Source organism: Porites lutea, chromosome 5 (genome assembly GCF_958299795.1).
Source record: "Porites lutea chromosome 5, jaPorLute2.1, whole genome shotgun sequence".
NCBI classification, from domain to species: Eukaryota; Metazoa; Cnidaria; class Anthozoa; order Scleractinia; family Poritidae; genus Porites; species Porites lutea.
Window position 1 is genome coordinate 30,125,965 of NC_133205.1, and position 72,089 is coordinate 30,198,053.

The 72,089-nt window shown below is 39.8% G+C and overlaps 2 protein-coding genes and 1 pseudogene across 2 annotated transcripts in view; 1 reads left to right on the forward strand and 2 right to left on the reverse strand.

Moving 5' to 3' along the window:
- Positions 1-14,127: 14,127 nt before the first annotated feature.
- LOC140936747 (uncharacterized) lies at positions 14,128-37,203 on the forward strand. Its single transcript, XM_073386233.1, has 5 exons — positions 14,128-14,236; positions 20,959-21,045; positions 30,374-30,496; positions 35,933-35,988; positions 37,050-37,203. Exons 1-5 carry the CDS (start codon positions 14,149-14,151, stop codon positions 37,131-37,133), a joined length of 438 nt encoding a protein of 145 aa, XP_073242334.1. The 5' UTR covers positions 14,128-14,148; the 3' UTR covers positions 37,134-37,203.
- Positions 24,252-24,716, reverse strand: LOC140938918 (uncharacterized; annotated as a pseudogene).
- An 18,147-nt stretch (positions 37,204-55,350) lies between the features above and the next one.
- Positions 55,351-72,089, reverse strand: part of LOC140938698 (uncharacterized) — a 27,717-nt gene continuing 10,978 nt past the window's right edge. Inside the window, exons 3-7 of the mRNA XM_073388199.1 lie at positions 68,103-68,159; positions 67,396-67,595; positions 64,016-64,135; positions 58,048-59,553; positions 55,351-55,877 (exon numbers count right to left, since the gene is read on the reverse strand). Coding sequence (XP_073244300.1) covers positions 55,726-55,877; positions 58,048-59,553; positions 64,016-64,135; positions 67,396-67,595; positions 68,103-68,159 — 2,035 coding nt within the window. The 3' untranslated portion in view covers positions 55,351-55,725. The remainder of the gene's footprint in view (positions 55,878-58,047; positions 59,554-64,015; positions 64,136-67,395; positions 67,596-68,102; positions 68,160-72,089) is intronic.

Consider the following 72,089-nt stretch of genomic DNA (forward strand, 5'->3'; position numbering starts at 1 on the left):
ATAATAATAACCTCCTTGCCACAAATCAGCGTTTTAGTGCAAATTAGCAGTTTTGCTATGCTGAATTCATTCAAATCTTCCAAAACGAGCTTGGATCATTTCGTTTATAATCCAAGTCATTAAGTATTTGTATTTCATGCTCAGAGCGTGATAATGCTAATATCTCACCGCCAATTTGTACTAGCCCGTTGATCTTTTGCAAGGTATTTTTTAGTATTTCTCTTAAGAGGATCTCAATAAATCCCATACTTTCACAAATTCTAATATTGGTGTCGTCAGACTTCTTTTTTGTTTAGGCCATATTAACTTATAAGCAAGCTTGGCCGGCGTCGAAACGGGAGGGGTAGGAAGAAAAATGGGAGAGGGGATTGTAGAGAGAAGGAAAGGGACGCCTGCTATAAGAGACCCTCTTTGTTCATTTCTGCGGCCACTGGTATCCGCAAATTGCTGATTGGCTGAGCAGTAACCAATTACTTGTTGACTTGTGTTAAGTAAGAAACAACCATGGGAAAGGAGGAAAGGAAAGGAAATGTGTTCTACTGGCATAAGCTTTAAAACATCAAAATTACGCCAATCAAGTAGCGACTTCACGTTGAAACAGGAACTAGAACCAGCTGTAATAGCCTATTTAGTAGGTAGAGATGTTCCAAAGGTTTTGTATGCTGGATTTTTGCGATTCTTGTCAGGCATATTCGTGGTTGTAATGCCGATATCCGTAAGAGCAAGGTTAAAATTATTTGGAGAATTTTAGAAGCTAGACGAGCGACTTTTCAGTAAAATCATGTACCGCCTGAAATTATCTTCTGTATGGTTTGTGAAGAAGGAGCTGAAGCTTCAGTGAAATCTATACATTCAGCTTTGTGACAAATATTTACATTTCTCTTTTCATAAATTATTCGCGTTAGTGGCGACTATTCTGGTTTTCTGCGACAGTTATTTGATGAGTCAAGACCAAAAGTTTTGTTCAGTTATATACATGCATGAAACCGACCATTGTCGTGTTTGCTGAGCAACAACAGCAAAACTGTCATGTTTTTGCTCAATCATGAGATTATTTCAAAAAAACGTCTCAACTTGACAATTTCCTGGTAAACAAAGTAATGTGTGTGAAGTTTTGCCCATGCTGAGAAACGTCCCTTCTTGAGATTGGTCACGTATTGACAGCTGACATTGTCGGATTTAGTTGGGAAATTGGTGGGCGGAATGCAAAAATACCGGCTCTTGTAGCAAGCGCTTCCCCTCCCTTTTCCTTTTCCGCTTTTCTCCCTCTCCCCTTTTTTGCGCCTGCCACGCACTTTATAACGTATGGAGGAGTTCCACTGACCGTAAAGTGTTTGTACGGAATAAGTTTCGTAAGAAATAGCGAAACAGAATATGGCTCCTGTTTCAGTCCTGTCTAGTACTTACGATCTGCAACATCTCTGTACGTACATCATCACCATTAGTTGCTTTCAGTGATACGTTTATATGACCAAAAATTAAAATCGTTCGCTTGCTTTTTTGGCAATCGCACACAATCCTATTAAACAAAAGATGCCAAGCGAACAAATGGGAAAGTTCGCTTACCGAACGAGTCAGAATTAACATAGTAAAGGAGGTTCAATTTCCATAACAAAAAACGAGAACCCAGGAAAAAGTAAGATGTCGAGAAAGTAACCATCGTTGCTGTGCGTTTGCGTATTCGATCATGTATCACTACATAAATATGACTAGTAATAGTTGACACTACAGCTGCCCCCGCTCTGTGTATAGTATTCTTGCTCCTTGTATAGCTCTTTGAAATATACCGATTCATAATGAAGATGTCCACACATATTCCATACAATAGGTGAGATAAATACAGGAAATAAACGCAAGGTTCCATGCACAGTCTCGGTTCGATTTACACAGCTTTGATCAAAACATAATCATTCTCAGTTTCAAGAATAGTTTACTCTGAACCACAAGAAAAGATTTAATTAGAAGTTTAATTTTTCGCTATTTCTATTTCACTTTTTACATTTAGTTCATTTCACTTTTGCCGGAAAGTAAGCCTTAGGAATTAAAAGGACGTTTGATCAATTCACGGTCGCGCATTCTAGTCTTATTTTAAACTTTATAGCGGAAGGACACCTGTGAGCAGAGAATAAGTCAGCACAGAATTTGATGGTCGGCGAATTTCTGTAATCGTCCATCGTTCTGCTAGTGATAAGGTAGCCGTTGAATCATTCGCTCGTCTTGCTTGTTTTGGGCCGAGTCTTATCCCGGTCAAAGAGAGAGAAAGAGTGTCTGGCAAATGTTCAGCTGAAGGTTTCCAATCAAAGATTTGTGAACTCGTGTCTGGCAAACTCACTTAGTGTTACAATATACACTGTTCTACGCACCTTATAACTTCATCTGCGCTTAACGAGTGTCTTTTGGTCCATAACTTTCATAACAACTGTTCCACAGAATGTCACTAATAACACGTAACGCAATCAATAGAAACGTCATCATTACCTACCGATTCCTCGCGGCCCCTGTTCAGGCAAATCGAGATTTTTTCTATATTGACTGTGTGGCTGTATATTTCAACTGTAAGTACTTTCCTTTAATATACGCGCGAGTTACTAGAGTGCCTCCTCGGGATTTCGCCTTCTGGGCGAAATCCCTGCCGGGGCAATTATGGTTTTGTGGAGTTTGAAATTTCGTTGTTTAAAAGCAAGGCACTTCCACACATTTTCACTTATATTTAACAATTATTCCTCGAGGCCGGAATGGCCTCTGAGTCAATAGCCCATGAGACCGAAGGCCGAATGGTCTATTGACTCAGAGGCCATGAGGGCGAGAGGAATAATTGTTTTAGTAAAATCCAAATAGCTGGTAAAAGATATCGAGACAAAACAACTTTAACTTGTTAAAGCTACACTTTAATCCTTTTTTGCCGCCAAAAGGCCGACACTTTTTGCTGCTAGTGGGCTATAACATATAGCCTAGAAGTAGCCAACCAATCAGAACGCAGCATTGGTAGGTTATATTTCTTCATGGATAGCTTTTGGTAAATGCCGGAGGGCCTTTCGACAATAGATATGAAAACCTTTCAGGTGGTCCGAACCTATTTATATGCGTTTTTCAGAATAAAAGATTCAACCGATTTCTATGATTTTTGGCATCCTCAATAAAAAATAATGGAACTTGAAGAAAATGGTATTTATTTTCTTGTAGTTGTAAAAACCTTTGAGATATCGGCATATATTTAAAAGCGCATTTTTACGAAAAATGTGAATAACTCCGAAATCCCACGACAGATTTTTCCCTAACTTCCGCAAATAAGCCTCAGAGCTCTTTAGTTTCACAATCGTGACCGTAGAACTCGCTGCACAAAATGCTGGTCAAATTTAACTACGCTAACACATCTGTGAAAGTTGACGTACAAATAGAGGAAGACTGCCGACAGACTATCTACTATCTGAAAGGATATTCCTACCTAAAGTTTTATTGCAAGAAACAGAGTAGAGTAATCTGAAACTTAGGGCGAATAAAGTTAGCACTTTAAGAAGAACAATTTTAAGCTGAGTGCGAGGTGATATTAAAGAACTTCTATTCATCAAACTTACTTTGTATTTGTCCCTCTCTTTTAGAAACAAATGTTAACAAAGGAAAATATAACTTCTACGAAAACCTGCCAAGCGTTTTTAGCGTCGCAGGTTCCCGTTTTGAAGAGAAATAAGGCCAGCAACTCCAGTACTTCTAACCATCCACTTTTCAGCTGCAATGAAAACCCTTGTATTTGTTAATTTATTCACGCTTTTAAAAGACTTCCCATCACATTCCCACGGGAAATTTGATGTTGGGGATAATGAGAAGAATAAGACAATTGTCATATTTGTCCTTATCTTTATTCCCAAGTGGTAAACTTTCCGTGCGAATGTGATGGCAAGGCAAAAAATAAGTCATCAATAAGTCAATAAGTCGTCTTTAAATGATCTTTGATAAGCGCAAAATAAAGAGTTTTTGGAAGTTTACAGAGGCATAGCGGAGCGTTTTTAGACTCAATAAAGAATCGCGACTCGTTTGTTTATCAGTCAATTTGAAAAACTATAAAAACTATATGAAAAAAATGCAGCTGTTCTGTTAATTTTTTGAAATATTCATTGAGTTTTTTCCTTTATTATTTTCCCTGACTAATTCCGTGATAAAATTAAGCTTTGTCTCCATGAGCTAGAAATACACAGACTCATTAAGCGTGTGTCTATGTATACATGATTCGATCTTTAGTACTTTGAAAAGAAAACAAAAAGACGTTTACCAAATTTGGCCAAAACTAATTATGAAAAGACATAACAAATTAAAAGCATTGCATAACGAAAATGTCGAATTTGAATTGATCGTCCAATATTTAAAGATTGCGGAAACTGGATTAGCACATGAAAGAGGCAAAATTCTGTAGGACATAAAGGTAACCAGAAGCTTCATTTTCATCTATCGTTTACATGTGGTCGTAAGTAAAGTGCAAGTACGTCGGATTGATCGTTTACTTAAGCCAGTGGTAGGACTTTTATGATTTTTTTTTTATTTTAGCCAAGCGCATGCTGCGTCCCTTTTAGAATTTCAGTGTTTCGTGTCAGTGTTTCACTGTTAACACGTTCTAAAGTTAAACTTGGTATTCTGAAGTAGTATTTCTGGAAAAAATTAGTATTTCGGCGATTTTGTGCCAAAAAGGCTACGAAATTTCCATGTACCCCGAGACAAAGCTGTGAAAGGAAACATGGAAATTTCCGTATACCTCGCGACAAAGCTGATCAAAAGGAACATAGAACTGGTCCTCCCGTAAACGTTGATAAACTGGTACATGGAAATGTCCAGATTTTTGCACAGTGATACTTGCACAAGCTGAATGATGCCGTAAGGAGAGGTATAGTATCCGATAATTTACTTTTTCGCAGCAAGACATCGAAACACTCATCTCGGCTTGAGAATCTTACACGCTAAAAAGGAGTGTTGTCAAATGAAATTTATATATTTTATTTAGATTTCATTACTCAAGAAATATAGATACCGATTCGTTATTTTCTCTCGACAAATGTTTTTGTTTTATACACTAACACGCCTCACATTATATATTTTTTATAATATTATAAATATTATATTAAACAAATGCATATAACATGGTCTGTCAGTAAGTTCAGTATAAATGTGGTCCTTCCAATTCATGAATTACAAACACGCAGCAAAATTCATGGCCCATTACTATTTTGCATAAGGTGTCCACAACATTAAAGGGAAAATCAAATATTTAGTCTTTTCAAGTGCATAAAGTTATTTACGACACCAGACGGGTAATGAAAAGCGAAAACAGGTCTTTGTCCAGGTGTTTCTTCGCGAGGTTAGAACCTGCTAGTAAATGAATTGAAATCATGTGCGAGGTTTTTGTAATGGATGAACCTTTTATTTAATAACTACCGTGAGAAATGACACTGGGCGCTTTCCATTTAGGAAAAAACCCGGAAATTTCGGAGGGAGCAAAAGTGGAATTTCCGATTGGTAAAAAGTTGTTCCATTTGGTCTTAAACCCAGGTACGTCGCGGTGCCCGACCGTGGACCTGGAACTGGTACAAACTACGAGAAACGTAAATGGAACACGACATTCCGTTCGGAAATTCCAACCGGGAAAACGGGACCACCTTTTTAGATTTTCCACTTTTTCTGGGAATTTTCCAGTGGGACGAGCCGACGAAACGAGTTCCATTTACCGCCGAACCAGAAATTCCGGAAATTTTGACTAAATGGAAAGCGCCCACTGTGACTCACTCAGGAGTGACACTACAAGGAGTCAAAAGCGCACTTACTGACGATCACAGTTAGCTACAATTTGGTGACTCGAGGCGTAATGTTCGGTGAATACAGAACGGAGTATCAATTGAAAAAATGAAATAGCAATTGATTCTCTTGTTATTTAATGATATGGTTATAGATGGCACGCGCTTAAAGGGACTGTGTCCCGATAGTGCGCATGTGTGAGCTGTGACAGTAGTTGATTGTTTTTAAACCAATCGGAAGCGAGTAAGACGCACGCAAGGAAATTTACGTAATTCAAAATTGTTCGCGAAGCGGGAGACTTCCGGACGTTTTTCTGTTATTTTATATATCTCCACAATTTATATTTATTCTCTGGTATTCCTCAGATATATGTTGCAGCCAATAAGAATAAGATTAACAACCCTGTCCTGCTTTGAAACAAACATTTACCTACGTGTATTTTTAGGTACCTACGCTTGCAAACCAGTCTCCGATCCGCAAACAAAAATATTTTGTAAACAAACCTTGCTGATCACTCTGTTTGCCATATATAAACTTAGAAATACCTGCAAATTGCCCCTGACCGGAGACCAAAACACACAGTATCGAATCAGGCAAAACATTTTGCTTAAAATGCCAGCTAGATGCGCACTATAATAAATAAGCCATGCGTTCGGCTAGAGCGATGAACACTCTGCATGAACCGCACTGTAACTCAGACATTACCGAGTTCAACACAAAGAAACCAGAAAATAAACGGAACATTCAGGCAACAATCTATTTTTATAAGATCAATTTTTAAAGATTTACGCTCATACAGCAAAGATACAAGGAACATTCCGAGTGAACCACATCGGTAAGGATCGCGCGGCCTGTTGTCAGTACTTTCTGGTATACCACTACGGATTGGGGTCATAAATCGAATGGCTCGACCAGCCTGTTAAAACGTTTCATGTTCGATGAATCCTTTTCTCAAACCTCACACGACTTCCTGTATACTAAAAGATCGTTGGGTTTTTTCCTTCTGATTCCAGGCACTCGGGAGAGAAAATTATTGCAGACAATTGGAAGTCATGGCCCAGATCAACTTCACTTGCCGCTGCGCGCTGCGTCCCATTTGTAGTCCACGGCTGTATCGAGGAAACCCTTTTAAACTTTCTTTACATATTTAACGTTTAAAACCTAACCGAAGAAGGCAGATCGTTGACTGGAGAACTTGATAGGCGGAAATGAAAGCCGGGATGACCACATTAAACGCCACATTTGATCCGTTGGTAGGAACACTGACAACAAATAATATACCTTCGTGCACTTCTCCTCAATGACTTCGAATTTACTCGACAAAGCTTGCACAAAAATACAAAATATAGCGTTTAAAACTTCCAAAATGATATAATAGTTTTCTCGCGCATCTCAGGATCGATGGAAGAGGATTTTTTCAACAAAAGCTAATCATTAAAAAAAAAAAGGTTCGTCAGACCAGAAATCAAGATTCCTCACATGCGCAGAAGCGTGTTAGAGTCCCTTTAAGGATTGATGGGATAAAAGCAATGTCACGTGGTATTTCAGGGGGCAAACAAAACATAAAATTTGCCAATGCGAGAAATCGCGGTCAACTTTGTTTATTCTCTCGAAACAACGATTTAAAGGTAATGGAAAATACACGATTGGAGCTTCGACAAAATTAACGTCATTATTGCTTGCTGTGAGGACATCTACAGTTGCTACTGCATCCAAAAAAGTAAAAGTGATCACTTCCAACCATAATTTGCCATTATCGTCTTTAATAATATATAGATTTAGCCAAGGCTAAAAGCGAACATCCAATAAATAAATTTATAATTGAAATCAAATAATAAACTTGTAATCCACAAGTCAGTTAACTTAAGGGCACATTCATGTGACTTTTGAGGGAAAGGCTAAGTTATTTCTTACATCGAGTTGATAGCCTTATTTGTACACCCAAAAAATAGCAAACATCTTCGATATCACATTCAAGAGCAATAATGGCTCTTCAACACAGTAGATTAGGCCTCGAAAACAAATTCTTGGAAAACAAATCAGGCCGAGTTTTTTTGCGTTCGACAGGTTTACTTTACAAATTCTTGCCAACAAATCTGAGGGTGTGTAAACCAACCTTTTAAATTGTACTCAGTCAATATTCAGGACGATCAATCGTTGGCTTTTAGCGAAACCGTTCAAAAAATTTCCAAAATCACCCATACGGCCAGCCGGTTCTCATTTCTAGTGCGAGCTGTCAGTGTGGTCTAGTGTTTGAATGAACTTTAATAGAGTTACGCTTCAACATAATAACGAACTGAATTTATAGTTTTTTTTTCCTTATTTAATGGTTTCGGTTATAAGGATGTGTAATCTTATAAAGCGTTTGATACGCGCGACCGGGGGTGGGGGGGAGGGGGAGCTACTTCCCATACATTCTCTTAAATGAAATCCAAACGATGTTCTCACAACTTGCAAAGCGATCAGCAAGGGTCTTGCCAGCCGATTTGTGTACTGATCATGCGCATTACGTCAAAAACCATAGATCAAAGGTCTTGAGAAAAAACAAAAAGTCGAAGGCGGGACTGTTTCTCACTATTATAATTTGGTAATTCGTAAATTTATTGATTTTATGTCGCTTTTCAGACATGGGGTATGGTTTTCTTTTTCTGTTAAACAATTTCCCTTTGCAGAGTTTGGAATATGCAACATATAGCTCTGTATAGCTGCTAAGAACCGCCGTAGAGTTGTCAGAGCTATCGAGCAGTGTTTTGCTGCAAACCTTAGGAAAGTTAAAGTCGCTTCAAGGTACAGAGCTTTCAGTAGTAGTTGTGATTTGTTTTAGGATCGTTTTGAATTTAAACTTTGGATTCAAGGTGTTGACTGATCGAAATAAACGAAGTGAAATGTTATGAAGTGTTAATTTTTATTCAGTTATGATATGTAGAGCAGTAAGCTCATTTTTATAAAGCTCTCTTGAATATACTTGCTTCCGATAAATTTGACACTTGCTCCAGTAATTTTTATCAGCATCAAGTTATCCTTGCCCGGCAAAAACGATGTAACCTATAAATAAATCCATCGAGCGCGTTGTTGTTGCGAGTACGGTTGCGTTTTAGTTTCCCCCGCATTTCAGTACCGAAAGACAAATACGATATGCAAGGAAAACAAAGATGCATGATATGATTTTTTTCAATTTTTTAAGCATTTCTGATTTCCTCTGTCGGTTCGCTTCTTGCTTCTAAAAGGTCTAAAAATATTGTTTTACTGTGGGAAAAATACTGTAATTATCCACTGACCACCACGCTGGGTGACCGCTTTTGCAAGTTGTGAGAACATTGTTTCTCGGTCCCAGACCTCGTCTCTTCACCCCCCCCCCGCCCCCCGGTGCGACATTTTTGAGTACTCCTGCATGCGATGTTCATGAACGATGAAAACAAACGTTTAGGACAAGCGATTAAAATTGCAAGAGAGACTTCTAACAATCAATAAAAGAAATATAATTCGGTGAAACATTTACAGAGACAACAATTTTCATTCACGAAGACAAGTATTAAAGTGTCTCTAAAAATCCTGAGTCTTTAAGCGTAAAGCTTAACTTTATGTTTTAAGCCGGCTTCCCGGTGTTTATTGTTTTCTAAGATAAACTCCTCAAAGCAAGAAAATCGCTGAAAGTTTTCTTTCTACAGCCAGATTTATAACTAAATATTCTTTGGAAAGTTTGCTTTCTGTCTGCGATGAAAAAATATATCTGAAGGCTTTTAAAGTTCTGTAAGCTTATATCAAACCTGATACTAGGTCAGATCATTGACTCAAATCTTACAAACGTGCTTTAAGTTACCGCATAAACTGTGCTCGACTTCATGAAATTAGATATAACAAAAACAAACATCAAATACAATAATTACTCAGGCTTACCATTCGAGATTCAGTTCCTGAAAGCAATCAAGGAAGGCCACGGTTGTTTGAGACTTTTAAACCCTCTTACGCATTAAGCAGCGTGAAAAACGAAAACGATGCCATCTGAAATCGGATTACCGAATTTTGACTAGCGACGCATTTCTCAACCACAAAACCCAATAAACAAACCAGCCATGAATAACAGAAGACTCTTGATAGCATCTGTATTTCATTTTGTACATCCAGAGGAAAAAGACAGATAAAAACATCACAAGTTGACACAAAACTCTGTCAGCTTCAGCTGTCGAAGTAAACAAGTTTCAAAATGCTGCATAAATTTTGCGCATCAACTCACCTGTCAAATTTTCACCAATTAGAGCATAAAAATTGGACGTAGAGCGTGACCAACGCGTGACCATAGTAAGAAAAGGTCTTCCCCGCCTGTATTTTTAAAAAAACTGGCTGAATTTTCGCTTCCGAGGTCAGTTTGATATCAAAATCCTAGTAGTGCGGGGCCATAGTGACACAAACATAAGATATTTCATATGATCATGAATCATTGGAAAAATAAACTTAAGCCTGCGGTCATTTGAAACTGGTAATTTGTCAGCGGATAACTTCAAAAATACTCAACCTCGATTGGTCGACACTTGAGCCCACAGTACGGTCAGGTGATACTGATCAGTGGAAACCCTGTTTTGACAGCTGTCAATTGATCACAACATTGATGTGCAATTAGTTTTCTCTTGGGCTCCCAAACTAGCTAGAAAGTGTGAGAGTAAACATCGGTTTCCCTGTGGTGCGGACGGAGGCTCGTTCGGTCGGTGTACGGTCACGTGATTACCAAATTTTCTGGGATGGGTAGATGTACTTAGCTATGGGGCTCTAGCGCAGCGCCAGGAGCTACGCTATTAAAAGTCATTCATTTGCTGTTGTCAAGAATAAACAAACTGCACCGCGATTTCTTGTATTGGGAAAATTTATCACTTGTTTGCCCCCTGAGAAGCCACGTGACATCAGTCCTCAAGCGCATGCAAAGATGGCGGGCATCGTGAATAAGTACTTTGACTTCCGCGACGTGAGGACCATGGATGATGTTAATGTAGTTTTTGGATTCCAAAATCTTCCTCAAAAGTCAGTGGTAGGGTATGTTCGAGTTTGGATTCGACTTCGAGTTGAAGTTCGAGTTAGACTTCGAGTTCTGAAAGTGCGACTTAAACTTCGAGTTGGACTTCGAAGTTATTCTTAGCAATCAAGGAATCTTTGTGGTGACCCCCGGCGAATATCGACGTAGAAGTATATAAAGAGAGTAAACTGAAGCGATTCTGACCATTATTGCGAAATATTAGCAAAATAGAGATAAAATACAGGCGCCCAAAGCTCATGTTACTATGTGCAATGTTGACGCGAGCGAGTCGGTAACGCGTTACAAGCGATCGTTGAGACTACTTGTATGAGAAATAAAATACTGAGGTCTGCGAATGATAAATATTGTCATATTTTTGAACAATAAAATAAATGTAGAAGACTTGTCTTTGTCGTGTCTCTGTTTCGGTGTGAATTCATCAATTTAGTTCACTTTTTGGCTTAATTGCGTTACCCCTGTAACTTTTTTCATGAGACGAGGTGAGCTTGGGACACCTGTGGATAAAGGGATATTTATATTGCATCTGACTTCGAACCTCCATTTCCTGGGCATGATTAGTCAATATACCAAAAATAAGTTTGAGACAATCAGTTTTGTTTTCGGTCATAGTGGATCTTACCCTGGGTGCCAGAGACTCTTCTAGCGCGGTTTCCGGTTTCTGTCAAGTCTTTATAGTGACCCGCGCGAAAAGCCTACGGCCGAAGACGTGTCGGCCTTCGGCCAACACCGAAACTTCCCGCCGCACGCGAGAAAAACCTCTGGTACCCAGGGTAGACAAACTCGGGTATTTGCTTTATTTAATTTCTGACTCTGACTAGACATTTTATCAGAGCACAATCAAATGTTTATAGCAAACACGTTCTAAAGTTAAACGTGATATTCTAAAGTAGTGATTTTCTGGCAAAATATCGCTGTTTCAATGAAGATCTTACCAAATTAAACGCCCTTGTAAAGAACGAATTATGGACACATTATTTAGAATATCTTGCAATTTACCACTTGTTTGTCTTATCTGCTAAAATTTAGTGACAGGGCATAATTCCTCCCAAAAGTGGTTCGTTTTTTGTTTTATCTGGTAAAATTTAGTTTTATCTGCTATAATATACGAATATATTTTGGGCATATATTTTGGCTCTACATTTTTGGGAGAGGAGGCCTCCTCTACTTTTCTCCCCTCGCGTGTCCTTGAGATTTCTTCCTTTGCCCTAGCAAACAAACCGGTGCCTGTTACGCAGGCTATAATATAGTCCATTTAGTTTTTCTTTTGAGATAAGTGAGTCTTTGGACTAAAGCGCGATGTCCTGTAGTTCCTCCTCTGGTAATTATTTTTGCATTAGCTGAACAGTCTATACGACTGTACTGGTATTGCCACTTTTTCGTGCCTCTGACTACCCAAAAAGACCCTCAACGACAAGCACTGATCAACAAAGAGATCCACTTACCCTGGGTACCAGAGGTTTTTCTCGCGTGCGGCGGGAAGTTTCGGTGTTGGCCGAAGGCCGACATGTCTTCGGCCGTAGGCCGAAGCCGCGAGAAAAACCTCTGGCACGGAGCTGTGCTTTTTACCGTCCCCGTTGGCCTTTGAGCTTTTTTATCGGATCACATTCACGCCAATCAGATTGAAAGTCTCCGACTGTGATCATGCGGGCCGGCACGTGAAGAAATGTCCGAAGACCCACATTATCCTTAGAAAGACAAGTTCGAGTTTAAAATTCATTGCTTTTAGAGCAATCATGACTGGGTCAAATCGAAGTTCTCCATAATTGATGTAGCTTCAGTTTAAGCTGCAATCCATTCTTCGAGATTTGGATCTGAAAATCACTTTCCGTGAGAATTTAATTTAAAAACGCTAAAGAGCTGGGCCCAGCGTGACAAAACATTGCAGGAAACCGTCACTTTCACCGACAAAAAGAAAATCGCTTATAATTATTCAGATCCAGGAGGCACTTTGGAGAAATTAAACAACCTAAAACCCTCATTTGGCCCCATTGAAGAGCTTAGCATTTCAAAAGAGGTCAAAGAAAATGCTCTTGCAACAGCAAATCATATGCCGACCAGACACAATAACTGCAGAAAATCAATATGCGTGTCACGACCTCTCAGTATGAAACAATCGGGAAAAATCAAATTTGCTCAGTTGAAACGTTTTTCTCCAGAGTATAATCTACCCATCACGGAAAAAAATTCATTGGAACAAGCAGCATTTTGGCATGAGGTAAAAGTCGTGTGTTGCCTTCTGACCCCCCTTTTATTACTAAGAATAATACAAACTATTTCAAAACATGCGTTGTAATCGTTTGAAAAAGGAAATTAGTAAAGCTTAAACCGTATTGCTGCAAAAGCTGAATTGGTGATAATAGCTTAATTGCGTTGAATAAACTTGAATACTCCACTTGTTTGCTCATAGCTTTTAGCTTGTGTACACCGTCAAACCCTTCTAGTAAATTTCTTATCATGCTCTTCCAAAACTTTTCAAAGCTGCCATCACAACACTTCTCGCGAGTACAACAACAGCAAAGTTGGAAATATTCTTTCACGTGCTGATCTATTCTTGTCAACCAGTTGTAGCGTCTGTTAGATTCAAAGTCCCTCAGGTGGTCGTTAGTAGCCAATCAGCCGTCTTGTCCAAAATCTGGACCAACTGATTTAACCGTGCTAACGATTGGATCGGCGCCATCAAAGCAATAGCGCTCTGCTCCAGAGGCTTTTCGGAAACCGCGCTAGAAAAGTCTCTGGCACTCAGGGTAGAGTTTGTCGAAATGACGTATTTAACCTTCCAGTGACCTTTGAACGGGCGGGAGTGTATTTTTGAAAAAAAACGATAGCAATGACTAAATGAGATATATTAATAACTCATCATCTCAAATAGCTTTTGTGTTGTCTGTTTAAAAGCATGACTAATGATTAGAAAATATGTGTTGAAGGCAGGTATGTCGAGACAGGGCAACAATGTTGCATAAGGTAATCCGCGTTCAGAGTAATTAAAAATACACATGTAAATTACATCAAAACCTTTGAGGAATGTTATACGTATCATGCAGAACTCTCTTGATTAGACATGCAATCGGAATGCAAGAAATAATAATCATAATCATAATAAAAACTTGAGACAGGCCTAACAGAATCCAAGAGCAGGATGTGACACAAAAACAATAGCCATTTCATTTCAAGCTTGAAAAAAACATTCCAATTTCTCGAGGAATGGGGGTCAATCTGCTTCAACAATCTTCAACATAATATTCAAGCCGAAGGCAACTATCAGTTTCGACCACATATCTGTGTTTATGTTAATTTCTTTTTTTGCCTTGAACTTCTCAGATCCCTTTACAAACACAGGGTACGCCATGAAAACCCAGTTTCTGCTTGCAAACCTTCTTTTGGGGTACGTGGTGTTGGCCTTTGGGATAGAAATCAAATATATGAAGTATTGCGGTAAGTGATAGTCATGATGGTTAACGAGCTTTGAATTTTTTAACTACAACATATGTACCTATCAATGTAAACCCCGTCGGGGGGGGGGAGGGGGGAGTGCGGGCAAGGGGTGGGGATTTGACAAATTTTTAAATTTTTTGATCAAATTCCCCAGGGTGGGAAACGAAAAGTCAATCAAGAGTGACAAAAAAGCCCCCACCCCAGGGGATAAATCTAAACAAATAATACTATAATACTATATAAAACGAATAAAAGAACATTTCAAAAGTACGTTCTTACTACTTTTATTTAAGGTTAACGCAAGTTCCGTTAAATTACTCGCTGTAATTAAGTATTTTCTCTCTCCACTAGCATCTATTATTTTGAACAACATAATCACTCCAGGAAGATTGACCGTGCTATTATATTAATGAAACGTAAAATGCTTTATAACATCCGCTCAACATGTCAGAACAGGTCGGATCAGTGACCCGTAAAAAATCCTCTGACTTTCATGGTAAAATTCGATTTCAATCGAGGTTTACAATCAGATGGGAACTTGAAGATAAAAACTTTCTCAAAATAGACATTATCTGTTTAGATGACAGTGTAAAGTATCGGATTATGGCGATTAAAACAAATGAAAACTTCATACCTTTCTCCAACAGCGTGACTTTCAGAAAGCCTCGAGGGACGGACTTGGTAACCGCTTCTGGATTGATACCAGGCTTCTATCGGTCAAAGTCAAATGTCCCGACCCCGGGGTCACTTCGCACGATCAAAAGCCGGACAGGGAAATAGTCTCAGGCATCAAATCCCCTCCCCTTGCCCGCACTGTTCCCCTCCTCTCCCCCCCCCCCCACGGGATTTACATTGATAGGTGCATTAAGGTGGCTCCCTAGAGTATTCACTAATAACCCTAGCTATCTAGCATACGTTACAGAACGAAATCTAGTTACTTTATCTTTGCGATTTGGTTCACGAAATTCACCGCTAAGTTTACCCATGTAAAAAGGCTCCTTTATGAAGTTTCATTTTCTGGATTAAGGCCGTTGCCATGGCAACATCGCATCCTTCAGCAGGCAGTCATTTTGTCATTTTTGATCATTTTTTCTTAATATTTCTTATTTCCCTCGGTGAAATGTCTTAAAACTTTGCCACTTTATGTTAACGATATTGCTTAACAGTTTAAAGTGGAAAAAACATGGGGTCGTTAAGACGGTTTCGCCAATATTTTGAAATTTGTAACTTTTCTTAATATGGGAGTTTAGCTCTTACAGATTTTAACAAGAAAAGGACAGTACAAAGGTACTACAACTGTTAAGAAATGAGGCGATTATTAAAAAAATTTACCGGAGGAAACGCGAGAAATTCACGGTTAATTAACTGCGCTGACGTCACAAGAATCCGAAAAACACGCGTGGTTCGAGGTTGTATGAGCAAAATACGCGCGCGAGCCATCACGCTCGCATGCGCATAACGCACATAGCTGAAAACATGTGATTTCTTCGAAAAGTACGAAAGCCATTGTTAAAGCTTTTTATCACTATTATTATGGTGATATCTCGGCTGTTGAAAAAGGAGAGATAGCGGATTCAATTTTATACCAAACTCTGGATGTTTTCTTCGAAATACTTAACCATTGTAGCCAAAATTCGAGCCGTGGTGGTCACTACTCGTGCGGATGGCGATCATCGGAGATGAAGACGGTGGTTTCGCATGGATCGCGATGAGGCCTTCATTTCCTAATCTGAAGTACCGACTGTTTGCAGATCTTCAAATGCCAGCGCACTTCTGGATACTTTTTCAACCTTGTCCCCTTTAGGGATAATTTCGACGGCGAAGTTTTTCTTTAAAAGCCTGCTGTAAAAGATGGTGCCGATCTAAAAAAAGTACATCACGTTCTCAGCTGCACGTACAAGACCCTAGTTTTTGACGGATAACCTACTATTGCTTTCGTCAAGGGTCAATCTGTGACTCAAAAATTATTTTTCATTTTGCAACAACATTTTTTAGTGCACCATGTGTGTTAAAGAACTTTTGGAAAGGAAAAAGTACAAGGATTTTGGCTTGTCGATGGGAAGGTTCCTTGGATCAGGATTCAAGTTAAGTACGAAACCTTTCTTCTGATAAGTTTTTTAAACAATGTGATAGAGTCGGCAAAACAAAAAAAAAAATCTAGACTAAAGTAAAATTGCCTTAAAGCCACTTCTAGAATTTGTTAATCAAATCAGATGTAAGGAAAATGAAGTGACCGAGGAGCGCCGCCGGTGAAGACATTCTTCACTGTTTGTTCGGGACTTGGCTCGATCTTTCAGATCTTTCCACTGACCGTGAACCAAAGGCCAGCAACAGTAACATTGCTTCATTTAGGGTTAGTGTACTCATTTGTTTTCTTTGTAAAGTTTCCATTCACCATTTACTTCGACTCTTTTACGTTTGTCTACTTTTGAAGCGAAATAAATGATTTCTTTGGAAAATTTCTGCTTCGTTTTTACATACAATTTACTCTTATGGAGATCGATAGTGACTTGTAACCGGTGTAATTTAACATTGTCTCCTCTCATAAATATTTGACCTACACTAACCAAACTTTTTGCACAATGAGCTTCAACAGAAAGTCAATAAAGTTTTCGGGGGTGAATACTTTGAAACTGAGAGGCCATGTTTGTTTTATTTTTGCGTGGACGTCGTGCGGATTTTAAAGCTCGCGCCATACTAGTGCTCAGGCTGCGCACGGCCAATTTACTCTAGGGAGCCACCTTAAAGTAGAGATGAAAATAACAACAACAATAAATCCGCGCGTGGTCTTAGCGACCTGCAAAGTCGGCCGGCCCAAATATATTTCTATTATTTCTATGTATATACCGCGATGGTGTCCGTCTGACGTCACTATTGTTACCTCACAGCCTATTTTGTGTGTCTAGGCTACATTCCGACAATTAAAGAAAAAACGCCAGAAACCAGGCCCGGTTGTTTTAGTGGCTGTTTAAGAGGTCAGGATATGCTTTTAGGGATAAATTATCAAATTAGAACTACCTTTAACAGAAAATAGATGTGATTTGGACCATTAGCTTCAAAATAACGGCGGAAATAGAGGTATGAAACCACTGTTTTGCGTCCTACTTCTCAGACGATTTGTATCGCCTTTGTTGGGCATGTGTTCTGTCAGTACGATGAAATGCGTTAAAATTCGTTTTTGTACCGTCACCCGGTTATTTTCCAGAAATATATCTTTAAATTTGTGTTTTATACGGTTCGATCAGCTTTAAACAGTGTTTGCCAGTGGAAGTTCTATGGAAATGAATTAAATTAAATACCTCCCCCTCCCCCCACCTGACTTTATGTGTAGTCTGCTCAGAAGCCATTAAGGATAAATCGCGTCGAGCAGAAGGAGAGGGGTTCGCATCCTGCAAAGTCACTCTTTTTTTCTTTCTCAGTTCTTCTTCTTCTTCTTCTTCTTTGTTTTTTATTCTTGTTGTTGTTGTTGTTGTTTTTTTTTTTTTCCGGTATTGTTTTGTTTTTTAATTAGAAAAAAAGGATCTATTAAATTCTCTTAACAAAGGGCGATAGCTTGTTTCCTTTTTGCCCTACTTCTGGCCCTTAGCCTCTGCTTCGGGAGGCTCTGCGATTCACGTATTTCTAGTTATCATGTAACTGATAAGAGAGATAGTCCAAACCCATCATTGGTAAGGGTACTGTCCTCCTTCATGTACATATTCATTTCATGACCTTAAGATTTTCGCTGCATCTGAAAGTAACCGGGTCCCAAACATGGTCAAAACAGCTATGAAGATGTGGGGATCGAGTGGAACACCAAGAAGTGTGCAGTGGTTCAAGTGAAAACCTGTTTGCCTTGCCGATGCTAGGTTATCTTTTATGGACGCAACAATGGCCGATGGATCTACATCTGATTGACAGCTGTTATTGACAACGAAGGAAGGCACCCCTGTCGCTTGAATGCGATATTCTACCTACCTAGAGAGAAGAGAGGAAGACCAACGCTCGATTCGGATGTAGAATAAATCCACGAAGGGTGCTTTTAGACTCCATTGTAATGAAGAACCAACCATAAACATGCGGCGGGAATTTTTAAAAAGAGCGGGCGGAGAAGATGAGGAGGTCCATGGTTAAAGAACTGAAGAGTTTAGGTCTGTGGAGGAGCTTGGTGTCGAGCTTAATCTCAAGCACCCGCGTTCAGTCAAGATGGAATTGCGAAAGTGTCAAGTAGAGAAGCTAGAGGAGGAAGTGAGAAATCAACGATGGCATTAAGTCTAGTTACATTCACATTACAGGACAAGAAGTTGAATATTGAAAGGGGGCCTCTGGTGGCTAAAAGAGTGGAAGACCTACCCTACACAAAAGCAGTTTTTGAACTACAGTATACGAGCAGCTCTTACCAACTCGGTTGTATGCTAGCTAGATGGCCCATACAACTAGTTAGAAATACGTAAGTCGCAGGACCTTGCGAAGGTCTTCGGGGGAACGGCAAGATAAGGCAATAGAGAAGAAAATTTATAAATCTAAAAATTATAAGCTATATAAAGAAACAAAACAAAACTGCAATAACTAAAAAGAAAACTAAACGAAAAGAAACAGAAAAAAGAAAAGAAGGGAAGAGAAAAGATTCTGCTCAGAATCGATCTTGGGAGCTTCGTTCGACACGCCGGCCCGCATCGTTACCACTGGGCTACAGGAAACACAGTGAAAAAAACTTTCGAAAATATATTATTGAAACTCTTTCCCCTAGCACTTCCGACAACTCGACTGTATACAGTTGATCGAGCCCTATTAAACATGAATCCAAAGGTATTTTTCAGAAGAATGACTGCTGTTTGGACAGTGAAAAGCCAACGTAAACGCATTTCATTGCATTTAAAGAACGGAAGCCCAACTAAACCGATACGGTATAAACTCGTCTGCGAGGAAAACGTGTTTTGTTACCGCGATGTTCGTTCATATCTTAAGACTAATTATCCAAAATCGTTTCAATTTGCTCTTACAATTACTTCAGCATTCGAAATACATTGAGTGATGTTCTGTTTGTTCAGTGCCGTCTCCTTCTTCGTTGCTCGCGTTGAATTTCAAGTCTGCGTTCTCGCACCAGAGGTTTTCGGTGTCAAATCTTCCCCTTCGAGGATTTACAGTCGGCGTTCTTGTGTTTGCTATTCTGTGCCACTTGCGTGAGAAATTGCTTGTCATTCACCGATAGTAAACATTGTTTCGCAGATGATGAATAAACAAGTCAACTAGCTCTTCATGAATACTTTGGTCATTGATGGGAAATCGTTTTCAGTAGTCGAATGTTGCCTAGAAACAAAAAATGCGCCGTGACGTCAAACTACTGTATGACGTCATGGCTGACACCATCGGATTTATACAAGTAAAGATGAGCGCTGCGAGTTTGCAGCTCGCTAGGATCCACGCGCGGTCCACGCAATACGCGTGTGCTTCGTACGCGACGAGATTATAAACTCACTTCGCTCGCTTCGCTTCGCGATGAATAATAATAATAATAAAACAAAAACAGTAACAGTAACAGTAAAAAAATAAAAAGAAACAGTATGGCATAGTGTCAATGGATGCAGTAAGTTTGCCCAGAGGGAATACAGGATGCGCCACCACATGGAGGCTCTACGGGTACACTGGGAGCTTTGCAGAAAGTATGGGTTAGAGTGTACCGACAAGTGGCACGACCATCAACTCTTACCAGTTGCAGAGAATGGAGAAAGGAGGATAATTTGGGATATGACTACCTTTACGGACAAGCGTCTGAAGCCCAATCGGCCAAATATTACTGTAGTACAGAAAGACACACAGGAGTGGACACTAATCGACATAGCTGTGCTAGCGGACTAAAACATCCTTACTACTGAGGAGGAGAAGGTGGAAAGGTATCAACACCTAGCTCTCGAAATTAAAAGAATCCATAAAGCCACGAAAGTGTCAGTAATACCCATCGTGATTGGTGCACTTGAAACTATCTCGAAGAGTGCAAAGGCCTGATATGGGAGGTTGAGTCTGCCTGACATTTTTGGAAGTGCACTGCAGTTAGCCATCCTTGGTATAGTACTGCTCATATCTTGCCGAAAGTGTTGTGTCTCTAAGCTGCGGGAAGCTGCTGAGACATGGCTGAGAATACCCAGAAAATAACAGAGAACTGATTTAGCTAGGGCTAAAAGCGAAGCCCTCGTTTATATACTTATAATAAAAGCAAATAACTTAAATATAACAAACTCTAAGTCACTGAAAAGAATCTTCCTTTTGAGGGAGGGGCTGGGTGATTAAGAAAACATATCCCTCAAATACACCTAAAATGAAAACTCTTTCATCAAGCTAAGAGTTTTATTTTTACAGCCAAAAAAATCGTTTTATGCACGATACTTTTTGGTAACAGCCAATTTACAGCCAGATTAGCTTCTACAAATAAGATTAACCAGCTCACCTGTTAGGTCCTCAGCAAACACATTTCAAAGTCCACGACCAACACTTACACACTGGATCACCTGACCTCGTACCGCGAGGAGTAATTGAGAAGTAGATGCAAGACCGTGACATCACTGCGCAAATATGCGGTATTACTTACACTCAAATATGGACAAAAAAAAAAAAGAGGGTTACGCAGGTTTGACACTGAAATTTTCCAATTCATTGCGCGGCATAATGAATTGTCGCTTCTCAGCTCAGCTGCTTCATTGGCAATAATAATAATATTACAAATTTTGTTGTTTTGCTTTGTAAAGGTCCTAAAGACAAGACTGTGCAATTCAGCTTTAAACCGGTTATTACACCCGGCCAGTTTATGCATATCAACGTGACTTTCACTCCACGTGAGTATAGGTCGTATCTCGACTTAATTGTCTTAAGTTTCCGCACTGTTGTTGATTTAGCTATTAAAACCTAGGAAAGTCAACATGCTTCTAAGGGTGTTAAAGGGCTTATAGTTCAGGACCAAGTTATATGCTGCTTTCGGGCCTTATTTGTGTTCTATTTCCCACCAAGAGTTTTTAACTAAAATCGGGTAGATTCTTTGTAGTAGGCAGCCATTGGCGAGACGACTCTTTAAGAGGTAACCAGGCGTCGGTTTGAATCTCTTTGCACTGACCATCTTTCATCATCATCATCATTATTATATATTCACAGAGAGTGAGTCATAACAAATGACCTCGAGTCCCCTGGGGACACTCTCCTGGTACTTAGAAATCAAGCCTCTTCTTCAAAATCCTGGCCGTTTTTAATAACGTAGTTCTCTGTAACAGTGCAATTCTAATCTTTATTCCCAGCTTTCCAATCCATTGTCCAAGTTTCTTAGCAACACTACCAAGAACCACTACGAAAACCGGTACTACGTCCACGTACTCCACATTCTTCTAATTTATGTCTTTAAATCCTGATATTTTTCTATATTTTTTCAAATTCCTTTTAATGTAACCTCCTATATCCAGTATATAGTAATGTCCACAATTATACATTTGTTATCTGTCTTGCTCACTAGAATGATGTCAAGTCTTTTTGCTTCAACGTTGTTATGACACTGGATGTTCATATCCCTTTACTTCACCAATTTCCACATCGTCGCGTAGAATGCCCGGTCACATCCGGGAATTTAACAGGCTAGAGCCGCATTCGAGCCACGATTTTGTCTTTAAAATTTGTCTCTGATTGTTACTTACTCGTAACCAAATCTCAATGGTTACCATCGGAATACTAATATCAAAAAACATCAAATTCAAGGTCTTACCTTCGATTAATGCCAGCTATTCGGATTTCACTGGGTTTTTCGCGCTAAAAACCAACCAAAAAAATCGCTTTTTTTGTATGGATTTCCACCTGCGTAGACTTTCGCGGAAAGATTACAACCAAAGTTTGCAGAAATCGCGAACGGTGCCACCTGATATCGTGACATCTCTCGTCTGCCTTTAACACCACCACAGTCTTTTTAACCAAGCAATGTGATTAAAACTGGGTTTTTTGTTTTCCTTTGAATTTGACCCGAACCAGTGAGGAGTAGCCAACGCGAAGAAAATTTCCAGAAAACGTCTTTGAAAGCCAAAAAAATTCTTCCCCGTTTCGGCCGCAATCTTTTTTATTTTTCAAACTTGTTTCCAGTACTCTTTGACCATTTTGTTGTTTTTTCCTCATGTATGCTTCATTTAAGTGTTACGGCTAAAAACGGCAAAATACTAACCCCCACCCGGAGGGGAGATTTTTTGTTGACCTTAATGGACTGGGAATTCTACGCGATGAACCTTCACAACACCATTTTTCCTTCCCCTCCAGTTGGTTAACTCACACAAGTTCCAATGTAAAATTTTTGACACATTATCATGCCGTTTTTTATATATATTCCTGTATGGTCACCTCTTTGCCCTCACTTACCATATGACACAAACTTTCTCCGTTTTCAAGCCCGTTCTTGTGCTGCACAAATATGATCTTCCGTTTAAACCTTCAAATCAGATGTTCCAAGCCAACTCCAAGTCTGTTCTGCGTCTGGGGTTCCGGCATATCTCTCAGAAATTGTCCGTGCATTGCTTTATCATTCTTTTTCCTCATGCCTTTATTAGTCCACGTCTTTTAAACTTGTTTTTGCTGACATTTTCTTCAGTTTCAATAACACCAACAACTTTTGTATCTATTAAAAATTTTGCTGTAGCATTATCAAGATACCACCCTAAGTTATTGTCAAACTTCGTATGCACTCTCGCAACTAATTTATACCCGCCCACCTTTAATTTCGTTCTAACAAACAATCTCTCAACATCTGCTTTTGGGAGTAGTGCACCGTTCATTGTCATCGTCCTTCTCGTAACCCTGCCCAATGATCTAACCTCTTCCTTCGTCCATTCTATAATGACTCCTCCATACCTGGAAACTGCCACTGCTCAAGTGTTTTAAGAATAAGAATACCAACCATTAAAATCGTTGGTATCTTATTCTTACGGTTCAACTTTGACCTTAATACTAGTCTCAATCTTTTCTTGTACTCTCTAGTAAGCTGTTCTTTCGTTTCCCCTTCCTTGATCTTTCAGTGCGATCTTGTCAATATCCTACAATCTTTGGCCATTCGGTTAAACAATTCCACCTAATTTTACCACTTTCCCATATCTCAGTATAAATTAAACAATCCGCATTTTTTGATATCAAATTCCATTTCAATATCGCTGAGCTAACAAAGTGAACAGTCTGGACCAGCGAGTATCTTTCCTAAACAATTTAAGATCATTCATGATTAAAGAAATATGGGTGAGCGTGTGATGTCTGTTTGCCCACTCGTAGCACCCTTTAGCCTTTCTTAGGACCAAAGTCAAAGGGATAATCATAAGGGACAACACAAACAGTAATGGAGACATACTGTCGCCTTGGAATATTGCTCCTCTTATATTTACGTCACCCAGGCTCTCTCCAAACTACGTCAACTCCACTTTCCATGCTTGCGTACTCTCTGCTAGGAACTTTCTAACATTCTCAGCTTTCCCAAAAATCTCTAAACACTCTCCTATCCAACTGTGTGGAATCATATCGTAGCCTTCACAATAGTCGATCTAGGCCATATTCTCTTAATATCTCGTTTAATTTCTTTAATTAAGCCATTCCGCATCTCTGTTGGGCTTTTTGCTCACACCTCAGATGTCCTTCCAAAATTCTTTGCTCTCTTTAGCATCACGTATCACATCCTCGTCCCTGGTCTCACCATTTAGGCCTTTATACACTTTATTTTGGCTTTCGGAGAGGCGGTTCCGTCTATATTGTGTTAATTTCTTTGTTCGTAGCGTTTGATATTTGCACTCTTTGCAACTATAATCGATCTTTCAAAACTTTTCGTTGTAGTTCTTCTTCTTCTTCTTATGGTTAATACTACTATGATTAATTATGATTATGATTATGATTATGATTATGATTATGATTATGATTATGATTATGATTATGATTATGATTATTATTATTATTATTATTATTGTTATATAATATAGATATACTAGTGTAACTGCGATTGATTTTCTCTCTCAACATCCGAGTCCAAACTAGAGGGTTTCTACTTGATGGAGAGAACCCGCCTGAGAAGGTGGGCTGTAGAAAGAAGAGTTATTTTCTGGAGCTCTCATCTATGTTGATGTTGCCAGGGATTTTGTTGGAGTAGTTTTCCATGTCCTTCTTGATGGTGTCTAGGGCTCCCATAACCACCTGGACCGTTGTTGTTTTGAACCCCCACATTCGCTCAACCTCGATTTCCAAGTCTTTTTATTTGGTAAGCTTTTCCGTGGTTGTAACTGAGGTGTTGGTGTCGAGGGGTACAGTCATGTCAATGAGAAGGTAGGTTTAATCCTTCATGTTCTTTAGCACAATGTTCAGCTCATCAGCTGCTTTGGTCCTGTCAGTGTCTATCCTGTCCATCCCACAGAATAGTGACGCTTTCATTCTCGGTGACAGTGTTGGGTTCATGCTCATACCATCGTTCCTTTACCTCAATGCCAAACTCTTTGCAGATCTTCCATTGCATGTGTGCAGCTGCCTTGTTGTGGCGGTGGATATATTCAGTTCTAGCCAGTTCAGGGCAGCCAGAGACCAGGCGGTCACTGGTCTCGTCGAAACGGCCACACAGTCAACATTTTCGGTCCACGTCAGGCTTCTTGAGGATGTTGTGTTGGTACCAGCTGTAATGTTCATGTAAACCGGAAGTTATCGATACCGGATGTTCGCTAGGAACTATGGGATATATGTAGCAGAACGATCATGGCGTCCACCGATGCTGTAACACGTCTTCTTACAACTGTTTATTAAATCGTTGTTAATCGTTTGCATCTTGTTTTGAAATCCATTCAAAACATCACAAATGGCGACGAGGATGGGATGCAAGTAATCGAAGACGGAAATCTTTGCGTTTAAAGTGTTAAATCAACCGGAAAATCCTACCGATCAACCTTGTTTTCAATGCCTGCAGATTCTTCATCAACCACTTCGCCTTCGCAGCCTTCAACAGCCTCTGCAATGGCAATTAACCTACCGACCTTTCCTGAGTTTGATCTTCAACCAAGAGATACAGTACCCGTTCGCTTTGAGAAGTATGTCAAGCGTTTGGACAACATATTTACAGCAATGAACATTACCCGAGCATCTCAAAAGAAAGCCATGTTGTTGCATTACGTAGGAGAAGAAACCTGTGATGTGTTTGAGACCCTTACCGTTCCAGAACCGCCGGAAGGAAGTGACGAATACAAGACTGCCGTAAAGGCTCTTGCTGATCATTTTGAGCCTCAAAAGTGTGTGGATTATCACGTCTATGCCTTTCGTCAGGAAACGCAAAAGTCTGGTGAAAACATTACCGAGTTTTACACACGTCTCCAGCTGTTAGCACGCAAGTGTCAGTTCGCCGATCCCGAACTGGAAATTAAGCGGCAGATTATTCAAGGAACCTCATCGCTTCGCCTGAGACGTAAAGCAATCGAACAGAGCCTCAATCTTGAGAACCTATTGAAAGTAGCTCGCGCCATGGAAACCGCCGACGAACAGACCACTGAGATGGAGAAACAGCAATCCAACGCAGTGGGCTATGGTAGAAATAAAGCAACCGACGTTCAGCAGAAAGAGAATTCTCGTGGTCTACCAAAGCCTGGATTGCGTAACAACAGGTGTTGTTTATGTGGTGGAAATTACCCACATCAAGGAACTTGCCCTGCTCAAGGTAAAAAGTGTTTGAACTGAGGCAAAATGAACCATTTCTCCAAAGTTTGTCGTGGCAAACCCAATAATCGGTCCAAATCTTCGCACCCAAAGAAACCGTCAAAAGGTAAACACCATGCCAGGTCTGCAGATGTGGAAGAGTCTCCGAGTAGTGAAATGTCATCTCTAGCCGGTGTTGATAGTGACAACAGCGAAGAGTATACCTTTAACATTGGTGCACAGGGACACCAAGCTAGCAAGCCTATCTTTCAGGTCACGATCATGAACACACCTATCCGCATAATGGCAGATTCAGGAGCAACCGTGAATATCTTAAGCAAGAAAGACTTTGATGGCTTTAAATCAAAGCCACAACTGGCTGAAACAAGTGCCAAAGTGTATCCATACATGTCTGATAAGCCACTAACCCTGTGTGGAAAGTTCCGAGCTACTGTCACCAGTGGTAGCTGTTCATCCGTGGAAACATTCTATGTCGCAAAGGGTTCATCAAGCTCCATACTTAGCTGGACAACCTCACAAACATTAAATCTTATTAAAGCTGTCAGTACGGTCGAACCTCCTGGTAACCTGCCACCTGATGCCCCAGATTTTCTCAAGGAATTTCCTAATCTAACCAGTGGAATAGGCAAGTACAAAGGTGAACCAGCACGCATACATGTAGATGAATCTGTCAAACCCGTGGCACAGCCACATCGCCGAGTCCCTTTCCATGTAAGAAAACAGGTGGAGGAAAAACTCAAACAGCTTGAAAATGATGACATCATTGAACGCGTAGAAGGCCCCACCCCTTGGGTATCGCCAATTGTTGTTGTGCCCAAACCGAACAAACCGAACGAGATTAGAATTTGTGTGGACATGCGTTCATTAAACAAAGCTATCATCAGGGAGCGACACATCATACCCACCATCGATGACGTAGTGTCGGACTTGAACGGTTGTAAAGTGTTTAGTAAGATCGACTTAAATCAAAGGTACCACCAGATCCCATTGCACCCCGACTCGAGAGCACTGAGCACGTTTTCTACACACGTTGGACTGTTCCAATACAAACGTCTCAATTTTGGCCTCTCGTGCGCAGCAGAAATCTTCCAAAAGAAGGTGGGTGATGCAATCCGTGGCATACCCTGCGTCAAGAACATCAGTGATGACATCTATGTTGGGGGCGCAGACAAGGACACTCATGACCAACATCTGGGACAAGTGTTCCGTCAACTCCAGGAGAGTGGTCTGACAATAAACTTATCTAAGTGTCAGTTTCGAGTTCCCACTATGCTCTTCTTTGGCCATGTGTTCTCTGAAAAGGGCATGTCACCTGATCCTAAAAAAGTTGAAGCTCTTCAAAATGTTGTGCCACCGACCAATGTATCTGAAGTACGAAGCCTCCTTAGCTCGGCTGCATTCTGCTCTAGGTTCATCAAGAACTTTGCACTAATCACCAGACCTCTTCGACAGCTGACCTGTAATGGAGTGAAGTGGCAGTGGACTGAGGAGGAACAGTCATCATTTGAACGCCTAAAAGCGGCACTATCCACCAAGACTACCCTTGGATACTTTGATCCAAAGAAACCTACTTCCATCTTTGTCGATGGTAGTCCCATTGGTCTAGGTGCTGTCCTGACCCAGAAAGATGTTTCAACTAATGAAGTGACACCTTTGCATTATGCCAGTTCTCCACTGACACCAACTCAAGCTAGATACCCACAGATTGATCGTGAAGCTTTGTCAGTTTACTGGGCTGTAAAGCGCTTTCACTTGTTCATCTATGGAGGGGAATTTAAAGTAATCACAGACCATCAACCTCTGGTTTCCTTGTTTAACAACCCCACCTCTAAACCGTCCGCTAGGATAGAACTTTGGCTCATGGAGCTACAGCAGTACCGATTCACAGTAGAATATCGGCCTGGTGCTTCAAACCCAGCCGATTATGCTTCGAGACACCCAATAGGAGACTTGGAATCTCACAATTATGAAATCGAGTCTGAAGACCACATCTGTTTTATTACAAGAAATGCAGTACCAAAAGCTGTAACATTGTCTGAGGTAGAATCTGCAACCGCAACAGATCCAGTGCTACAAGCGGTTATGTCTGCAATGAAATCTGGTTGCTGGCATAAGGCGCCACCTGGTGTATCACTATCTGAGCTATCCCGTTACGAGCAAGTCAAGGAACAATTAACCTGCACTGACTCTGTCTTGTTAAAATCCGATCGTTTAGTAGTTCCTGCTGCGCTGCAAGAACGAATTGTTGACATCGCCCATGAAGGTCACTTGGGCATAGTTAAAACTAAGGCCCTCCTGCGAGAGAAGGTGTGGTTCCCATGCATGGACAAGATGGTTGAAACAACGGTCAAGGCCTGTTTACCGTGCCAAGTTGTAACCCCAGTGTACGCTAGAGAGCCTGTTCAAGTATCAGCTCTTCCTGACAGCCCTTTTGATGAAGTAAGCATCGACTTTGCGCATGTTGAGGGTGAAACCCTACTTCTACTGGTTGATGATTATTCCAGGTTCCCTTTCGTAGAACCAGTGTCCTCAACGTCCGCTAGTGCTGTCATACCTAAGTTAGATCAGCTATTTGCTACATTCGGAACTCCCAAGATTGTTAGATCAGATAATGGTCCACCTTTCAACGGAGAAGAGTTTGCCAAGTTTGCTCATGCGCTTGGTTTCAAGCATCGCAAGGTAACCCCATTATGGCCAAGGGCCAAAGGTGAGGTGGAGAGATTCGTGAAAACACTGAAGAAGTGTCTTAAAGCCGCTAAAGTGGAAGGAAGAAACTGGAGAAAGGATCTGCAAGCGATTCTGAGAAACTATCGCACCTCTCCTCATCAAACCACTGGTGTGGCCCCAGCAGTATTGTTACTGAAACGTCCTGTGCGTAACAAGCTACCACAGACCAACTACGTTGACCCTGTGTCGGAGATCGTCCGCGAACGCGATTCCTCGCAGAAATCCAAGTTCAAGGCTCATGCTGACAGCAAGGTTTATGTGAAACCCAGCACTATCTCACCTGGTGAAACCGTACTAGTGAAGAGACCATTTACTGCGTCTAAAGGTGCAACTGTTTACGACCCTACCCCCTTGACTGTAGTGGATAAGAAAGGCAGCATGATCACAGCTCAAAACGAGAATCGCACGGTTACCAGAAATTCCTCTTTCTTTAAAACTCTGGACCAGTCAGTCATCAACCGTGATGATGATCCGTCCCATGACAGTGGTCTCAGCTCTCCGGCTGACATCAAACACCAACAAGAGCTGCCTGCTGCACGTACACGTGCTCATGCTTCTGACCCGTCTGCATCAAAACCTGTGAGCTCCCCTGGCGTGCAAGCTAATCCTACAAGTTCATTTAGCCCTATCCCAGAGGGCCAAGCTGGTGCATCTCGCCCGGTTGGTCAACCACCATTGCGTAGATCTTCCAGGAAACGAGTTCCCCGCCAGATTCTTGATTTGTAAGCCTAGATTCTTATTGAACTGTGAACTCTGAACTGTGGCAGTATAGTTTGTTAAGTTAAAATGCTGTCGCCTATACAAAAACGTTTGTTTTCGTTGGACTTTGATTCCAGTCAGTAGTCATAGTTTCATGGACACTGATTAGTTAAAGTTTATTTTATTTCTTTCCATATCATTCTAGAGAGTTACCCACTAGGGAGAAAGAGATGTAATGTTCATGTAAACCGGAAGTTATCGATACCGGATGTTCGCTAGGAACTATGGGATATATGTAGCAGAACGATCATGGCGTCCACAGATGCTGTAACACGTCTTCTTACAACTGTTTATTAAATCGTTGTTAATCGTTTGCATCTTGTTTTGAAATCCATTCAAAACATCACACCAGCGTGTTGGGAGGCTTTGATCCTGGGCTGCGATGATAAAGTCCTCGGTTTCTGCCTTGATGCCAGCTGCTTTTCGCCATCTGTGGGTCTTGTCTTGGTCCACGTCAACCTGTTTCACCCGTTGTGGGTATTTGCAGCGGAGCGCTTTTGATTTCCACTTGGACCTGAGCTGTTGGCGACCCTGGTGTTTGGCCTTGGCCTTTGTTCTGCGGGCATAGGTGGTGTTCGCCTCATCCCGGCTGCAGGTGGTATTGCAGGCACTCTCAGTTCCTGACTGAACTGAACTTCTTTGCTGTCTGCTGATGGAGTACAGGGATTTATTAGTCGTCGTAGTCGTAGTAGTCGTAGTAGTCGTAGTAGTACGTAGTAGTAGTAGTAGTAGTAGTAGTAGTAGTAGTAGTAGTAGTAGTAGTAGTAGTAGTAGTAGTAGTAGTAGTAGTAGTAGTAGTAGTAGTAGTAGTAGTAGTAGTAGTAGTAGTAGTAGTAGTATAAAAACAGTGCTTTTAGTAGTTTACTGACTTTTACCAAAACGAAACTTTTCTGGGTATTTGTTTTAATTGTTAAGAAAAGGTCAGCGTATACTTAGAAATATATCTAGTTGATGTTATGCTTTGTCAGTGAATTTCGATTTGGTTCACAGAGGTAGACGTGTACTATTCGTCGTATAAACTCAAATTCACCAGAGAAGATAATAAAGTTTCTTTCAAAGGAGCAGGAGTATTATGTGACGATTATCCCAAGCTCTGCATGCTGCCTGCAGGAGGTAAGCTTTATTGTGGTACTTTGACTAAGAGTGGTGATATGACGCCAAGTGATTAACTGACCGAAAACCCTTTATTTGGTATGTCTATTATACTATGGCCAATGTAGCCAACGTGGTAAATGCTTGCGTTTTGATCAAGATGGCTGGTCATTTAATCGCCAAGCATTTAGAGATTAAGTGAACAGTTCCCGGACTAGGCCTTCGCAGGTGCCTAATCATAACGCGATAGTTTGATGATGGTGATTTACTTGCAATTTAACGTACTTGCTTGAACTATGAAGAATTTCGTACTTGCTTGAAGGTAGCCATGTTCGGGAAGACATATCAACACATCAGGACCAGGATCACCTTTCCACCCCCAGTCAATCGGTGATGCACGGCCCTATCACCCTAAGGAATTGTCGAACGCAAAATTATCGTCCTGATTTGTTTTCCAGGCCTAATCTACTGTGATCAAGAACCATTTTTGCTCTTAAATGTGACGGAAGATGATTGAATTGCCAGTGCTACTTTTTGGGTGTACATAACTCGACGCAAGATTTGTTTCACTTAGCCTTTCACTTAGCCTTTCCCTCAAAGGTCACATGAATGTGCCCTTACGTTAACTGATTTGTGGCTTACAAGTTTATTGTTTGATTTAAATTATAAATTAATTAATGGGAGTGTTACGAAAAATTGTATTGCGTGACTTTTAAACGTGATATTCTAGAAGGTTCGCGAGAGTTCATAGTTTGTTTAATTTAGAATCTTGTGTAAACGTTTCTAAAGCGGTATATTTTGTAATCTTTCTATAATTAGACTATTTAGAAAGTTCTAGAACCTTATTGCAAAAGTATATAAGTTGGCGAGTCCGAGCGAAGTTTTAACTAGTTTTCACAAGCGAAGAGAGTTTGACTTTAGTCGTGTTTAGTCAAGTGTGACGGAAGTAGTGTTTATTCAAGTTGGCGGAGCCCGTGTAAGTTCATCAAGTTAATTGAAGATGGCGGAGGCCGTGTAAGTTTATCGAGTTAAGTGCTGTTTCACAGTTTTACTTCTTGGAAACTACGTTCATTTTTGGAATAAATCTTCTTGTTGCTGTTCCGACAACCCCGCGTTCAGTTTAGTTTGCAAGCTACCCGTCTTCTAAAAGATTACCCGCGTAACAGGGAGCTTCGCCTCAGTTAAGAATTGGGGAGGGCGAATCTGGGCAACTAAATACCTTTAGTATTCTTAGGATCTCCAACCTATTCCCTTTTGGATGGCGATTCACAGAGATTTCTGAGAAAGAAATAATATATAGATTTAGCCAGGGCTAAAAGCGAGGCTCCCATTAATAAATTTATAATTTAAATCAAACAATAAACTTGTATTCCACAATCCAGTTAACTTTAGAGCACATTCGTGCGACTTTTCAGGGAAAGGCTAAGTGATTTTACAAAAAATAATTTGCAAACAGCCCAAGAGTGAACCAAATCTCACATCGAGTTGATAGCCTCATAAGTACACCCAAAAACTGGCAATCATCTTCGATCACATTTATTAAGAGCCATAATGGCTCTTGATCACCGTAGATTAATTAGGCTTGGAAAAAAATTCCGGCCGAATTTTTTGCGTTCGACAAGTTTATTTTACAAAATCTTGCCAACAAATCTGGGTGCGTGTAAACTAACCTTTTATATCTTTTATACATCACATCTGAGGTGAAACAGTACTATGAGGCACTGTTTTTATCATACAGACCTCGGACAACAGAATGCAGTATTTCACAATATTGCGATACAAATTGCTATTCAGGACGATTGAAGCACGCGTGGGCTTTAGCCGTAAACCGTTGAAAAAATTTTCAAAATCATCTATACGGCCAGCCGGTTCTGACTTTTACAGTGCTAGCAGTGGCGAGTGTTTGAATGAACATTAACAGAGTTACGCTCCAACATAATAAAGAATTTATTATGTTTATTTTTTATTTTAAAACGGTTTAACGCGCGGCATTTCGAGTACTCCGGCAAGCGTTGTTTACTGAACGACTGAAAACAATCGGCACAACGATTAAAATTACAAGAGAGAGTACTAACAATCAATAAAAGAAATATAATTCGGTGAAACATATACAGAGACGACAATTTTCATTCAGGAAGACAAGTATTAAAGTGTCTCTAAAAATCCTGAGTCTTCGAGCTTAAAGCTGAAGTTTATGTTTTAAGCCGGCTTCCCCGTGTTTGCCTTTTTCAAAGACGATCTCGAGGAAAGAAAATCGCTCAAATCTTTCTTTTACAGCCAGAATTATAACTAAATATTCTTTGAAACGTTTTCTCTCTATTTGCGGTGAGAAAATGTCTAAAGGCTTTTTAAAGATCTGTAAGCTTATAACAAACCTGATACTCGGTCAGATCATTGTCTCAAATCTTACAAACGTGCGTAAACATAATAGCCGCATAAACTACGCTCGACTTCATTAAATTAGGAATAAAAAACAAACATCAAATACAATAATTACTTAGGCTTACCACTCGAGATGCAGCTCTTGAAAGGTATCAAGTAAGGCCAGTATCGCTTCAGACTTTGCAACCCTCTTACGCATTAAGCAAGATGAAAACGAAAACGATGCCATCCGAAATCGGATTTCCGACTTTGACTCAACCAAAAACCCAATAAACAAACTAGCCATGAATAACAGAAGACTCCTGATAGCAGCTGAATTTCATTGTGTACATCCAGTGGAAAAAGAAAGTTAAAAACACCACAAGTTGACACAAAAGTCTGTCAGCTTCAGCTGTCAAAGTAAACAAGATTCAAGATGCTGCATAAATTTTCCGCATGAACACATCTGTCAAATTTTGACCAATCAGAGCATACAAATTGGACGTAGAGCGTGACCAACGCGTGAACATGGCGAGAAAAGTCAAAAGCAACTGTCTTCCCTGCCTGTAGCAGCTGGCTGAATTTTCGCGTCCGAGGTCAGTTTGAAATCAAAATTTTAATTGTGTGGCACATAAACAGAACATATTTCATATGAATTTTTAAAAAAATTAAACTTGAGCCTGCGATGATTTGAAAACCAGTACCTTGTCAGCGGATAACTTCAAAAAAACACTTGACCTCGATGGGTCGACACCTGAGTCTGCGATACAGTCAAGTGATACTGGTCAGCGGATACCTTGTTTTGACAGCTGTCAATGGATCACAACATTGACGTGTATCAGTTTTCCTGTGCTCCAATCCCAAACTAGCTAGAAAGTATGAGACTGAACATTGATCGCGATCTAGTAAAATAATTAACTGGTCAGCGGACAGCTTCCAAATAAATCACGTCACCTCAATGAGTTGACACATGAGCCCGCGACATGGTCATGGGATACTGGTCAGTGGCTATCCTGGTTTGACAGCTGTCAATTGACCATATTGTGAATGTCCAATGTAAAAGACGTGGACTTCGCACGACACGCCTGAGACACCCCTCCCTTCCTTTTGATAGTCTCCCCTACCCCACCCGTACAATCCGTAGACGCGTACGTACGTACGTACGTACGCTCGGTCAACCACGTGACAACCAAACGAAAAGAGGTTGACCATAATCTATGGGTATGGGGCTCTGTCCCACGCGCGCTTCGCGCGCGCGGGAGCCCCGCTACAAATACTGTTAATTGGGGACAGAAATAATCACAACTAAGGAAATGAGTGAAAATGTGCACGTGGTTCTACACTGTTTGGCTAATTCCATGGCGGGAAACTTAAATTTCTTCAATTAGACACAACATTTTGAAGATTTCTTGAAGTTACCGAGGGGTTTCATTGGAAAGCATCTTTTAAAATACAGATTGAAATTATGGTGTCAGTAAAGTCGAATTCTAATTCAAAATTTTGGCTCCAACTTCCAACGTTTTTTATGACGCCAAACTGTCAATCAAAAGTGTAAAACTACCATTAATGCATGTGGATTTTGTCAGACTATGTTCCTGCTAAGTCTCGTCTCATTCGGAATATTCCTTCGAATTCTGTATCATATGTCTTTAATGAAAAGTATGGGAGAAAAAATAACAAACATTTCTGACCACTGTAATGAATCTGTGGGTTGTTGGAATGCGAGACTGAGCACTCAGGTTTGTTTGCAACAGAGCTATAAGCTTGGCTTCGGTAATAGATGACTCAAAGAGACATCTCTCATTAAACTGCCATTAATCTTCCAACTTCAATCATCAGTTCATTTTATTTTCAACGTTTACTGCGAGTATGCCAGCAGTTTCAGGAGATATTCGTGTCGTTTTCTGTTTAAGGTTACTTAAAGATTCTTGGTATGCCTCTAGTTTCTTAGAAAGTTTAAAGAGGTCAGCTTTCGAATTGGTTTTGGATTTCTCAGGATCCTTACCTTTCTTCAACAACTGTGAATTCAGTTACTCTATACTTGACTTACCTTAACAACCTTTCGTACCCGGCAATCATACAATTAACCAACTCAGGCCCTGTTTGCAGGGTAACCCCGGTGTTAGGGTTACCCTAGCACTCGCATATTTCTTCTTTTTTCGCACGTCGTGTTTACAAGGCAGGTAGGCAGGCACCCTAGCGCTAGGGTAACCCTACCAAGAGGGTTACCCTACCTGCCTTGTAAACTCTCTGCTAGGGAAAACTCACCTACCCGGGTCAACTTTCCGCCGTCATGGGTGACCCTGCAGTAATCGTGCCAATTTGAACGGTATTAATTTCTGAGCTTAATTATTAACATCTGAAAAATAAAAAGTTATTTTCTGTCTACGATAATAATATTTTTCCTTTTTTTCGTGAATTTAACGTGTTTTCCATAGAGAACTTCAAGATTGTTTCGGACCGTTACAAAGAATGTCACGCATGACGAAAGACGTCAGCAAAGCTGGTAAAGTTGATCTGGGTGATACCTGTGAAATTTGCTTGTAAACCAGAGCTTAACTTTAACCCGCTTGCTAGGGTAAGGACGCTAGCACAAGGGTAACCCTCTCTCCTTGTAAATAGGCCCTCACTCAAAAAGTCGAGCGCCGACTTGAGTGGTTTGGGTTTACGATCCACTAAAGCGATTCAAGATCATTAGACGTGGCCATCATGCCAAAAGATTAAAATTCAGGGGAAGGAGACGATAACAGATTAAAAAAAGAACAAACATAGCATCAAAGAAAACCTGCAAAACATAGAGAAATGCCAACACCGCCGCCATTTTCCCGGAACGCGTTTCCATTTGGCGTCAGAAATAACTGAAGCAAATGATTAAGACTGGCCATACAGTGACTTTTTATATTTTACGTAGGAAAATAAGTTGTTTCTTCAACTAAGTATTATTAATTGACTGTGTTATTATTAGTACTATCAAGTGTTTTTTTTTTGGTGAAAAAGGTACATAATTGTACATAATAATAAATAAAACATTCAGGAAGTTTTTTATATCATTCTAGTTCAACTGATGTTTATGTGGTTGTTTTTAATTCGTTCCAGAAACAGCTTCCTTGTCATTCAATAAACGTTTAAACTTTCAGATATACAGTATGAAGGTAATCAACTTATGATGTATATAAAGTCTTTCACCTCAGCACGAAAAATCAACTCAGATGAGGTTTTTTAAAGACTGTTCCAGAAAACAATTAAGGAATTAACGCAAATTCAGTCTTTGTAGGCAAGAGAGGGTGAATTGTTCCCATACATATACATAAGCCTGTTCCAACTGACTCGTCCTTATTATTTGTATGCGTGAAAAACTTGCCTGGCATCCAGGCTTAGGGAAAGACTGGAAGGAGAAAAGGGCAAAAGAAGCGACGTCGTCTCCCCTTTTTACTCCTCCCATCTTCCCCCGCGCATCTCCAACGAGCAGGCTCCCATCGTTAGTATTTAAGAGAAGCAAAAGAGAGGGCTGGGGATACGTCAGCCCTTTCGGTTTTCCCTTGTTAATATTCAAGAGAGATAAAACAAACAACTGGGGATTAGTCAGCTCTTTCAATTTTTCATTTTACTCTTCGTTTGATATCCTACCGAAGAGATATTTGAAGAATGATACCTGATTAGTCGTTTCGGATGACTTGGTGTACTTTAAGTACTGGTTTGGGTTACACACGAAGCGTAATAAGCATGAAACAAGATGATTAGCTACAGAAAATAGCATACGGCCTTAATTGTTGTTTGTTGTAAACTTGGTGCTCAAACCCTGCAGGGTCGCTACGCGATATCTTGATCTCTGCATGACAACCGAGACCACTCGTTCGTGTAAAAGTACTTACAGCATGAGTGCAAACTAAAAATTGATTGATAAAAATTGCGCTGGCTTTGCGCATGGGTGTCGTCTCTTATACCTTAGCTACCCATGTCAATAAGAGAAGACGTCACTTAACTCCATTGGAACTTACAAGGGACTAAGCGGCCAATACTTCGAGGCGAAAAACTAAAAAAAAAGACGTGTTTATTAGGCTACATTGAGTGCCCTTATATTTGTCAAGACATGTTGCGTTTTGGTTTTTTCACCAGAATTTATTTCATATTTATCTCAGATTAATGTAATGCTCAAAAGATTCTTACTTGTTTTTAAGTTTTATATTTATCTTCTTTTCGTTTTCAATTTAAGGGAACTTTCAAACTAAGGGCTGAACTCTACAACCAGGACCTCGTGATGTGGATGTGTTTTGAATTGAAATTTCAAGTTCCCTGAAATTCCAAACAGAGGGCTTGATATCAAAAGAACTGCATTTTGATTAATTTTGTATGTAACTTTGTTTTTTCGCAACCTAATAAAGACCCCATATTTGTAGTAACTTGTCACCTATTGAGTCCCTGCCTTTGTAGTAAAATGCGGCTGTAAGCGTTGTTAAGCCACGACATCCGTGATAAAACATTGCATTTTCATCGTGATGTAAAGGAAATCAGAAATATATATACCACATGTACAGGGGCGTAGTGTGAAGGCTTGAAGGTGCACGCACGGAAATAGAGGCTAGACCTCCGAAGGTACTGCAAACTAACGGGGGTCTGAAGATATGCTCCCCCAGAAAATTTTTCAAATTTAGGGACTCAGAAATGATTCCCTGCGTTTTCCTCAGGACATTTTCAGTAAGTAGATACGAAGGAAAATGCAAAAGTTAGTCATTAATTGAAAACAAGAGCGCTATAACAGTGACGCCATCAAAGAGAGGTTACAAGCAAAGGGCGAGACGTACCCTTCAGACAGGAAAATGCACCAATATAAAGCCAAAGATTTATCAGTCATCCCGATTTAATGATAAAAGTGCTTTCGGGAAAAAAATAAATATTTTTCCCAGATTTCAGCTGTACGCGCGGGCGTAAGTGCGTATATAAACGCTACGCTTCTGAACCACTAGAATCTCAGGTTCTCAAAATGAAAGAGTAGACTGTAAACAGCTAAAATACCATGCTCAATACTTACAACGAAAAATGCTATCCCGCACTCTTTTTAAATGTGTTTCTGAATGACTCGACCATTGTCGCAGCGGTGTAGAAAAGAGAAGAGATACGTTAAGTGGTTTTTCCCTGTGGAACTATAATTCCATGAAGTGTCCCTAAAAAAAATAGCATCGACGGAAAACTCTTACCACTTTTTAGCACCGTAGTTGCCCTTTCTGAGAAGATACAAACCCCTAAATTCGAGTACTTCTAACCATCAAATTTTTCACCTGCAATGAAAACCTTTTGCTTGGGTAATTTATTAGAGCCCTCTGGGTTTTTATTTTACATTTGTCGGGGGAGGCATGGGTTATGTTTATGTCATTTACGATGACGGAAGTTCTTGGTCGTTTAAGAAGTGGACCTGTCCGTCAGCCACGTTGTCAAATCCTTCGATTCAGCTTTTTTTAGAGGAGAGCGGGGCGTAGAAAGACAAAGGAAACATTCTTGGATTCATCAGAAATGGGCAGGGTTCCGATAGGCAGTTCGATTGGTTTGAGCCTGACAAGGCGAACGGGCTCACTCGGGCAGGGCTCTCACTTTTGAATCAGTGAATCGAGGCTTTCTTGTACTGCATTCTCGGGGCACAGGTTAATGTGCGCAGCAGCATTCTTGGTGATGGGGGCCGAGCAAAAGAAGCGCAGAGCGAGATTCTCACATTGTTGGAGGACGCTATCAGGCAGCCAGACCTGGCCAAACGCGTGCAGCGGTACCAGCTGGCTGTAGACAAGGCAAAGGTGAGTCTTGATTTGGCAGCGACGCCTGGAGCGTGGATGATGCCCTCTCACATGGCGATTAATACAGAGAGAACAGTTGCCTACAAAAACAAGCTCAGGCAGGCAACACCAAACATGAATCTCTGGTTGAACAATGACGTAAAAAAAGAGACAAAAAAGTGGGGTTACGCCTCATGGCGGAGGTCCTTCGAAAATTAACCCGCCAAACAGTCACCTATCTAATCCCATTCACAAGGAGGCAATGAAAGTGAAAGAGGAGCTGCCTACCAACCCGACCCCTTCCAGCGAGTACAAGTCACGACATAAACAAGGCGATGCTCGTTGTGGGAGCATTTCTTTTGACAGGGCTGTAACTTTGGAGGCGTTAACGGTTGCGTCTGAGGAACTTTTCCATCAAAAAGGCGACCACAGCAAAATTCATTAGCCAGGTGAGCTTCGTCAAAAATGAGATGGTCTGTCCTGCCACTAGAGATGACCAAGTTGAGTGTCTTTTTGATGGACTTGAATATTTCTTTGCTAATCAAGAAACAAGAAGAGAGTCACCTTAGAAGGCTCATGGGTAAGAGCTGAGTTTTTTTACAGTATTTACTTTAAGTCAAGTTAAGTGTGGCCTAGAGTTGGCACCTGGTGCGGTTTTCATAAGTTCGGCTGGAAATATATATATATCTGTCTGGATTTGCAAAAGGGTACTTCCATGATTTTTTTAGCAACAGTCTCATTTGAAGCTTGCTCAGTACTTGACCATTCTTTTACTTAATGATGTTTTCAGTACAAATATCCCCTAATAAACAGCAGTAGGTCATAAAACGTGTGTTTATAATGCCCTTTTTCATCTCCGCTCCCCCCTCCCTCTCCCCTACCTATAAATACCCATAATTCTCTCCTTGTCATAAAACACTATTGCATTTGAAAACAGCGCGCGGTATAAGTTTTAACTGGACGGTTAATCTTCTAGATTCCTTTCTGGCCGCCTGTAGCAAAGTTTTCCCGAAGGCATCATTAAGCCGTGTGAAGAAGTCTCACGATTAACTGGCAAAGTCTGCCTTGGCCTCGTGCCAATATGTTCTCGTGTTCGTCTCATTTTGGCTAAACAGGGTAAAACACTGAAATCGGGCTTGAGACGGAAAAGCATCATATTGCGAGCTTTGATGTGGGCGGTGACGAGTCTCTGGCCTGAAAAAGTAGTTTGTAGGAATCACGTCTATTCGTCGAGAGCAAAATTGATGCAGATTTCTGAGCAGGCCAGAGAAATTGTTTTGAAGGCCGACATCTGTATGTCCCTTTCAAAACGGCTCGTCTACATCAGGGATCTTGGATAAATCGACTGCCGTCAGGAGATTTTACATGTGATGATTTCTGCGGAGACAGCGAGAGTAATTTGATGATATTTGGCTCGTATTTAGCTTGGAAACATAGTGCCTGGTTGGGTTGTGGATAGTTTTATCAGCGCTGCGAACGTAGTAAATTGTGTGATTTCCTGAAGCTGTTGACAGACAGAATTCAGGTATGTCGTGGTGCTCGTGTTTATTGTTTAAAAGCAAAAAAAGATTCGTGAGTGTTTAGTGCGAGTTATTTTGTTTTAGACAGCCGATTCTGGGCTCAAAAAAGGTGGATTCTAGGTCTGTTTTATTCGGGCATCTCGCTATTAGTCTCGTATTTTTAGAGGCTGAAGGGTCATAATTTCTGTGCTTTTCAATATTGTTCACTTCATTACAAATCTGTCGCTTTTGCCAAGGGCGACTTTTCGTGTGTTGTCAGCGATTAATTTGTCCTTTTTTAAGCCCTAACTAGCGACTTTCAACTGCTTTTTATTCACCTCAAGGGTCAAATTGTTAAAACGCACTTGCATAAAATTTCTGTAGGTACTTTTATGTTAATCCAGACATTTGGGGTGGCTATACAGCTTTACCTCCATCCTAGTATCAGCACTGCACTGATGAGGCCCAGAAGGCCGAATCAGTACGGTCTGCAGTTATATATTTATATATGTATCTGACTGAATTGAATTTATGTAAACACAGCTGCAGTAAATGTCTACAGGTCCTCAGCTAAGTATGTCCTTGGTACCAAGACTTTGACCCTCCCCACCCAGGACACTGGGTGACTGTCTGCGCCGCCCACTGACCTCTGCAATTATCATTATAATTATTCTCAGCAGAGCCCTGATTCAGCTGGCTAGGGCAAAGTAAGAACAAGGTACTAGCCAGTCAAAACCTCCAGTAAACACTGCTTCTTACTGAAGGGGTTGTGTCAAAAAAGGCCCTTCCCTTCCCCATTAGTTTTACCCCCCAGGCCTGATCCACCCACTCACTGTTATGGTAGTCCCTGGGCTATCCAGCTGTGCCGACCAAGACGCCAAGCCCCGTCTACTTTTTTGGACAACGCACTGGTCTGGAGCCGGGATGCACCCTGCGAAGGCCACGTTTATCACGAAATCACACAGATATATATCTAGCCGAATTTTTGAAAACATACCTCAAAACGGACCAGAATATTCGCACATTAACCTGGCAATAGCCAGGTTTCTGGTCACTGCGGTGAGAAAAAACAAGGGGACTTGCTATCCTGGTTGTTCTCATTGTCAAGTTCAGTCCCTGAGCTAACTCGCCATGGGTTGGGAAGGGGCCTCCATGTCAATCCCTAGGTGAGGGGAGGGTGCTGCAAAAGCAGTGCACTGGTCATGTCTGCCTCTAGTTTGTCACGTCAAATTCTTGTAATGTTTAAGGCCCATTGGCCAATGAAAGCATTCCCCTCAAGCACGTGCTAGGCGGGGAGGGTGATTTAATCTTGAATTCTCTGCTTAGAACTTGGTTAAGTCTCAAGAATTTTCCGTCATTTAGGGCCTTCAAGCAGCTAGAGTGTATGGACAAGTCAAGAGTGTCTTTTTGACAGACTTGAATGTTTCTTTTGCTAGTCAGGAACCAAGAAGAGAGTCACCTTAAGAGAACCATTGGTAAGAGCTGAGTTTCTTTGCGATATTTACTTTAGTTGAGTCAGTTTAAGGTGTGTCGGTTCCAAGAGTCCGATGGTACGGTTTTCATAAATTCGGCTAGATGTAGACGGTTGGAATGAAGCTTCCTGGGCCAACGAGATGTCAATCCAAACGGATCAAGAATGATTCACAGTCCGATTTCGGTGTACGAATGATAAAAAAGTTGAAAAAAGACCAAAAGTGGACAACGTTTGGATGATTAAAAAAAAAAAATAATATTTACTTAAAACGTACCGGTTTCGATCTCACGACCTTCATCAGTTGCAAAATTACCATTACAAACGACACTTAAATACGAGATACAACAATTACTAAATTAACACCAACCATACAAACGTTACGTAAAAATTGAACAGAGTACAAAAGATTATAGTGAACAAGGGGTACGTAACGGATTGAAATACGAAATAAACACGGGCAGGAGAGAATAAAAACTAAAGATACTATTTATGATGAACAAAGGTTACGTAACGTATTGAAATCAAAGTAAATAACATGAAACGTGTAGTTTCAAAAGGGTCCAAAAGGAGGTAAGGTGACCCGAACCTATTTATATTCGTGTTGGTTATCTTTTTAAATCGGGTTTTTCGGCAGGAATGATTTAACCGATTTCCATGATTTTTGGCATCCTTAATAAAGAATGGTCGCACTTTAAGAAAATGTTGTTCATTCTCTTGTAGGTATGAAAACGTATGACATATCGGCATTTGTTTAAAACCCCATTTTCACAAATGATGTCAATAATTTCGAAACCCTAAGACAGATTTTTCTCTAACTTTGGCAGTTAAGCCTGAGAGCTCTCTAGTTTTATATGCAAGTTTGAGGCCAATCGTGACCGTAGAACACGCTGCACAAATAGCTGGTCAAATTTAACCTTAAAATGCAACGCTTACACATTTTTGAGAGTTGACTCACGAATAGAGGAAAGCTGCTGGCGGACTATCTCCTATCTACAAGGGTATTCTTGCCCAAAGCTTCAATTGCAAGAAACTGAGTAATCAGACGGACAAACGGCTAATACAGTTAGCAACACAAGAAGAACAACTTTATGCTGAATGTGGGGCAAGATTAAATAACTTCTATTTATCAAAGGTACTGTGTATTTTCCCTTCTCTTTTCGCAAAAAATCTCAACAAAGCACCATATATATAACATCTACCGAAATCTCCTACCAGTTTTTTTTTTTTTAAAACGGAAACCTTCGACGCTAAAAATTCTTGAGAGTTTTTTCGTAGATAATATAATTTGCCTTGTTAGGATAGGTTTCGACCATTCTTTATTAAGGATGACAAAAATCATAGAAATCGGTTAAATCATTGCTGCTGAAAAACCCGGTTCAAAAACATGACCAACACGCAAATAAATATGTTCGGCCCACCTTAAGATTGGTGAGTAATTACTAAATAACACCTTTTCTGTTTAGCAAGCTATCAGTTATTTTATTGTTACCTGTGTTTGAAAACAAGTGTTATTGTTTGCATTGATCATCTTTTATCTACGTTCGGCTGAATACATTTTCACGGGTTTTACGCGAAAGTCCTTTAATACAATTGTCATCGGCTTATGAATAAACTTTGGTTATCTAGCTGTTGCTCTATTTCACATTTGATTCACCGTAATTTAGTCGTGTTCTAAGCCTTCTTGTAACATGTTCTAACTGAAATAGTGAAGTAATGAAAGTTCACGTGGTGATTAGTTTGAATGTAACTGGTTCTTTTGCAGATGACATTATTCCTGTAGTCAGTGGTGCAAGGTATCGCCTCTAAGGTTAATTATTAGCTAAGAACGTCCTTGAGGTTATTAGACACCGTACTAACACGAATGAAAGGATTTTTTCTCATTTTATCGCAGAAAAAAATATCTTTCGCGTAATAATATGGTGCAACTACATTTTGGACATAAATATTACTTCCGGAGGGTACCCAACCAAGTGAAAAATTACGGAAATTCCAGGGGTGGGACTTATGACAAGGGGGTGGAGGTCTAAAGCAAAAGTGCCCTCCTTGGTGGGGGGGGGGGGGGGGGGGGGGGAATTAATTTTCTGGAACTACACCGTCAATTAAACCAAAAGATACCAATTAGCTAAGAATAAACAATGAGAAAATGTAGCTGCCAAAACGCAAAGGGTTGCCCATTCAGGGCCCCTGAACGTTCATATAGGAAAACACTAAAACTAGCCCAAAAGAGGCCTTTAAACTAAAAGTAATAAAAATCCCCACTTAAGGCCTATTAGTAGTAAAACCAGCATAAAAATAACAGGATCCCTGAACAGTGCCCCTAAGTGTCTAGGCAGCTGCGAGCTATAACTACAAAAACCTATGAATATAATAAAAGACTAAAATGATCAAGAATTGTTAAAAGCTGTTTTTAAAACGATGTTTACAATAACTTCACTACCCAGCCTGTCAATGCCACAGAGTTTTATGTATAATGAATACGATTTTTAGAGTGAAATTCTTGTCGTTTATTTAATCCAAAGGGCGCAATGGAAAATAAAGGCGCGCTCCAGTAAGCTTCTTTGGTGACCAAAAGTTTGTCTTTGTCATGATTTGTGCTGGTACGTACATATTTGGTCTATGGATTGAAAAGTAAAGTCAGAAAAAGTGTGCGGGGTTCTATTAAAGTGTATAGCAACTTCACAAGTTTTCTTGTTAAAAAATTCTAAAGGAAATTCTAGCACCATCTAAAGGCAGAGAAAGCTCCTTGCCAAGCACAGATACACCAGCTCAAGTTTGTTTCCAAAGTGAAAAAAACTGATGTGATCGCTGTAAAAATTTCCTTGTGAACTCTAACACATTTTCTAGCGCCCAAACTGGCAAAACCCATTTTGCGACAAACAAACAAAGGTATTCGTGCAATTCCACGAACGTCGTTTAATATTTGAATTAAATTTGGTTCAATGTAAAAAATGCAATTTCCAGTATGTTGGCTCTACCACTACTGAATTCAAACTTAGATACAGGAACCACAAATCATCTATGAAAACTAACAAAAAAGAATTGACTGGCTTGTTTCTTTATTTTTTTATTATCATTATTATATTATTATTTATTTTGTTGTTTTGTTTTGTATTAGAGTGTTCACAGTGGCCTATTTTTCCGTAAGATCGTCGAGATCGCGCGCTTTGCGTTACGAGCTGCGCTATCTTGCATGAGTGTCAAAACTTCTTAGCGGGGGGCGGAAGCGGTTTGGGAGGAAGCGAGAAAAATGGAGGGACTGTAATAACATCACTGCAGCTCGCGTTTAGGAGGCGTAACAGGAATTTCACGCCTTTTACCATTCATTAATTAAGAAACTCCGCTGGCGATGAAAAAAATGCCAGACACATTTAGCATCTATTTCGCGTGTTTACTAATATCTCCTTTCGAAACAGTGATTTTATACAGCTTCTAGGCCATTCCTCCATGTAGAATCGGCAAACATGCACAGGTGAAACATTTTCCTAATCGAAGCGCTAAGCATGCTCGCTTCACCACAGATTAAAACGGTTAAACCTCCCGATAAAAAGCCAGGCATTTCTGACAGGTCGTCTTTTTTGCGTCGGCGTAGCGTTAAATTTCATTTCGTTGGGAAGAAACTGTGTTGCAACATTTCCCTGGTCAGGCCTCTCTCCTCCGCAGAGGCCTCTTTGTGATGTGGGGAGGCTGGTGAGGAAGAAAAAGAGAGCGCACGGGGTGCGATGGGAAGGGGAAAGAGAGAAGAGAGGCCTCTGCCATATAATTTGCGGTTCACTGGCCGGATTTGCGGTTCTGTGGTTTTGGCTAAACCAGCCGACTATTTGGACGCTTTTGAGGGCTGTTTTGAAGATAACACCTTTTCCCTCTTCCCATCGTCCCCCGCGCGCTTTCTAGTTTTTCGATTATTGCTATTTTTATAGGGATACTCAGCGGGAGCCACTGAGGAGGATATAGTGTGTTCTATATTTGTTTTAAATCCTTTTTAAAGATAAATATATTTTTCACAAGGGAGACTGTCGGGACATTGGCATAAAGGTGCAGTTCATATTTTTGCTTGTAGGCGTAGAAGGTAGCGGATAGCGGCTAGCGGCTAGCTTTCTTGAGACAAAACAAAGACTATAATTTTTCGTCTGCCAAAAGTTGATTTCCGTCTCATTCACTCAGTTGTACAAACCTCGCATTTTTTTTTTTTTCAGTTGAAGTTTTTTCCACCTGGCAATCACAGTTCAAAGCAAGGAAGATCTTCAGCCATAATGGCGGACAGGCGAGAAAATATTAAATTTCTTTATGTGCAGAAAGTATGACGTAGTTAATGCGTGCATATGCTGCACTATAATGCACGCGTGACGTGTGCTGCGTGCTTTATGGAGATATAATGAACTGGTCTCGACCGATCAGAATCCACTTTTAACCTTGGCTATTTTATAGCGGAGCTCAGGCGCGCGAAGCGCGCCTGAGGAGAAGCATGGGTAAGTAAAGCTACCCATCCAAGAAAATTTGGTAATCACGTGACCGTACACCGCCCGCCCGCCCGCCCCTCCATCCGCACCACAGGGAAACCAATGTTCAATCTCACACTTTCTAGCCACTAGATTGGGAGCACAGGGAGACTGATATTGCACACATATTGTACATCAATGTTGTGATCAATTGACAGCTGTCAAAACAGGGTATCCGCTGACCAGTATCACCTTACCGTACCTCGGGCTAATGCGTCGACCTATCGAGGTCGAGCATCGTTTTGAAATTATCCGCTGACAAGTTACTAGTTTTCAAATGATCGCAGGCTCAAGTTTATTTTTTTTTCATTCATATGAAGTATGTTGTGCTTTATATGTGTCGCACAATTAAAATTTTGATTTTTAAACTGACCTCGGAAGCTAAAATTCAGCCAGTTTTCACAGGCAGGGAAGACATGCCAGTTGCTTTTGACTTTTTTAACCAAGGTCATGCGTTGGTCACGCTCTACGTCCAATTTTTATGCTCTGATTGGTCAAAATTTGATAGGTGAGTTCATGCGGAATATTTATGCAGCATCTTGAAACTTGTTTACTTTGACCGCTGAAGCTGACAGAGTTTTGTCAGGGACATCCAACGAGAATATAGTTCAAAACCACTTAAACATAGCATTGTTAAACGTATTTTAGTATTTAAACGGTAGATATAGGCATATTTTTATCCCCTAAAAAGTTTTCATCTGTTCGGATTTCCTAGCTGAAAGTCTCGAGATCCGAAAATCATAGGGATCAAAACTTACCTTTTCGAAAATTTCAGCCAGTAAAAAGGCTCCCGAAAATTCTAGGTGAGCTTTTTAGGGTTAAAATCCGTTAAAAATGGGCAATTACACCAATTTTTAGATGTTTGAAAATCTTAGGAGAGGTAGACAAGCAAGAAATTTCACAAAAAAATGTTCCGAAAATTCTAGATCTCAAATCGTCTTCCGAACAGATATTTTCCGAAAATTGACGTTGGGTGCCCCTCTTTTGTGTCAACTTGTGATGTTTTTGGCTGTCTTTTTCCACTGAATGTGCAAAATGAATTCAGCTGCTATCAAGAGTCTTCTGTTATTCATGGCAATTTGTTTATTGGGTTGGTTTTTGGTTGACAAATACGTCGCTTGTCAAAGTCGGAAATCCGATTTCGGGTGGCATCGTTTTTGTTTTTCACCTTGCTTGATGCGTAAGAGGGTTGAAAAGTCTGAAGCGATTCTGCTGGCCTTACTTGATAGTTTTCAATGCATCTCGAATGGTAAGCCTGAGTAATTATTGTATTGTAATTTAATGAAGTCGGGCGTAGTTTATGCGGCTATTTAGTTTATGCACGTTTGTAAGATTTGAGACAATGATCTGACCGAGTATCAGGTTTGATTATAAGCTTATAGAACTTTAAAAAGCCTTTAGACATTTTCTCACCGCAAGTAGAAATAAAACGTTCTAAAGAATATTTAGTTACAATTCTGGCTGTAAAGGAAAGCTTTGAGCGATTTTCTTCCCCCGAGTTCATCTTTGAAGAAAAGCTAAAAAAGCAAACACCGGGAAGCCGGCTTAACACATAAACGAAGATTTTCAGAGACACTTTAATACTTGTCTTCGTGAATGGAAATTGTTGTCTCTGTATATGTTTCACCGAATTATTTTCCTTTTATTAATTGTTACTAGTCTCTTTTTGCAATTTTAATCGCTGTGTCGTTTGTTTTCAGTCGCTCATGAATATCGCTTGCAGAAGTAGTCACAATGCCGCGCGTATCAAACGCTTTTGAACATTACACATCGTTATAAAACCATTAAATAAAAAATAAACATAATAAATTCTTTATTATGTTGAAGCGTATAACTCTATTAATATTAATTTAAACAGTCGACTTTTGCGCTTGTCAAAGTGAGAACCGGCAAGCAGTATAGGTGCTAAAAGCCCACGCGTGCTTCGATCGTCCTGAATATTGAATGAGTGCATTTTGTATTGCAAAATTGTGAAATACTGCCTTCTGTCCGAGGTCTGTTTCACCTCAGATGTGAGTATAAAAGGTATAAAAGGTTGGTTTACACGTCCCCAGACTTCTTGGCAAGATTTTGTAAAGTGAACTTGTCGAAAGCAAAAAATTTGGCTTGATTTGTTTTCCAAGAATTTGTTTTCCAGGTCTAATCTACTGTGTTCAAGAGCCATTATGGCTCTTAAATGTGATCGAAGATAATTGCTATTTTTTGGGCGTACATATAAGGCTATCAACTCGATGTAAGATTAAGTTCACCGCTTAGCTTGGACTGTTTGCAACTTATTTTTCTCTAAAATCAGTTAGCCTTTCCCTCAAAAGTCACATGAATGTGCTGTAAAGTTAACTGATTTGTGGAATACAAGTTTATTGTTTGATTTAAATTATAAATTCGAGTAAACAGGAACTTCGCTTTTAGCCCTGGCTAGATCTATATATTAATACTACCATAAGGCACACCTTGCGCCAACACACGAATGATTTTTGGTATTCTGAGGATTAATTACGTAAGCCAACATGCTTTTGAAGCAGCCCAGCCACTCTCTCCTCCGCAGAGACTCCCGCTTGGTATCCCTATAAATAGCAATAATAGAGAAAAATAGGAAGCGCGTGGGGGACGATGGGAAGAGGGAAAAGGTGTTATCTTCACAACAGCCCTAAAAAGCGTCCAAATAGTCGGTTGGTTTAGCCAAAACCAAAGATTGAACCGCAAATCCGCTCATGCAGTGAACCGCACATTATACGGCAGAGGTTGCTCTCTTTTTCTTTCTCCCCAGCCTCCCCACAAAACACAAAAAAGAAAAGTAGCACACATTATGTTAAAATAATCACGGATTTGACCTCATATTCAACTAAATCAGATTCATTGCCTGCATTAAGGGCCTTTTATTACACAAGGAGGCCTGGAATTCAAAGTCATTTTCCAATCAAATAACTTAAGATATTCGTGATATTTGGAGATGTACTGATAGTGACACAAAAGCTAACTTCCGCAAAGATGATAAATGTTATTCTAACAACCTCAAATTTACACTTATATTTCCCAAATCAAGTTTTAGGTTAGAGTGATTTTGCTTTAACTGTGAAACAGATACTAACAAATAGTGCCAAATAGCAAGAGCTAAACAAACGAATACAATGGAATTAGTGCATAATAGTGCGCAGTATTCTACTACCTATTTTACGGGTCAAGTTAGACTACGAGTAGTCCCGCAGCGCATCCAGTGGGATTCCTTCTCTATTTGAGCTATCATTGCTCTTGTCATCTGTAGATTGCGGGGAATATTTATTGCAAGTAAAAGAAAACCCAGATATATAATTTTCTTCGCGGCTGTTTTGCGTGAAGAACTTGATAGTGTAAATAGGGTATCGGTAGGTAACACACGGCTTTTAGCTCATGTTAAAATACTGCTTGTTCCAATGTATTTTTTCCCCTGACGGATAGATTATGCTCTGGAGGAAAACATTTTGACTGAGCGAATGTGATTTTTGCCGCTTATTTCATACTGAGAGGTCATGACAGGCATATTGATTTTCTGCGGTTATTATTTATGGTCGGCACAACTTGCCGTCTGATGCAAGAGCATTTTATTTGAACTCTTTTGAAAAGTAAAGTTCTTCAATGCGGCTAGATAGAGGTTTAAGGTTGTTTAATTTCTCAGACAAAATGCCTCCTGGATATGAATAATTATAAGCGACTTTCTTTTAGTTCGTGAATGTGACGGTTTCCTACAATGTTTTGTCACGCTGGGCCCAGCTAGTTAGCGTTTTTGGCAGTATGTTAAATTCTCACGGATAGTGATTTACAGATCCAAATCTCGAAGAATGGATTGCAGCGTAAACTGAAGCTATTATTAACTATGGAGAATTGCGATGTAACTCAGTCATAATCGCCTTTAGAGCAATGAATTTTAAAGTGTTTCGATAGTTTTTCAGAGGCCATACCGATATATAAAAGTGATTTTTCCTTGTCTGATCGCTACAAAATTTTCACTAATGATTGACTATAGACTAAAATTTGTCAAAATGTAGGTTTTAGTAAAATCAATATTACTATGACCACAATAAACAAAAAATTTTGAAACACTGCTATTGAAAATTTAAGGTTTGAAATATATATTTTCGTTTTAGTCGAATTCAAGCATACAGAATTTTTTACTTCTTACGGAGATTGTTTGCTAAACACCAAACTTTAAGTTCCTAGTGTTGGATTTTCAGTAGCTGGTCTAGATCACACAAAATTCGGCTTTTATCAATTTCAAAGTTTTTTGTTTATTGTTGTCATAGTAATATCGATTTTACTTAAAACTACATTTTCACAAATTTCAATCCATAGGCAATTATTGGCGAAAATTTTATAGCGATCGGAAAAGGAAAAAAAAACTTTTAGGGCGATTGAAAAATATCGGCATAGCCTCTGAAAAACTGTATCGAAACGGCTTAACTCCTACTTGTTTTTTCCAAGGATAATGTGAGTCTTTGGACTGGAGCGCGTAGTTCCGCCCTTGGTGATGCCTTTTGAATTGGCATAACAGCCTTGCGACTGTTCTGTTATTGCCACTTATTTGTGATCACACGAGACCATGGTTTCGGTTCTCCACGCGAACCTCACCATTCAGTCCCCGGGTTGGCTTTCTGCTTAGTTGCTTCTACAGGAGCAACTCATTGCCAATTTATTTGTTCTGTGCCGTTATTTGTTATGCTCTAGTTATTTAAAATTGTTTTGTAATGATTATGTCGAGTGTTGATAATAGGTGGCGCGTTTTTGACAGATGTTGACAGATTTCCATGGAAGAGCCAATCAGAGTTTTGCGTTGTGAGAGCAATGCATAAGGGGGCTTTGTCTGTAGTCCCTCATTTTTCTCTCTCCTTGCCGCGTGTCGCCTTTTCTCTCGTGGGGTGATTTTCACGCCCGCTCACGTATTGCTCGCTTTACTATCCCTTAGGAAAATGGGGGAATACTCGTAGTCTAGGGTCAAGTAAAATCACTCTATCATCCTAGTGCCCTTTAGTATGGCTGCAGCCTGTGTGATCACCTTCTTCTTTGATGCTGTATTCCTCGGAAAAGTTGCTTTTAATGCGACAGGATTTGCAAGGGTAAATGTTTTCCTACTCCTATATCAGCTTGGTCCATTTGCATGGCTTGATTATTGTAACATGAGATACGCTGTTTTCAAACAAACACTTGGTTTCGTTGCTATTCTCCCAATCACACTTCAGCGTTCTAATCTAAGAGATAACATTTGTGCCGAGTTACTGGTTGCGTTTGTTCTAATCATGCACATTTGCCGGAACACCACTTGGTCAATACCTGCAAGATTTCCCTCTGGTGCTGATTGGCTCCCAGACGATACTAGTTGCAGCATGGCAGATTCATGAATATTGCAAGAAAAGAAGGACAGAAAAGCGACTTGAAAAGAAAAAGGAATCCAGAGTGACTGAAAACAACGTCTTGACAGCTCTTGTACAGGAAGAGAGACATCCTATTCTCTTCTTGATTGGTAGTCGACGGTCTAGTAGCAGCTGGCTTTTTATACTAATATCTCGGAAAGCAAAGTCATAGCAAAACCCTACCCTACTCATATCTTGAAAAGTTTTACGCCCATCTTAGACAAGTTTGGCGATCTTTCTGGAGGAGATATATGCGCGCATTAGTTGGTCACGTGTGCGAGTTCGTGGAAAAGAATCCCGTTTCATGGTGGGCGTTAACGAGGAGCGGATCATTTTTGATCGAGAGCAAGTCTTCCAGTGTTGTAAAGAAAACACTGTACCGCTAATAGCAGTATTTGAAGCCATCATGGATGTGTTTACAGTCCGTAACGAGTGTAACACATGGTTGTGCAAGTCAATAAACTATGGCAAGTTCCATGAACAGCTTTCTATGCACTTTGGATCCAGGCTTCGTTATGTTTACTTACATCGTGATCCTAGGGATGTTTGCCTGTCGTTCTCAAAGGCGCCAGTCGGTGAGGCACACTATTACCTCAATGCTGAAACCTGGCGAGATTTGCAAGAGGTTGCCATTGATTTACACAATTCCGAGCCGGAGGGAACCATGCACCAGTTAAGCTACGAAGCACTCCTCTCGCACAAACAAGAAACTTTGGATTCCCTTTTCCAGTTTCTTGATATCAGAAACAAAGAGCAGGTTTATGGGCAGATAATTAGCAGGGAGGCGTATCGTAGGGCTTCCCAGTTATCCCTTTGGAGAAACCTTGAGCGTGCTAAAAGCTTAAGTGAAATACAAAAAGACAAATGGAAAAGATCAGAAGATTTGACCGATGACGATGTGTAGATAACTGAGGCACAGGCACGGCAGACACGAATCAGTCACGAATATTCTAGGATATGAACTTGAGCATACCGATCAACTTCCCAAGTTCAGTGAAGAGGAGATTGCTGAGTTTAGGCGACCTAACGAGGAAGGAAAAGCTGCAAAGAAGGCTTCCCTTCAGGAAACAGACCCAGAATATCATAAACGTCGCAGTTACAAGCGTTGGTTCTCGAAAAGAATGTCGTGTTCCCTGAGAAGCGTGAGGCCGAATCATTCTGGCATGAAGTCAAGAATCAGCTATGGCCTCTCCTCCCTGTTTTCTTTTGGATGCTTCTGGCTGGTTTTGCAAGTGGCTTCTTGGGCGGGTTAATCGGTGTGCGTGGTCCACCCCTTATTATTTTCTTCTTTTTCTTCGAATATCCTAAGAGTCAGATCAAGGCAAATGGAACCTTTGTTGCCAACATCAACGTTGTAATTCGTGTGGTCACTTACATTGTAAGATCACCACCAGCCTCGTATTCAAGCAAAAACTGGTTCACAGAGGAGGATAAATATTTGTATATTTTTGTCTCTATCATCGGTGTTTTAGGGCACCGGTTGGGCTTTGGCTGTCGAAACATATCAATTAAACACGCCTCAAGATTATATTACCGTGTATCTTAATCATTAATGGCGTTACCATGATTGTAACAGGTTCTTTCGATTTGTAAAGTTTTTCCTTGCTATATACTCTCGATTTAGAAATTTTGTCAATTGACAATAATAAAGAATGTAAACGATAAGACCGAAAACATTTTTGGAAAGAATCACAGGGCTTAATCATTTTCTCAAGTATCACACTGATATAACAGTGCTTTTGTTGGTGACGATGTTCTTTATAAAGAAATTTCTGAGAAAAATCTGCTCAAAGGTAAAGTTGTCGGCTTTTTCTCCACCAAGAAACTGAAAACCATTGTTGGAATGCATTGGCACAAAAAGCTCGTGGTACTGTTCTATCTTCGCACGTTTATTCGATCGGGTATATCAGACCACTAACTAATTGAGCATGTTTTCTTCTACTTGTTAACATTATAACGTAAATAAATGAGGTTTTGTTCGTGTTTCATCTTATGTAAGGGAATCCAAGACAGTCTTGGATTACGGATTCGTCACCGTGGATTCCAGATTCCAGGTACTGGATTCCAGATTCTTTGTCCGTGAAACTTGAATCCCGGATTCCAATTGTTACTGGGAGTCTGGATTCCTTGAGCTGTTTTCTGCATTTCAAAGTCCAGGGTTCCGGATTCCACAAGCAAAACTTTCCTGGATTCAGGATTCTAGAAGCAAAAATTTCCTGGATTCAGGATTCCACAAGTAAAAATTTCCTGGATTCAGGATTCTGGAAGCAAAAATTTCCCGATTTCTTTATATGGGGGGACGTGTTACATGATTGGCATCATGACGAGGTCGATGAGGTGTTTCAAGCGTTTGATTGTAAATTACCATAATTATAATAGTGTTTTTTTTTTTCAATTTATCATAACCGGGTACCGAGGAGTAGCATAAACAAATAATTAAACGAGTAGATATACCTAAAGACAAACGGGAGAAAACAGATATGTACAGGAACAGTTAGTTAGAATATTGTGTGTAGTTACCGTTTATCGTTACTTTTTTTCTTTCGCTGATGCGTTTGTATCAATTGTGTCCGATTTCAGTGAGTACGAAAGAAGTTGGAATAAAATGTTAAAAATTTGCATTGCTTTGCTCCGCCCTCAGTCTCAACAGGTCCTTCCCTTTTCCCGTAAATTAAAAAAAATTCATTTTGACAAAATTGGGAGAACTTAATTGTATTCGCGAAGGAAGAAATTATTAAAAGTAACGACAGCCATCCCAAATGATCAATGTTGTCGGTGTAAGAAGAGCGGCCGTTACATATCACGTGTGACATCACACAGCGTCGAAGGTTTGGATGGCCTGCCTGTGCTCTGAAAAGTGTGGAGCAAGGTGTTCCCGCATCGATGGTATTTAGACACCAGATATTCTGTGAAAAATTGCTCTACTGTAATAATAGATTCTTCAAAGGGCAGTAAGATAAATGTATTGAATTAAAAGGTTTTATGTTGGTTTCGAACTGTTCATTATTTCCAAGTTCGAAACGCCAATAGCCAATTTCGATTTGTTAAACGTGAAAGACTGGTAACGAACCTAGGGCTCCAAAGCGAGGCTCCGGGAAACACGGCGCGAAGTAATAATAATAAAAAAACATCACTGAGAAGAACGCCAGGTGTTTCGGTAATGCTTACGAACCTCAGTGCTTAATGTCGTGGTCAAGTATTGAGGGCCTGGATGGGGTTAACTGACAACTGATTTTAACTGACAAGTGACATATTTGCCCAAAAGTGACTAAGATGGGGTCTATAATTGGCCACAAAATAGACATATAATGGGGTAGGGACTCTGAGAGGCCAGAGGCACATACCCAGCAAAGCTTAACCCAAGTATCCCCTCTCCCCCCCCCCCCGGGGTTTGAGCACTTCCGAAGCTACTTAAAAAACGAAATTTTCAGCGTGCTTTGATTTCGTTAGTCAAGAACACAAAAAAGGACAAAAAAATCATCATGTGTTAAAGAACAGTTCAGGTGTCTGGATTTGTGAGTCAGGCGTGAAAAATTGTCCTTAATGCGTGAGATCGATGTATTTAGTCCACAGGCATGCCCGGGAGGCATGATGCGTGTACAATATTCTGGCATAAATATTGATTGGCTCAATTGTTGGAAAAGACCTGAGAAATGGAGGGTCACTTGAAACGCTAACAACAGCAAAACTGATAAAAAATTAAGGTGCTTTTGCATCAGTTGTCGAATTTAATGTTTAATTGACATTATATGTGCCTTTCAAGCCACATTTCGCATCACAAATATACAAATAAGTTTCATAGTTGATCATTAATAACTATTTAACTGACAACTGACAAATGGTTTTAGTCATTCTATTTTCAAAAATCAACATTAATATAGCCAAAAGCGTAAATTTCGTGTCTATTGGGATTAAGTGTTTTTTGTAACATAATTTCATTGGTTTCGAAATTGTTCTAAGTTGCTAGTAAGATGTATATACCTGCAGCCTATAATCACGTTCCTTTTGTCTTTACCAGCATTAATTTCTGCCCAGCGAGATTCAACTTGTTCCGTATTAAATTTAATCTCAGGTCTAAGTATACCTTTAAGATTGTCGGCTATATATAAAGCAGCTCCGCCCGCGCTTGTTCGCGAAGCAGAGTGGTAAAAGTTATAGCCTTTGATATTAATATTGGTAATCTATTTATCACCTAATTTAGTTTAACTAATGTTAAAGCAATTTTTTACACCGTTTTTAACCAAAGTTCGCACTGAAGTCCATTTCTAGAGGCTATTTCAATCTTCATCTTGGATGAGTATGTACTCATTAGCATTTTCCTGTTGTCCGCAACTACATCCACACCAGGGGTGGCAAACCAGGTAAAAACACTGCTTGAGGCAGGAAGACACTTTTCTCCAAGTAGACTTCAAGTAAAGGAATCCCTTAACTAAAAGAACAAGCAAAAAAGCCATCATTAATCAGAATGATGAAGAGCATTGTTGAAAATACATGTAGAAGGTAGAGAAAATTCGCCCCTTGCAGATTCACCTCTTCAAAATCGTGAACTAAAATATAATTGTTATTTCCTAACTCATTTTTAAAATAACTCTTGAAAAGGAAACAAAGGAAACCACTACAGTGAGGATTGATATCAGTTCTTAATTACCGCATAAAAAAATGTTAGCTTTAGCTTTAAATTTCTTCCAAAATCCAAAAATTATTATTCATCTACGAAGCTACTCCACTCAGTGTTTCATTCGATAAATAATCTAGAAATGGGACTTAATTAAACATTATCTTGGTTACACTTCGTTTTTCAACCCACTTTTCGTTATCTGGAAATCGGATAAATTACTGGGTGTCGTGTTTGATTTATTACCCCGAATCAGCTTGTGATGGTGATGGTCCTTATGATGATGGTGATTACACCAAGCCAGAGGCTCGAATTTTCTTAAAACTTCAGAAGCTGACACCATGGCAACAATAACACACTGGCTTCCCTAGTTGCTTCAATTTGTAGCAAAGCTTTTAACTCATGCAGCAATTACAATTACGTTCCACTTCAGGAGAATGCAACATAAAGTCAGTGCGCGAGAAGCCTGGGCACGGAAAGAAACTCGATTTTTGTTAGAATGGGTCAGGTACCGGAAACGGAAATACGTCATAGACTTTAGACTTGTCTTTCCCAGAACCCTTCGTTTCCTTTGAAGGAGCCCTTTGGAGAAAAATCATGCTAAGAAATGCTACGGGGGATATTGAGAACGTTCAATTCGGGTAACTTACAGTTGAATAGACAACAAACATCAGCTGGATTATAGTTGGTTTGCAGAACATAGCTCACTTCGGAAAAGACTGATAGCCTGGGACCCGAACTAGGCGTGCGCGCATTTATGGCATTATTTGGGGGGACGGAAATGTAAACAAACATGGTGGAAAGTGGGGTGGAATGTTTAAGCGGAGTTAAAACAAATTAAAATAAGAAAAAAAAAGGTGGAATTGAAAGAAAAAAAAAACATTAAAATGTCAAACTGAAGGAAGATGTGCCTGGGAGATCTTACTTCGAGAAAAACTAGAGGAATGCAAATCCGTGTACTTCAAATTAGCGTTCCGAAACAAAAGTACATATTCTCGCTGGATACGTCAGTTGTCTTTGGTATTCTATAGAATGCCAGACCAGTGGAGTTCCTGAAGTTACTTGTGCACGAAGGGACACAACAACTTGCATGCCCCGTCATGACACAAGGTGGCTGCTCATTTTGTCCCCCCAAACAATCCCATAAATACGCGCGCACTTAGTTTTGGTCCCAGGCTATCACTCAGAAGTGGGCTATTAGGAATTGGGAACTGTGGGGAAATCTGACATCGTTTATACATGTTATGCTAAAAGAACAATTTCATTACACAGAGTAATAGACTCAATTACCAGCCGTTCTGGGCGCCCTTAAGAACTATTTTGAATTTCCAAAGTGCTGTGTTGTGTTCAGTTCGTTATATATGGGGATAATAATATTTACATCATTGTTTAACGCTAAGAACGTTTTTATATTTCACTCTGGTTATAGTTATCAAAGATACTGCGCTGATTCTGCGCTGACACTTTAAACTTGGTTAAAAAAAAAAAAAAAAAAGAACGTGGCTCTGCCAAACCCCTTTCCCCCGATTAAACTCGTCGCCATAGTTCAGTGAATCGTAAAAACTTCTCCACTTTGGTGACATTCACCTGCAACCACAATTGGGCTATTACATTTTATACCCGTCCCCCTCCCCCAGCCCCCGCCCGGTAGGACGGGGTAGGACCCATATTCTTAAGGGATAAACCAATACTTTATGGAAGTCTTCAGGGGTAAATGCAACTTTATTTAATCTTCTCGCGTAAGAAGAAAAGGTAGAACCACAACCGGGGAGGACGGATATTAAATGCAGTAGCACATTCCAAAGGTAACATTTAAACGCACGTACCATTCCCTACTTTGAAATAGTGTATTTCAACGCATACGTATCCTTCTTTCTTTTTTTTTTTCACGGGACTGATCATTCAACATTCATAGGAATACCTCTAAGAAATATCGAAAAATTTCACTAGTTACACTAAGGAGTCTCTGAAAGGCAGAACTCACCTGCAGCCACGATCAAGACGGAGCTGTTAAGGAGAAGGAACAAAACATTGATGAAAATGGAGTCGTTTTCCACGTGCTTTTTCCTTCCATCAGACTGACCATATAAAGAACCAAGGCAAACGTTGAAAAATGTTATCCAAAGCACACACGTTTGGAGACGATCTTCAAACTTTCCTTTGATGGGCCTGAAAAGGGTGTAGGCTATCCCCGAGGCACTTGTTATGACCAAAGTGAAACCAATCTGAGAGTGGCTTTCTGACCCAAAAAGAAGAATCAAGGAGATAAGGAGAAGTTTGCGGTACATTTCAAGTGTTTCCCAAAACCAGTATTTCTCCTTGTAATTTTCAAAAAACACCCTCAAGCCGAAGGCAATTTCTTTCTCAGTTTCCGCCTGTCGATATTTATAAATGGGAAGCAGTAGCATTAACGGAAATGCAATAGGATAAAAGGCAAACACTGCAGCAATTTTCCAGAAAATCTTGTGCCGAGGCGTATAGCAGTGGATGGAGTAATCAGCCCTCAGTAGGGAGATACAATCGCGTTTACTGAAGCACATGTTGACACATACACCAGGCAACGGCAGAATGTCAATGATCTTCTTGCTCGTCACTGGGTAAGACAACAGAAGAAATAAGAATATGTTACGGTAGCAAGACTTTTTAAGCCTCGATATTTGGTTCATCTTTTCGCTCATTGAATCCTCCATATTGTTTATGTAGCGTTTCTTCAGGAAGAGGTAGAGAAGAATAAGGGAAACAACAAATATGTTTATGCCAACAGCGAGAGAAAATTGTAGGAATGGATCTGGACGCAATTTAGAGTAAATGCAGCTTAAAGGTGCGAACTTCAGTATGTTACCCTCAACTAAGTTCAAATATTTTTCCATGGAGTTTAGAATAACAGGCCATCGAACATACACAAGCGCAGAAAAAATTCCAGCAATGACTTGATAAAATCCAATAACAATTTTGCAACAAGACATAACGACATCTGCAACCGTACGATTGTTTTCTGTGCGTTTCGAGTCACCCCAAAGAACCACTAAAAACACCGCAACAAATACCAGAATTACGACTACGCATGATATGACTGTGTTAACCATTCTTGGGCATTCCAGGCACGTGTTAAATCGGAGGTAGTGGTTGATAGAGCATGAGGCACATAAAATTCCTTTGAATCTGTCGTGACAGGATGAGTCAATTCCGCCTTTACAGGATCTAGGATATGGACATTTTTGAGGCTGGGGTAGCGTTCCCTGAAACCTGGAGAATCCTCTGTTGTATGGAGGCTCCAGTGTGTAAATATTTTCAAGGAAGTTTCTATAACACCGTTTTTCCTTTTCACTTGGCCATTTCCAATAATAATTTGGTGCTAGAATTGCTGTATCGTTGACACACTTTATACCGTGAGCAGGGCATTCAGAGCAGGGGCCAAAACGATCCATGCGGTAAAATCCGCGGAGGCATTTGCATGCGCGATAACCAGCAGTTTCATTGGAAAGTGTACCTACCAATATACAAGTAAAACGATTTATTGCTGAGAAATTTGAAACAAGCTTCAACCACAGAACAAGTAACATCAACAATAACATAGTTTAAAATGGTTTACGTAATTAGTGTCTTTATTTAAGTGTTTTAGCATAAATCTACCTGGATTTATGAAAACAGGGTTAGCAAACATTTTGTAATTTCTCTCAACTTCCCCTGTCTTAGCTTGCTTTCTGTGTTGTTTACTTATGTCCTTTTTTTGGTTGTTTTGTGGTTAAGGATTTGTGTAGAAATGGCTGCAGACAGATTTTCAAAAATTTCTATCTACCCCCCCCCCCTTCCTCCCTCCCTCCCTTTTTTACTTTTTTCCTGTCCCTACCCTCAATTCTCTGTCTAACACAAGTGACAGTTATTTGAAATCAGTGCGCGGCTAAAGCTGGTTCTGTGCGGTTAAGCAGTCTACATTTCATTATTGGTCACCTTGAGAAACGTTTCCCCGAGAACATCATGTAAATCTCTGAGATGGGACAAAGTTAGTACGATTCGCGAAGTCTGCATCGTCCAATATCGTACTGTATTCTCGTTTGTCAATCATTCGGATCCGGGCTGAGACAGAAAGGTACGATACTGTTCGCTTTTCTAAGGTGACCACTAAGTCTTTGGCCTCGGGAACAGGCCTTTAGGAGTTAAAATTGCGGGTGAACTTTGACCCTGGCCAAGAGTTAGTTTTTTCTGGTGTGAAAACAGGGTCTATGCTGGTCTGCCGACCGTGTGACTGTACATCCGGGAACTTGAATTGAACGTGCTTTGAACGTGAGAAGATTATGCGTGGTTGAGGATAGTAGTATCAGTGCCGCGAAAGTGTGTGATTGTGTGATTTCCGCATGGTGTTGACAGGCAGAACTCAGGTATGTGGTCGCGTAGTTGAGCTGTTGCAACTAATATTCTGTGCCAGCCACAAAAACGTTTCGTGGGTGCCTAGCTTAGCTGATTGTGCCTTGAAAAACCAATTCTAGACACAGGAAAACTGGATCTAGGTCAAGTTTCAGCGAGCTCTTGGCTTTGAACCATTTAGGTCGTTTTTGCAGATAAGAAGGTGATAATTTGTGTACTATGTTTCAATTAGTTTGTTGTCTATTTCATGAGAAATCCTATCGATTATCGGACCCATTAAAAGAGTGCTAACTGTTTAAGTTGTTATGTGAGCCTTAGCCATACACTTTTTGGCTGCAGTTCACGATTCAAGTTAAAAATTTCGAGACTGAAGTGACACCTGTTTGAAACTTCACGGAGTCAGATTACTGAATAAATGTTCTAAAATTTGCGTCATTTTAAATTTGGACTCGTTGAAATGCTTCCAAGGACCACTAACTTACTGCCCGGCGTCAGAGAAAGGCTTTTAATTGGCCTTTGAATGGTTTTTTACTGTTTTAAATTGCCAAGTAGTAGCATGAGTTGATTTTTTTGCTGACTCGGTTTTCAGAAATCCAGGTATATATAAAAACACACAAAAAAAAACAAAAAAAAACTTGAAAAGTTAGGATAGAGGGCTGTTCGAGCCCCCTTCTCTTCAAAGATGCTTTTTGCCTGGATTATATTGTTGCCATTACTAAAATAGGTCCAGCGTTCTGAACGATCTTAGTAATCTCGACGATTGCTACGTCGATCTTGAATATATTTTGTATAAATTCATAACCGGAAAATGTTGTTGATCCACATATACTGCCACTGTCACTTTGGCGCTTCTTCCTTTTTTGCGGCTTAAAGAACGACAAATCAATGTCGGGCGAATCCACATGTAATCGATGTTCTTTAAAGTTCATGGACCCAAACAACAACACTATACAGTCATGTAATATACCTCGTTCTTTAATCCACAACTCCCAACAAAGCTGTTTAATACGAAGCAGCCATTGCAATTTTAGAATATTTGGCGACTACCGGACCGCCCATCGCGGTAGTAGTACGCTTACACGTGCCTAGTTTTCACCACAAGGTCTGCCTTCTTCAAGATGGCGCGTCTCAAAGCTATCATCGAGATTATTTTGCTCGTTGGTCTTGGCGAATGTGCTCGTGATTTACCGAAATGTGTACCCTGGGTTCCAGAGGATATTTTTTTCTTATTGATATTGATGGTTTGTGGCGAAGCCGCGTCAACGAGGCGCGAAATGCCGAGGATAGAATACGAGTAGTCCCCATTTTTCCTCAGGGATAGTAGAGCGAGCCAAAAAACGCGAGCGTGTGAAAATTACCCCACGCGGCGTGGTAGTCACCCGCTGATCGTTATTAATCCAATCCCGAAATATGGCTAAATCAGCTATCCACAAATTATTGACAGAAATCCTCTACGGCATCGAGAAACTAATTTACATCCGATTTATAGACAAACACTAAATAAAGAGCATTTTGCTCGATATCTACCCATCAGCAATGCATTCTATGCCAAACTTTGAGTTTCTTGAAGGGGAATCAAGACACGGGTCGAGCGTCAAACAACAACAAGCAGCCATGTTCTTGTCAGACATCCTTGAAAAAAATTGCTCTTTCAACTCGTTCAGCGCATCCGTCTCCATTTTAAATCACCAGATCTTTACCTATTTTGTACAATAAAGACCTTTCCTAAGTTTCTGCTACCATTTGAATCTCAAGCAAGCTTTCAAAGCGAGGAATTTGGTTCCTATGACTATGCACCACGGTCGCTGTCACTGGCCGCGTGACTTTATCAAGTCGCGGTCGCGCATGGTCAAGCAAAAAAGACCCCTGTTCCCAAACATGAGGTGATTTTTTTCTATGTTTATTTCACAAAAAGCAAACGTCACGTAACGCTCCTCCCACGCGAAGACAAGGCAGAAACGGCTGCGAGGGAGACTACAGAAGTCGTTAAGCAGCGTGAGTTCGTCAATCTGACCCATGTGATCTACCTTTTTTCAGTTACAGATAAAACATATTGATTATTCATTGATGATATTTTTAAATGTTTGGTGTTGGAGATTATTCTTTATTTTATTTTTGTAATTTAGGGTGTTCCGGGGGTATTCAGGGGTGTTCTTAGGGTGTTCTGGGGGTGTTCCAGGGTGTTCTATGGATGTTCCGGGGTGTTCCGGGAGTCTTCTGGGGTGTTCCGGGCCTGTTGCTGGTTTTACAGACACGCCATCTTACTGGCTGAAATTCTTTAATATTTCATCAGGTCAAAATGGTGTCAATAGGCGCTATTCTGTAATGTTATATTAAGACGTGCAGTTTGATTAACTGCAGCCAGCAAGAGAACAGTGCATGCATTTGAATTGTTTCCAGTTCTCTGATTGGCTAATGGCATTATTTTCGCGCTATTGATTGACCCGATTTACTGGACTAGTTTGAGCCGTCATCATAGTAATTGAGTACTTTAGGTAATCACAATAAGGGATTTACGAAAGTATGGCAGTGGATGTTTACTAATGTTGGTTAGGTATGTATTTTGGTGTAGATATTGTTCAATGTCGTTTCAATCGTTTGAACGTATTGCCTCATTTAGTGATAGCTTCACTCCAGGGTTAGTACAGATTTTTTAATCCAAAATTCAAGACTTCTTCCAGATTTTTTTTCCAAAACAATGATTTCTTTTTCCAGACACAAGATTATCAAATAGGTGATCAAAGGAGACCTTAAAAAACTTAGGAAGCAAAGGTTTTCTTCATGATGCGTTACAAACGTACGGGCGAGACTGAATAAGATTTGACCAAAACGAAAAAAAAAAAAAAAAATTCACTTATCAAGAACTTGTTGCTACAATCGGCGACAAAATGAGTTGAGACACTTCGCCCAAAACTGGGCTTTTTTACGTTTTATTAACTTCAAAGGGAGGAAATATTGCTTTCCTCCCCCATCCCCTCCGTGCAATGTTGTGCCCTTGTTCTAGCTACCAATAGAAAACAACAAACACCCCAACTTTGAATGGAGGGGAGAGGGGAGGGGTGCGGATTATTTTGTTCTCCGAAGTTACCCTAGTTAAGTACAATGTCTCAACAATTTTGTCTCCGATTGTCTGAATCTCAAAAGTGGCCGTACGTCCTTTAGAAAGTTAATTGAATTTATTTCTTTATGCTGTGATGTAAGACCCCCGGTGGTTTTTTATTTGTTGTGTTCGACTTCATCATACCTATTTTAGAACAATTAGAATAAGGCGATCTCATTATTTTCAGTGCGCGACATTTCGTGTCACGCTTAACCGTGCCTTGACATCGTGCGATGTGGCGCGTCGGGCACGATTTCTTATTCTCTCCTTTATCGAAGCGCGTCGAAACAAAGAACAACAATTTTGTCGCTGATTGTAGCTTTGAAAAAAAAATTTTCCAGACTACCTCTCCATTTTCCAAACTCTTTTACAGGTCTGGAAAATTGCTGGGCAAGTTTCAAGACTTTTTTTTAAAGAATTTAAGGCTCTGTACATACCCTTCCACCCGCAATACCAAGAATGTCTTAGAAAGGAACTTCGCTCTTACCGTAAGGACATGCGTGACAGTCAGTTGGGGTTTTGCCAGGATGTCGTTCCTCTGAAACGAAAGTGCCTGTGCTACAATTCTTGCAGGACACCTGTCCCATTTCGCTTTGGTAAAAGCCTCCTAAAATCAATCATAGCGTATAGAACTGTTTTAGTCCGGGTTTGTAAAATTTAAGAAATATTTTCTTGACGTAAGCAAAGCCGGAAACTAGGGAAAAATTGGTAATTAAGGGACCTTTCCCTTTCAGTTGCTCGGACACAAGACGCTAAGCGATTTACTACATCCATTTCAAAATCACTAGTGATCCTTACAATTTGATTGGCTCTCGTGGTGTATTCACGAATCTTACTATTTTTTGCTCTAAATCGCATCTTTTTTCGCAACCAATGAGAATATAACACTTAAACAAAACAACCAGTCAGATTTCAAGGATCATTCAAAGTAGCCAATCAAATTGCAGGAAAATGAACAACAAAACACTCAATATTGTGCAGCAAACTTATGCCAGTTTTTTGTCCCAAAACTTTAGTTTTTAAAAGGTAGAGAGCTTAAAATGGTAGTGAGCTTCTTGAGGCTAAGGATCTACTTTTAGGAAAGTTTCTAACATTCAGTGTCCAGTTCGATGAATATTTTGACGATTTTTTTTTCCCAAGTCCAGCGACAAAGAAACAACAAATCCAGAGTCAACTCAGGAAGAAGATTATTCCAGGTTCCCTGTTATCTCAAGTGAATCAATTGAAGAGCTCAAGGCTGTTGCAGTGAACAAAAATACCTCCCACTCGACAACACAGTAGATGAATGTTTTCAGAAGCTGGTGCCAGTCCTGCCATTATGAAAATGTAAACATAAAGTAGGAAAATGGCGCCGGAAGAGTTTGATAACGTCCTGAGTAACAGGCCACGTACGTGAATCTTCGTTGGTCGACTACGACGAAATAGTCGAGAATCAATGGAAAGGCGTAAGGACTGTCTCACCTTATCATCTTATCAATGGATACAAAGAAGTCCAAAATGAAAAAGGTCTAAAGGACGTTTCCAACCAAAACAGTACAAGTGCATGCAAATGAAGCTTAAAATCAAGCGATTGCAGTCCAACAGCCAGCCGTCCATTAACGCCAACAAGCTCCACTTCTTCCTATTTATAACAACAAGGCCAAATACACCAGGCCATGGGCGCGCGCGAATCCTGATTTTCAGCCAGCTGGATTTTCGGGATTTCCACTAAGTTTTCCTTCACATTTAAAGTACCGCATAGTAGCGTTTTATAATTCATTTGTCCTTAAAGTATACTTCAAGTGTGCTTAACAAAAGTATACTTAAAGTACAGTACTTTTGGTCACTTCAAAAGTATACTTGAAGTATACTTCACAAGAGGTATACGTCATGCATATTACTAATTTTCATTGGTTAATTAGTATCAGGAAGTTGAAGCTAGTGCTCAGCTTCAACTTGGGAGAGAAACATGAAAATAGGGTTGTTAAGATTTCCAGATAACCCCATTCATTTGTTAGGCATGCAGCAATTTCCTACTTTTCCTCACAAATGGCTTAATTGAATAGAGTCGAAACATGTATGCATGATAAATGTATGGGGTTATACGGAAATCTTATTCCTTAGGTTTTACCAACTGAGACCTGTTTTAGTACTCCAACCTAGGTACCACATTTTCATGTTTTGCTTATATTAATAATTACACAGAATAACTTATTAATAAATACCCCAAGTATATGTCAGATCTGTTTATTACTCTCTGGTTACAAAGTAAATTGCTCCATTACGTTCTTATCTGTTGCACACAAAAACTGGAACAAAACGTCTCAAAAAAAAAAAAAACTTATAAGACAAGGCACTTTAAACGAAGAAAATGAGCTCTCACTTTGTTAAACTTGAGGCTTAATTTATGTCCTATTTGCAAATGACTCGATCGTAAAGGAGAATCGATAGCGATTAGAACCGATGACTTATTATTATCGTCAAATTTCAGTGATGGTGTACTCTTTCTTTTGTTTTATTTTCTCTTGCCACTCATATTGTACTCGAGTTGTGAAGATGGCAATAATTCAAGCATATAAATATCTTGAAGACAACGCCGTCGAAATGATGTTTGCTTTGAATCTCTATCGCCCGCAAAAACCGTATATGGAAGTGAGGTATCCTGTAAATGATTCATACATGACCGTATTAGGAAATCCACAATATCCCGTACATGATTTGATCGTACTGCAAGTCAGTGGTAATTCAACACCTATACGCTTCCCTCACGTAAAGGAAGTAAAGATGACTGATAATGCCGATAGTTTTGCTCCCAGTTCTCGTTCTATTTGGTTCGATTCTCTTAAAAGAACGTAAAACGACGTGGGCCTAAATTACATCCAGTATTTTTTACACCCATATGCAAATTAAAATTCCACGAACGACCTTAAAGAAAATTGGCCAGGACGAAACTATGACTTTGTCTTTCGCTCACGGAAAAAAAAAAGGAAGATTTCGGCGGATGATCTTTTCACGAAGTAGAACACTAACTGACGTGTGCTCCGTGCATTTGAGCATCTAGAAACCTAGTGCTATATACTTCACCATGCACTTTGTAGTAATGTTTACATGGTCTCAATTATGTCCTTAATAGAACAACGCTGAAACTGTATTTTCAAGTTGAAGTGTACTTTTGGCATACTTTTAGCATATACTTTTGTTTGGAAGTGATATCAAGATCACTGCCTTCTAATATATTCTCAGAATGTGTCTTTAAAGTTTCATAGTAGACTTAAAGTACCCTTTTCTCAGGGGAAATATTTTTCATAACCACTGAGGTTTGAAGAAGTATACTTAAAGTACACTTTAATATTTAAAGTATAAATAAAGTACAGTTGCCAAATATACTTCTTTTATCCTTTTTTCTTAAAGTACGACGAAGTATACTTCAAATGTACTTTTTTCCGAGAAGTAAAAGTACATGTAAAGTATACATGAAGTATACTTAACGTATAATTACAGCGGCTTCAGATTCAATCTTCCCCCCCCCCCCCCCCCCTCACAAAAAAAGAGAAGTCTCAAGAACAACCAAGCAAAGAAGCGTAGGGCTTAAATCACTGACTCAGGCTACGAGGATTAAACTTGATTTTAGAAATGCTTGATCATTTGAATAAATTAAATCGACTATTCTTTTTTCCGTTGGCAACGCTCCAAATCGATTAGCTATTTACAAATCTCTTTTATTAGTCCACATGGTATAGCCTGGTTGTAAATAAGCGGAACCGGAAATTAAACGTGTATACATGCCATGTTATCTGCAAAACAGAATGACACATGTCATTTAGAACTCAAACTCATTAACCCCTTAAGATATCCTCATGTTATCTTATTGTAGAAAAAGAAAAGTACCTGCAGGGCATGGAATACAGCTGCCTTGAGGACCAGCATAAGAACCAGCCATACAAAATGTACAATTGGAACAAATAGAGGTAAGTTCTTCTTTGAAACTGCATTCAGTACATGAAAAGCCCGAGCGAAACAGACTACTTTTTTTGGAATATCCACCATCTTCGAATACTACATAGAAGGATGACGATGGAGTACACTCACTAAGGAAATAAACATAACATGTTTGTTTATCACACATCGTGGCAAACAAGACAGACAGGGAGACGCTCGGTCCAGTTATAGATACATGTAAATCTGAATTATTATTATTATAAATTTAGGGACGGTCAAATCCCACTCAGGGTGGGATTTTCTTTCAAAACATTTATTCTGCTTATATGATTATTTGGGGTGTTAAGGGTCAGTGGTTGTTGTTTCTCGCGTATAACAATAATATATATACACCCATTTTCAAAAAGGATTTCATCTCAGAGAGATACGTGTATTTAGATAGATATATACTTTTGTTTCCTTCCGCGCGAAAAGTTTGTGCGGCAAATAAATAGCAAGACATGTGATAAAGTTTGGATTAGACCTCTTTGACATTCAAGAATCTCCCCAAAAAAATTAATCTGCCTTTTGTACAAAAAAAAAAAAAAAGACAACAATAAAACAGCATACAAACAGGCAACAAAGTAAGCTTTAAATAAGTGTTATTGTTTACTTACATGAGGGCATTGTAGATCCCTGACGGTATCTGGTGTAGGTTTTTACATGCTACAGCCCTATAAAGATATTTGTTCAGATGTTTGACATGATTAAATAAGGACGTTGTCGGGGAAGGACAACGATGGGCGATATTATTTCTGAATTTCGGGTGTCATACATACTTCAGAATTAGGCTCGTAATTTTTATAGTTCTTTTTTCGTGGTTTTCTAAGTTTGGTCTAATGTTTATGAAATAATTTTTTACAAACAAGTTTTATATAAACTGGTAAAACAACAAACAGTTCTTTTTTTACTAATCAGAACATCTAACGAATATTTGATAAAAAATTTTTATGTGAGATGAAATAAATGGTGACGAGTGAAATTGGAAAATAACTTATCTTGCGTTTGTCAATATTTAGTCTTCTTAATACCCAGAGCCTTTAAGGGAGGAAATTTGTTTGAATTTTGACAAAGCCGAAATGAATTTATTTCAGTCCTAATTTCACGAGTATACGGTTTACCTGTTGTAAAATGGAAGCGAGAAACATAGTAATTTCCGCAGCCCATTTAATGGCTTGCTCCATTCAAAAACATGTAAAGAGCCTGATTTAACTTGTATGTCCTTATTATGGCAATGCTCTAAGCAATGTCAAGATAGCCTGAACTGTAACGCAACATTGAGCTCTAACGAAACATCGAGGGCCTTCACTGCATACTATGACATCCCCCCACTACAAATCTCTTTTTTATTGAAAACCCCATGAACTCTTTTTTATGGCTATGAAAACAGCGATTTCAGATTTCATGCATGATGCTAACTTAGGTCACGAAATTTCCGTGAAATTCTCTACTGGTTATTTTCATGAAGCATGAAAAGTTTACAAAGCCATGAATATGGATTTTCATTGGTCATGAAAGTCACATATATTTTAGACTGATACAATTCATGACCCCTAAAAAGGCAGTTACAGCCTAGCATGCATTTCATGGGTGATGAAAGTTCTAATGGCACATGAAATTCCCATGACGGCACAATTAAAAACTCATGCATGAAAGTGGCCAACTCACACTAGCACAAAAGTAGACGTTACTGCGCTTTTCACAATCATACGAATTCTGAAGTTCAAAAGCCAACTGACGAATGCGTTTTTCGCTGCCGTCAATAATCTTAACGGACCTCTTAGGAAACAAAACTTTACTTTAACGGGTTCAAAAGGTCAAGGTTTGTGATTTGTGATTGGTGGATTTCGATCCGTTTTGTGTGTTTCTGTGTTTCAAGGTTCGTTGCTTGTGATCGTAATTATGATTGACGGCAGCGAAAGACGCAATTGCGAAGGCGGCTTTTGAACTTTAGAGTTTCATGTTTGTGAAAAGCGCAGTAATGCCTTAGAGAAATGTTCCACACATTTATTAATTCGTAATTGCTCCTGCCGGATCTGTTTAAACTTAGGTCAATATATATTTCATGATGACACATGCTAATGCAAAAAAAAATTTGTGTGATTAAAAACAGTAACTTGTTAGTCCAAAGAAATAGCTTCATAGACTGTTTCAATCTTTTGTAACTCAAAGTTGCACTTTATTGTTCAACACCATTTTGACTCCTTAGTGTTAGGAAGGTAATGTTCTGGTTCTCTGAAGACTGAAGGTCTTGTTGTTCATATTCTCTATCATGATATGAACTTGAAAAAAAAAATGTGGGAAATGTCTTTCCATACTTGTCTTATTCTTTCTTAACGAACGACAAATAAAAATAGGGAAACTGATTTCAGTCCAGACAAATTGCCTTTGGGCCTGTTCACTTCTACTGCAGCTATTCCTGTGTTTTAATACTAGTAGACTTCAGGTATTCAGTGCTTGCAAACCACATGCATAGCAATTTGTTAATACATTGAAGTCATTTTGCCTAAATGTCCTTTCTCTAAAATTGATTTTCCTGATCACATACAACACTCTTTAGTACACAACACGTCGTGGATTCCATAGCTGCGATTTTTACATGTATCTAGGAAGATCAAAGGGCCTCTGCTCGAGTTAAGTATTTACTGTCCATAATACTGAAGTCTACATGTACCTCAGCGATCGCAAAGTTAGCTTCGTAAATTCTGAGATATTTTGCGTGAACTTTTGTATCGGAAAAAAACGCTAATTTGACCCACAAGTGTAGTAAGCAACTGGGATATTCAAGGTGTCTTCTCGTACCTGAGCTAGTCCAAAAAATGTCAACAATATGTTTTTCGTTGAAGCTTTGTAAGTAAGGCCATCGTTTCTTGCTAAAAACGATGCAATTTTTTCCCCTTGCTGCTGACACCTAAAAAGCTTTCATTAGATTATTTCATTCAGGTCTTAGAACTACCACTTTTTAGGCTCACAAAACTAGATCTCAGAACGGATTACCCGGCATGTTTGATGTTTGAGCTGACTAGTTACCAGTCTCCTTAGAAAACGACTCCCATCGTCACGTGCACCTTTTGAACCAATCGAAAAGCGAAAAATGAAGTTCCGTTTGGATCAGTTCAAATTCACGAGGACTTTCCAACAAGAGCTCATATATTTGCGCCCAAATTGACGTTATTTTAAAGGCGGATTGTTCATTTGTTTTGTCGTCCACATGAAGAGTGCTTCCAATCAAGTTTGGGAACGATAAATCAGTTGGATTGTGGATGGTAAAGGCATGTTCGTTCTGATTGTGTTTTCGTTGTTACTTGGGTCATCTGATGGTAACTTTCGACATTTACTACGGTATGAAGCTGGATATTTTAGTTAAATCTTGCCGATGTGAGCGGGAAACTTTAAGGGGTGATGCAATGGAATACCATTTTATTGGCCCCTTTTTGTTTCTTGCAGACATAATTGTGGTCTTTGTTGCAAATGGTAGATGGAATCCTACAAATTGAATATATACTGATAATATTCTGGCAGACACCGATTTGTCAAAGTTGTCAAGACTTTAAATGTATGTTTAAAGACGAGTAATTTATTAAATATTTTAAACGCCATATCCGCTACAAGTACAAGCACTTTAGTTTGCAGTTCATTTATTTCCAATCAAGAACTGAAGTAAACGGGCGGTTTTTCACACAACCATAATGCTAGGACTTTGTTAACCTTTCTTCATAGTGAGGAGAAAATAACCTTTAACTTTTTGAGGAAAAGCAAAAAATAAGACTCAAGTATATCTTCTTCTCTGCACCATTACTTCAGAAGGATAGATAACAATTATTCTCCGAACTGGAGGTGGCTAGTCGTGAAAATTTACCGAGCTGCGAAGCAGAGGTAAATATCTACCACTAGCCACCGACACTGAGGTGAATAATTGTTTTAGTATAATTACTAAAACAGTGAGATAATTGAGCACAAAAATGATGATTTTGAACTCAAATATTGTTGCCAACGATTACAATTTTGGCGCGTAATGACCGAACGGCTGCGTCCGACGCTTTTTCTTGCCGACAGATAAAACTTTTGAAGGCATTTGATTAGCTCTTGCGGGGAAATTTCTTCAAAAGGAGTTGTGAATTCTTTTTGTATCTAAAATCATTTTGTAAAAAAAGACTATTAAATTTAGTTTTAACCTTATTTATGAACAACTGTCAACTAAATAAAGTAGCGCAAGACTGAAGTTTAATTTGCATTTGTAAACAAAAAACTTTTTCACCGGTTTTATCGATAAATTCGACTCAAAAAGACAAAGCTTTACCTGTTAAAACTTCCAAACCGATCTCCGTCACCTTCTTCGTGTATTTCGGGAACAGTTTGCCTGATTAGTTGTGAAATTTCTTTGTCTGTTACGGCAGCAAACCGGGAAGGCATTTTGCTCGCAACTTACGAGAGTTTGGCGTCGCTCGTTCGGAGGAACTGGAGGTGAATCAGTGAATAGTGCAGGAAATTCACTGATTGAGTAGCCAATCAGAGCGCGCATAAAACACTATCCACTGTGTTAGTATATACTAAAACAACCTACTCTTTGAACTCAAAAATGAACATTTTTTAAGCCAACAATA

What these genes read in the sequence shown, in the direction of transcription:
- LOC140936747 (XM_073386233.1), top strand. Translation starts at nt 14,149, where the DNA reads ATGAAAACCCAGTTTCTGCTTGCAAACCTTCTTTTGGGGTACGTGGTG. An exon ending in CAACGTGACTTTCACTCCAC is followed by an intron (nt 21,046 to 30,373) that starts GTGAGTATAGGT and finishes TTTGGTTCACAG; the next exon opens with AGGTAGACGTGTACTATTCG. An exon ending in TTCAGATATACAGTATGAAG is followed by an intron (nt 35,989 to 37,049) that starts GTAATCAACTTA and finishes TTTCAATTTAAG; the next exon opens with GGAACTTTCAAACTAAGGGC.